The sequence below is a fragment of the Aegilops tauschii genome, chromosome 4 (assembly GCF_002575655.3).
Source record: "Aegilops tauschii subsp. strangulata cultivar AL8/78 chromosome 4, Aet v6.0, whole genome shotgun sequence".
NCBI classification, from domain to species: domain Eukaryota; kingdom Viridiplantae; phylum Streptophyta; class Magnoliopsida; order Poales; family Poaceae; genus Aegilops; species Aegilops tauschii.
In genome coordinates this window covers 103,854,897-103,926,985 of record NC_053038.3, presented here as the reverse complement: position 1 = coordinate 103,926,985, position 72,089 = coordinate 103,854,897, and positions in this window count along the sequence as shown.

The following is a 72,089-nucleotide window of genomic DNA, read 5'->3' as shown; positions in this document are numbered from 1 at the left end:
AGATATTATTCATATAAATAGAACAACCATTATTCTCTGATTTAAATGAATAACCGTCTCGCATCAAACAAGATCCAGATATAATGTTCATGCTCAACGCTGGCACCAAATAACAATTATTTAGGTCTAATACTAATCCCGAAGGTAGATGTAGAGGTAGCGTGCCGACAGCTATCACATCGACTTTGGAACCGTTTCCCACGCGCATCATCACCTCGTCCTTGGCCAGTGTTCTCTTAATCCGTAGTCCCTATTTCGAGTTGCAAATATTAATAACAGAACTAGTATCAAATACCCAGGTGCTACTTTGAGCTCTAGTAAGGTACACATCAAATAACATGTATATCACATATACCTTTGTTCACCTTGCCATCCTTCTTATCTGCCAAATACTTGGGGCAGTTCCGCTTCGAGTGACCAGTCTGCTTGCAGTAGAAGCACTCAGTCTCAGGCTTAGGTCCAGACTTGTGTTTCTTCTCTTGAGCAGCAACTTGTTTGTTGTTCTTCTTGAAGTTCCCCTTCTTCTTCCGTTTGCCCTTTTTCTTGAAACTGGTGGTCATATTGACCCTCAACACTTGATGCTCCTTCTTGATTTCTACCTCCGCAGCCTTTAGCATTGCGAAGAGCTCGGGAATCGTCTTATCCATCCCTTGCATGTTATAGTTCATCACGAAGCTCTTGTAGCTTGGTGGCAGTGATTGAAGAATTCTGTCAATGACGCTATCATCCGGAAGATTAACCCCCAGTTGAATCAAGTGATTGTTATACCCAGACATTTTGAGTATATGCTCACTGACAGAACTATTCTCCTCCATCTTACAGCTGTAGAACTTATTGGAGACTTCATATCTCTCAATTCGGGCATTTGCTTGAAATATTAACTTCAACTCCTGGAACATCTTATATGCTCCATGACATTCAAAACGTCGTTGAAGTCCCGGTTCTAAGCCGTAAAGCATGGCACACTGAACTATCGAGTAGTCATCAGCTTTGCTCTGCCAGACGTTCATAACATCTGGTGTTGCTCCTGCAGCAGGTTTGGCACCTAGCGGTGCTTTCAGGACGTAATTCTTCTATGCAACAATGAGGATAATCCTCAAGTTACGGACCCAGTCCGTGTAATTGCTACCATCATCTTTCAACTTAGCTTTCTCTAGGAACGCATTAAAATTCAACGGAACAACAGCACGGGCCATCTATCTACAATCAACATAGACAAGCAAGATACTATCAGGTACTAAGTTCATGATAAATTTAAGTTCAATTAATCATATTACTTAAGAACTCCCACTTAGATAGACATCCCTCTAATCCTCTAAGTGAGCACGTGATCCAAATCAACTAAACCATAACCGATCATCACATGAAATGGAGTAGCTTTCAATGGTGAACATCATTATGTTGATCATATCTACTATATGATTCACGCTCGACCTTTCGGTCTCATTGTTCCGAGGCCATATCTGCATATGCTAGGCTCGTCAAGTTTAACCCGAGTATTCCGCGTGTGCAAAACTGGCTTGCACCCGTTGTAGATGGACGTAGAGCTTATCACACCCGATCATCACGTGGTGTCTGGGCACGACGAACTTTGGCAACGGTGCATACTCAGGGAGAACACTTTTATCCTGAAATTTAGTGAGAGACCATCTTATAATGCTAGCGTCAATCAAAGCAAGATAGGATGCATAAAAGATAAACATCACATGCAATCAATATAAGTGATACGATATGGCCATCATCATCTTGTGCTTGTGATCTCCATCTCTGAAGCACCGTCATGATCAGCATCGTCACCGGCGCGACACCTTGATCTCCATCGTAGCATCGTTGTCGTCTCGCCAATCTTATGCTTCTACAACTATCGCTACCGCTTAGTGATAAAGTAAAGCATTACAGGGCGATTGCATTGCATACAATAAAGCGACAACCATATGGCTCCTGCCAGTTGCCGATAACTCGGTTACAAAACATGATCATCTCATACAACAAATTTAGCATCATGTCTTGACCATATCACATCACAACATGCCCTACAAAAACAAGTTAGACGTCCTCTACTTTGTTGTTGCAAGTTTTACGTGGCTGCTACTGGGCTTAGCAAGAACCGTTCTTACCTACGCATCAAAACCACAATGATAGTTTGTCAAGTTGGTGCTATTTTAACCTTCGCAAGGACCGGGCGTAGCCACACTCGGTTCAACTAAAGTTGGAGAAACTGACACCCGCCAGCCACCTGTGTGCAAAGCACGTCGGTAGAACCAGTCTCGCATAAGCGTACGCGTAATGTCGGTCCGGGCCGCTTCATCCAACAATACCACCGAACCAAAGTATGACATGCTGGTAAGCAGTATGACTTATATCGCCCACAACTCACTTGTGTTCTACTCGTGCATATGACATCTACGCATAAAACCTGGCTCGGATGCCACTGTTGGGGAACGTAATAATTTCAAAAAAATTCCTACGCACACGCAAGATCATGGTGATGCATAGCAACGAGAGGGGAGAGTGTTGTCCACGTACCCTCGTAGACCGAAAGCGGAAGAGTTAGCACAACGCGGTTGATGTAGTCGTACGTCTTCACGATCTGACTAATCAAGTACCGAACGCACGGCACCTCCGAGTTCAGCACACGTTAAGCCCGATGACGTCCCTCGAACTCCGATCCAGCCGACTGTTGAGGGAGAGTTTTGTCAGCACGACGGCGTGGTGACGATGATGATGTTCTACCGACGCAGGGCTTCGCCTAAGCACCGCTACAGTATTATCGAGGTGGACTATGGTGGAGGGGGGCACCGCACACGGCTAAAAGATCAAATCAATTGTTGTGTCTCTCGGGTGCCCCCTGCCCCCGTATATAAAGGAGCAAGGGGGGAGGTGCGGCCGGCCAGGGAGGAGGCGCGCCAGGAGGAGTCCTACTCCCACCGGGAGTAGGAGTCCCTCCCTTCCTTGTTGGAATAGGAGAAGGGGGGAAAGAGGTGGAGGAGAGGAAGGAAGGGGGGCGCCGCCCCCCTCTCCTTGTCCTATTCGGACTAGGGGGGAGGGGCACGCGGCCCTGCCCTAGCCGCCTCTCCTCTTCTCCACTAAGGCTCACGATGGCGCATTAACCCCCCCCCCCCCGGGGGGGGGGGGGGTTCCGGTAACCCCTCCGGTACTCCGGTAAAATACTGATTTCACCCGGAACACTTCCGATATCCAAATATAAGCTTCCAATATATCAATCTTCATGTCTTGACCATTTCGAGACTCCTCGTAATGTCCGTGATCACATCCGGGACTCCGAACAACCTTCGGTACATCAAAACATATAAACTCATAATATAACTGTCATCGAAACTTTAAGCGTGCGGACCCTACGTGTTCGAGAACTAAGTAGACATGACCGAGACACGTCTCCGGTCAATAACCAATAGCGGAACTTGGATGCTCATATTGGCTCCCACATATTCTACGAGGATGTTTATCGGCCAGGCCGCATAACAACATACGTTGTTCCCTTTGTCATCGGTATGTTACTTGCCCGAGATTCGATCGTCGGTCAATACCTAGTTCAATCTCGTTACCGGCAAGTCTCTTTACTCGTTCCGTAATACATCATCCCGCAACTAACTCATTAGTTGCAATGCTTGCAAGGCTTAAGCGATGTGCATTACCGAGTGGGCCCAGAGATACCTCTCCGACAATCGGAGTGACAAATCCTAATCTCGAAATACGCCAACCCAACAAGTACCTCCGGAGACACCTGTAGAGTACCTTTATAATCACCTAGTTACGTTATGACGTTTGGTAGCACACAAAGTGTTCCTCCGGTAAACAGGAGTTGCATAATCTCATAGTCATAGGAACATGTGTAAGTCATGAAGAAAGCAATAGCAACATACTAAACAATCGAGTGCTAAGCTAACGGAATGGGTCAAGTCAATCACATCATTCTCCTAATGATGTGATCCTGTTAATCAAATGACAACCCATGTCAATGGCTAGGAAACTTAACCATCTTTGATCAACGAGCTAGTCAAGTAGAGGCATACTAGTGACACTCTGTTTGTCTATGTATTCACACATGTATTATGTTTCCGGTTAATACAATTCTAGCATGAATATTAAACATTTATCATGATATAAGGAAATAAATAATAACTTTATTATTGCCTCTAGGGCATATTTCCTTCACTATCATATATGCAATGTTGTGTACCAGACCCGATGTGTGCCTTGCTATTAGTTTAGCAGGGAGGTACCAAAGTAATCCAGGAGTGGATCACTGGATAGCGGTCAAGAATATCCTGAAATACCTGAAGAGGACTAAGGTTATGTTTCTCGTTTGTGGAGGTGACAAAGAGCTCGTCGTAAATGGTTACATTGATGCAAGCTTTGACACTGATCCAGATGACTCTAAGTCACAAACCGGATTCGTATTTATATTGAACGGTGGAGCTGTCAGTTGGTGCAGTTCTAAGCAAATCGTCGTGGCGGGATCTACGTGTGAAGCGGAGTACATAGCTGCTTCCAAAGTAGCAAATGAAGGAGTATGGATGAAGGAATTCATATTCGATCTAGGTGTTATACCTAGTGCATCGGGCCCAATAAAAATCTTTTGTGACAATACTGGTGCAATTGCCTTGGCCAAGGAATCCAGATTTCACAAGAGAACCAAGCACATCAAGAGACGCTTCAATTCCATCCACGATCAAGTCAAGGAGGGAGACTGATGACCCACAAGTATAGGGGATCTATCATAGTCCTTTCGATAAGTAAGAGTGTCGAACCCAACGAGGAGCAGAAGGAAATGATAAGCGGTTTTCAGCAAGGTATTCTCTGCAAGCACTGAAATAATAGGTAACATATAGTTTTGTGATAAGATAATTTGTAACGAGCAACAAGTAACAAAAGTAAATAAAGTGCAGCAAGGTGGCCCAATCCTTTTTGTAGCAAAGGACAAGCCTGGACAAACTCTTATATAGAGAAAAGCGCTCCCGAGGACACATGGGAATTGTCGTCAAGCTAGTTTTCATCACGTTCATATGATTCGTGTTCGGTACTTTGATAATATGATATGTGGGTGGACCGGTGCTTGGGTGCTGTCCTTACTTGGACAAGCATCCCACTTATGATTAACCCCTATTGAAAGCATCCGCAACTACAAAAGAAGTATTAAGGTAAACCTAACCATAGCATGAAACATATGGATCCAAATCAGCCCCTTACGAAGCAACGCATAAACTAGGGTTTAAGCTTCTCTCACTCTAGCAACCCATCATCTACCTATTACTTCCCAATGCCTTCCTCTAGGCCCAAATAATGGTGAAGTGTCATGTAGTCGACGTTCACATAACACCACTAGAGGAGAGTCAACATACATCTCATCAAAATATCGAACGAATACCAAATTCACATGACTACTAATAGCAAGACTTCTCCCATGTCCCCAGGAACAAACGTAACTACTCACAAAGCATATTCATGTTCATAATCAGAGGGGTATTAATATTCATACAGGATCTGAACATATGATATTCCACCAAATAAACCAACTACCATCAACTACAAGGAGTAATCAACACTACTAGCAACCTACAGGTACCAATCCCAGACTTAGAGACAAGAATTGGATACAAGAGATGAACTAGGGTTTGAGAGGAGATGGTGCTGGTGAAGATGTTGATGGAGCTTGGCCCTCTCCCGATGAGAGGAGCATTGGCGATGACGATGGCGATGATTTCCCGCTCCCGGAGGGAAGTGTCCCCGGCAGAACAGCTCCGCCGGAGCCCTAGATTGGTTCCGCCAAGGTTCCGCCTCGTGGCGGCGGAGTCTCGTCCCAAAAGCTTTCTTATGATTTTTCTTCGGACGAAAGACTTCATATAGCAGAAGATGGGCACCGGAGGGCCAACAGGGGGCCCACGAGGCAGGGGGGCGCGCCCAGGGGGTAGGGCGCGCCCCCACCCTCGTGGCCATGGTGTGGGCCCCCTCTGGTATTTCTTCCGCTCAGTATTTTTTTATTATTTCCAAAAATAACTTTCATGGAGTTTCAGGACTTTTGGAGTTGTGCAGAATAGGTCTCTAATATTTGCTCCTTTTCCAGCCCAAAATTCCAGCTGCCGGCATTCTCCCTTCTTATGTAAACCTTGTAAAATAAGAGAGAATAGGCATAAGTATTGTGACATAATGTGTAATAACAGCCCATAATGCAACAAATATTGATATAAAAGCATGATGCAAAATGGACGTACCAACTCCCCCAAGCTTAGACCTCGCTTGTCCTCAAGCGGAAGCCGATAACGATAAATATGTCCACATGTTTAGAGATAGAGGTGTCGATAAAATAAAATACGGACATGAGAGCATCATGATCATTCTAATAACAGCAACATATATGGGTATTGTCATATGATTTCTTATGCTCAAGTAATAATCTATTCACAATGCAAAGTATGAATCAGAAACTTCATTGAGAACCAAGAAACTGTAATCTCAGTCATTGAAGCAATTGCAATTTATCATAACATCGGAAAGAGTCAACATAAGAGCTTTTCAGCAAGCCCACATACTCAACTATCGTTTAGTCTTTCACAATTGCTAACACTCACACAATACTTGTGGTTACGGAGTTTTAATCAGACACAGAGAAAGATAGGGGCTTATAGTTTCGCCTCCCAACCTTTTACCTCAAGGGTAATGTCAACAATAATAGTTCACGCTAACTTACATCCAATTGGATATATATATATCAGGATCTTTCCAACACACCGTGCTTGCCAAAGGATAAAATGTAAAAAGAAAAGGTGAAGATCCCATGACTCTTGCATAAGGGTAAGAGATAAAAGTAAAAGATAGGCCCTTCGCAGAGGGAAGCAGAGGTTGCCATGCGCTTTCAGGGTTGGATGCACAAAATCTTAATGCAAAAGAACGTCACTTTATATTGCCACTTGTGATATGGACCTTTATTATGCAGTCCGTCGCTTTTATTTCTTCCACGTCACAAGATCATATAAAGCTTATTTCCTCCACACTAATCAATCATACATATTTAGAGAGCAATTTTTTATTGCTTGCACCAATGACAACTTACTTGAAGGATCTTACTTAATCCATAGGTAGATATGGTGGACTCTCATGGCAAAACTGGGTTTAAGGGTTTTTGGAAGCACAAGTAGTATCTCTATTTGGTGCAAAGAATTTGGCTAGCACGAGGGGGAAAGGCAAGCTCAACATGTTGGATGATCCATGACAATATAGTTTATTTCAGATATAAGAAAACATAACCCATTATGTTGTCTTCCTTGTCCAACATCAACTCTTTAGCATGTCATATTTTAATGAGTGCTCACAATCATAAAAGATGTCCAAGATAATATATTTATATGTGAAACCTCTCTTTCTTTATTACTTCCTAATAATTGCAACGATGACCAAAACTATGTTTGTCAACTCTCAGCAACTTTTAATCATCATACTCTTTCTATGTGAAGTCATTACTCTCCATAAGATCAATATGTTCTCTTTGTTTCTTTTTATTCTTTCTCTTTTCTTTTATTCCCTCAAGTTCATAGCAAGATAATCAAGCCCTTGACTCAACACTAATCTTTATTATATATAGCTCACAGACTTGATTACATAGAGGGATCATAAAGCAAAACTCAAAACTGGATCATGCTTAAAAACTTTATTCTACTAAATCAAGATATTACTAAAAAGGATCGAACTAAGAAAAACGGTAAAGATAGGAGATGTGGTGGTGATATGATACCGGGGCACCTCCCCCAAGCTTGGCAGTCGCCAAGGGGAGTGCCTGTACCCATGTGATTATATCTGCTTTGTTGAAGAGGAAGGTGATGGTTTAGTTGATGGCGTAGGCTTCTTCCTTAATTTGCTCTTGAGGACAGAATTTTGATCCCTCAGGTCGTCAATCTCCTGCTCCATGCTTAATATCTTTTTGCATAATTCCTGCTTGTTTTCCTGCAAGAGGCGAAAAGGGATAAACTCGATCTTAAATTTCTTTGCTCTATCAGGGAGGCTTGACTTTTTGAACTCCACATGCATGTCCCCAGGTTGAGGTAATGGGACTTCATCTTCAACTGAGCTTGTCTCCTCCTTTCTCTTGGGTTCATAGTCCTCTTCTTCTTCCGTAGTCCAACCACAATGCTCCACATCCCCATAGACCTTAGGATCTACAAGGTAATCAGCCACATAGCTTTCTCCTTCCGAGTCCTAGGACGACATGTTGCTCTAATCTGCAGCAGGACAACTCGAAACAAAGACAGGAGATATTTGCGTGATACGGAGGTCAAAACCTTCGGGAGGTTATATAATGACTTTTTACCGACCAAAATACGTATCATGCAAGAAAACGGAGTCCGGAGAGCGCACGAGGTACCCACGAGGCAAGGGGGTGTGCCCAGGGGGTAGGGCGCGCACTCCACCCTCGTGGAGCCCTCGTGTCCTTCCTGGACTGCTTCTTATTTTTCTATTTTTCTAAATATTCAAAAACGGAGAAAAATTGCCATTAGAACTGTTTTGGAGTCGGTTTACTTACCGTACCACATACCTATTCCTTTTCGGAGTCTGAAACGTTCCGGAAAGTGTCCCTTATGTATTCCTCCGAGGTCACGGTTTCAATAACATTGGTTTCAACATTTATGGGATTACCTGAGATATAATGTTTGATTCTTTGACCGTTCACCACCTTCGGATTTGTGCCTTCGAAGTTGTTGATTTTTATGGCACCGGAACGATAGACCTCCTTGATAACGTAAGGACCTTCCCATTTAGAGAGAAGTTTTCCTGCAAAAAATCTTAAACGAGAGTTGTATAGCAATACATAATCACCTATATTAAACTCACGCTTTTGTATCCTTTTGTCATGCCATCTTTTAACTTTTTCTTTAAACAACTTGGCATTCTCATAGGCTTGGGTTCTCCATTCATCAAGTGAGCTAATGTCAAATAACCTCTTCTCACCGGCAAGTTTGAAATCATAGTTGAGCTCTTTAATAGCCCAATAAGCCTTATGTTCTAGTTCGAGAGGTAAGTGACATGCTTTACCATAAACCATTTTAAACGGAGACATACCCATAGGATTTTAATATGCGGTTTTATAGGCCCAAAATGCATCATCAAGTTTCTTGGACCAATTCTTTCTAGATCTATTAACAGTCTTTTGCAAAATTAATTTGAGCTCTCTATTACTCAATTCTACTTGACCACTAGACTGTGGGTGATAAGGAGATGCAATTCTAGATTAACATCATACTTAGCAAGCATTTTACGGAAAGCACCATGAATAAAATGTGAACCACCATCAGTCAAATATCTAGGGACTCCAAACCTCGGAAAAATAACTTCTTTAAGCATTTTAATAGAAGTGTTATGATCAGCACTACTAGTTGGAATAGCTTCTACCCACTTAGTAACGTAATCAACAGAAACTAAAATATGTGTGTATCCATTAGAGGTAGGAAAAGGTCCCATATAATCAAAGCCCCAAACATCAAATGGTTCAATAACAAGTGAATAATTCATAGGCATTTCTTGACGGCTACTAATATTACCAATTCTTTGACATTCATCACAAGATAAGACAAACTTATGGGCATCCTTGAAGAGAGTACGCCAATAAAATACCAGATTGCAATACCTTATGTGCAGTTCTATCTCCAGCGTGGTGTCCTCCATAAGCCTCGGAGTGACACTTGCGTAGGATCTGTTCCTGTTCATGCTCAGGTACACAACGTCTAATAACACCATCTACTCCTTCTTTATAAAGATGTGGGTCATCCCAAAAGTAATGTCTCAAATCATAGAAAAACTTTTTCTTTTGCTGGTATGTGAAACTTGGTGGTATAAATTTAGCAACAATGTAATTAGCATAATCAGCATACCATGGAGTAGTACGAGAAGCATTTATGACATTTAGTTGTTCATCAGGAAAGCTATCATCAATAGGTAGTGGGTCATCAAGAACATTTTCTAACCTAGACAAGTTGTCTGCAACGGGGTTCTCAGCTCCCTTTCTATCAATAATATGCAAATCAAATTCTTGTAGCAGGAGAACCCATCTAATAAGTCTAGGTTTAGCATCTTTCTTTTCCATAAGATATTTAATAGCAGCATGATCAGTGTGAATGGTTACTTTAGAATCAACAATATAAGGTCTGAACCTATCACAAGCAAATACAACTGCTAAGAATTCTTTTTTAGTAGTAGCATAATTTCTCTGAGCATCGTCTAGAGTTTTACTAGCATATTGAATAACATTTAATTTCTTATCTACTCTTTGCCCTAGAACGGCACCTACAGCATAATCACTAGCATCACACATAATTTCAAAGGGTAAATTCCAATCAGGTGGCTGGACAATAGGTGCGGAGATCAATGCTTTCTTAAGTATTTCAAATGCTTCCACACAATCATCATCAAAGACAAATGGTATATCTTTTTGTAATAAATTAGTCAGAGGCCTAGAAATTTTTGAGAAGTCCTTAATGAACCTCCTATAAAATCCTGCGTGACCAAGGAAACTTCTTATACCTTTGATGTCCTTGGGACATGTCATCTTCTCAATAGCATCAACTTTAGCTTTATCAACTTCAATACCTCTCTCAGAAATTTTATGCCCCAAGACAATAGCTTCATTAACCATAAAGTGGCACTTTTCCCAGTTCAAGACAAGATTAGTTTCTTCAAATCTCTGCAGAACTCGATCAAGGTTGCTTAAGCAATCATCAAAAGAGGATCCATAAACAGAGAAATCGTCCATGAAAACCTCACAAATCTTTTCACAAAAATCGGAGAATATAGCCATCATGCATCTTTCAAAGGTAGCAGGTGCATTACATAAACCAAAAGGCATACGTCTATAAGCAAAAGTACCGAAAGGACAATTAAAAGTGGTCTTAGCTTGATCATCAGCTGCCACAGGTATTTGAGAGAAACCAGAGTAACCATCTAGAAAGCAAAAATGTGTATTCTTGGACAATCTTTCTAACATTTGATCAACAAAAGGTAAGGGGTAATGATCCTTTTTGGTGGCTTTATTTAATTTGCGGAAATCAATTACCATCCTATAACCGGTAATAATTCTTTGCGGAATCAATTCATCTTTATCATTAGGAACGACAGTAATACCTCCCTTCTTAGGAACACAATGGACATGACTTACCCACTGACTATCAGCAACGGGATAAATTATACCTGCCTCAAGGAGCTTTAGTATTTCCTTTCTTTCCACTTCTTTCATCTTAGGATTCAACCATCGTTGATGATCAATGACCAGTTTGGCATCTTTCTCCAAATTTATTTTGTGTTGACATAGAGTGGGACTAATACCCTTAAGATCATCAAGAGTATATCCAATAGCAGCACGGTGTTTCTTCAGAGTTTTCAATAATTTTTCTTCCTCCTTCTCTGAAAGGTTAGCACTAATAATAACAGGATATATCTTCTTTTCATCAAGATAAGCATATTTAAGAGTATCAGGTAATGGTTTAAGCTCAAACACAGGATCACCCTTGGGTGGAGGAGGATCCCCTAGGATTTCAACAGGCAAGTTGTGTTTCAAAATAGGTCCCTATTTAAAGAACACTTCATATATTTCCCTTCTTTCATTCATAAACATATCATTTTCATGGTCCAGCAAATATTGTTCTAAAGGATCACTAGGAGGTATGGCAATAGAAGCAAGACCAATAATTTCATCTTTACTAGGCAATTCCTCTTCACGGTGTTGTCTACGAAATTTAGAAAAGTTAAACTCATGAGACATATCACCTAAACCAATAGTAACAACATCCTTTTCGCAGTCTATCTTAGCATTAACAGTGTTCAAGAAGGGTCTACCAAATATAATGGGACAAAAGCTATCTTGTGGGGAACCAAGAACAAGAAAATCAGTAGGATATTTAGTTTTCCCATACAAGACTTCAACATCTCTAACAATCCCCATTGGTGATATAGTATCTCTATTGGCAAGTTTAATTGTGACATCAATTTCTTCTAACTTAGTAGGTGCAATATCATGCATAATTTCTTTGTATAAGTCAATAGGTATTGCACTAGCACTAGCACCCATATCACACAAGCCATGATAACAATGATCTCCTATTTTAACAGAAATAACAGGCATGCCTACCACAGGTCTATGTTTATCTTTAGCACAAGGTTTAGCAATTCTAGCAGTCTCATCACAGAAATAAATAACATGCCCATCAATATTATCAGCCAAGAGATCTTTAACAATAGCAATATTAGGTTCAACTTTAACTTGCTCAGGAGGTGTATAAGTTCTAATATTGCTTTTACGAACCACAGTTGAAGCTTTAGCATGATCTTTTATCCTAGCAGGAAAAGGTGGTTTCTCAACATAAGCAGTAGGAACAATAGGATCATTATAAGTGTTCGTCTTTTCTTCAACTTTAATAGGTGCGGCTACTTTTACTTCTATGGGAGGATGATATTTAAACCACTTCTACTTAGGGAGATCAACATGAGCAGCAAAAGATTCACAGAAAGAAGCTACTATCTCAGAGTCAAGTCCATATTTAGTGCTAAATTTACGGAAAACATCGGTATCCATAAAAGATTTAACACAATCAAACTTAGGTGTCATACCTGACTCCTTACCTTCATCGAGATCCCAATCTTCAGAGTTGCGTTTAATTCTTTCCATTAAATCCCATTTGAATTCAATAGTCTTCATCATAAAAGAGCCAGCACAAGAAGTATCGAGCATGGTGCGATTGTTATCAGGAGGCCGAGCATAAAATTTTTGAATAATCATTTCTCTTGAGAGCTCATGATTGGGGCATGAATATAACATTGATTTAAGCCTCCCGCAAGCTTGAGCGATGCTTTCTCCTTCGCAAGGCTAGAAATTATATATATAATTGCAATCACGGTGAACAAGATGCATAGGATAAAACTTCTGATGAAATTCCAATTTCAATCGTTTGTAGTTCCATGATCCCATATCATCACGTAGCCTATACCATGTCAATGCATCTCCCTTCAAAGATAAAGGGAAGACCTTCTTCTTAATAACATCATCGGGCACACCTGCAAGCTTAAATAATCCACAAACTTCATCCACATATATTAGGTGGTCATCAGGATGCATTGTTCCGTCTCCTGCAAAAGGATTAGCTAGCAGTTTTTCTATCATACCCGAAGGAATCTCAAATTAGACATTTTCATTTTCAGTAGGTTCAGTAGGTTGAGGAGAAACTTTGTGCTCTACTGGTCGGGGTGAAGATACCCCGAACAAGCCCCTCAGAGGATTACTTTCCATAGTAACAAGTGACAATAAATTTCAGCACACTATATAATTTTTTTCTTACCAAAGGCGCTTCACTCCCCAGCAACGGCGCCAGAAAAGAGTCTTGATGACCCACAAGTATAGGGGATCTATCGTAGTCCTTTCGATAAGTAAGAGTGTCGAACCCAAGGAGGAGCAGAAGGAAATGATAAGCGGTTTTCAGCAAGGTATTCTCTGCAAGCACTGAAATAATAGGTAACAGATAGTTTTGTGATAAGATAATTTGTAACGAGCAACAAGTAACAAAAGTAAATAAAGTGCAGCAAGGTGGCCCAATCCTTTTTGTAGCAAAGGACAAGCCTGGACAAACTCTTATATAGAGAAAAGTGCTCCCGAGGACACATGGGAATTATCGTCAAGCTAGTTTTCATCACGTTCATATGATTCGCGTTCGGTACTTTGATAATTTGATATGTGGGTGGACCGGTGCTTGGGTGCTGTCCTTACTTGGACAAACATCCCACTTATGATTAACCCCTATTGCAAGCATCCGCAACTACAAAAGAAGTATTAAGGTAAACCTAACCATAGCATGAAACATATGGATCCAAATCTACCACTTACGAAGCAACGCATAAACTAGGGTTTAAGCTTCTGCCACTCTAGCAACCCATCATCTACTTATTACTTCCCAATGCCTTCCTCTAGGCCCAAATAATGGTGAAGTGTCATGTAGTCAACGTTCAAATAACACCACTAGAGGAGAGACAACATACATCTCATCAAAATATCGAACGAATACCAAATTCACATGACTACTAATAGCAAGACTTCTCCCATGTCCTCAGGAACAAACGTAACTACTCACAAAGCATATTCATGTTCATAATCAGAGGGGTGTTAATATGCATATAGGATCTGAACATATGATATTCCACCAAATAAACCAACTAGCATCAACTACAAGGAGTAATCAACACTACTAGCAACCTACAGGTACCAATCCCAGACTTAGAGACAAGAATTGGATACAAGAGATGAACTATGGTTTGAGAGGAGATGGTGCTGGTGAAGATGTTGATGGAGATTGGCCCTCTCCCGATGAGAGGAGCGTTGGCAATGACGATGGCGATGATTTCCCCCTCCCGGAGGGAAGTGTCCCCGGCAGAACAGCTCCGCCGGAGCCCTAGATTGGTTCCACCAAGGTTCCGCCTCGTGGCGGCGGAGTCTCGTCCCGAAAGCTTGCTTATGATTTTTCTTCGGACAAAAGACTTCATATAGCAGAAGATGGGCACCGGAGGGCCAACAGGGGGCCCACGAGGCAGGGGGCGCGCCCCCCACCCTCGTGGCCATGGTGTGGGCCCCCTCTGGTATTTCTTCCGCTCAGTATTTTTTATTATTTCCAAAAATAACTTTCGTGGAGTTTCAGGACTTTTGGAGTTGTGCAGAATAGGTCTCTAATATTTGCTCCTTTTCCAGCCCAGAATTCCAGCTGCCGGCATTCTCCCTTCTTATGTAAACCTTGTAAAATAAGAGAGAATAGGCATAAGTATTGTGACATAATGTGTAATAACAGCCCATAATGCAATAAATATCGATATAAAAGCATGATGCAAAATGGACGTATCAGAGAAATAGAGACTTGGAAAATACATACGGATTTGAATGCTGCAGACCCGTTGACTAAGCCTCTCTCATGAGCAAAACATGATCAGCACCAAGACTCCATGGGTGTTAGAATCATTACTGTGTAATCTAGATTATTGACTCTAGTGCAAGTGGGAGACTGAAGGAAATATGCCCTAGAGGCAATAATAAAGTTGTTATTTATATTTCCTTATATCATGATAAATGTTTATTATTCATGCTAGAATTGTATTAACCAGAAACTTAGTACATGTGTGAATACATAGAAAAACAGTGTGTCACTAGTATGCCTCTACTTGACTAGCTCGTTAATCAAAGATAGTTAAGTTTCCTAGCCATAGACATGAGTTGTCATTTGATGAACGGGATCACATCATTAGAGAATGATGTGATTGACATGACCCATCAGTTAGCTTAGCACTATGATCGTTTAGTTTATTGCTATTGCTTTCTTCATGGCTTATACATGTTCCTATGACTATGAGATTATGTAACTCCCGAATACCGGAGGAACACTTAGTGTGCTATCAAACGTCACAACGTAACTGGGTGATTATAAATATTCTCTACAGGTGTCTCCGATGGTGTTTGTTGAGTTGGCATAGATAGAGATTAGGATTTGTCACTCCGTGTATCGGAGAGGTATCTCTGGGCCCTCTCGGTAATGCACATCACTATAAGCCTTGCAAGCAATGTAACCAATGAGTTAGTTGCGGGATGATGCATTACGGAACGAGTAAAGAGACTTGCCGGTAACGAGATTGAACTAGGTATGATGATACCGGCGATCTAATCTCGGGCAAGTAACATACCGATGACAAAGGGAACAACGTATGTTTTTATGCGGTTTGACTTATAAAGATCTTCGTACAATATGTAGGAACCAATATGAGCATCCAGGTTCCGCTATTGGTTATTGACCGGAGATGAGGCTCGGTCATGTCTACATAGTTCTCAAACCCGTAGGGTCCGCACGCTTAACGTTTGATGATGATATGTATTGTGAGTTATGTGATTTAATGCATCGAAGGTAGTTCGAAGGCCCGGATGTGATCACGGACATGACGAGGAGTCTCGAAATGGTCGACACATGAAGATTGATATATTGGAAGGTTATGTATGGACACCAGAAAGGTTTCGGATAGGTTCGGGCATTTTCCGGAGTACTGGGGGTTAGCGGAACCCCACGGGGGGTTAATGGGCCTTCATGGGCCTTAGTGGAAGAGAGGAGGAGGCGGCCAGGTGGAGGCGCGCGCCCCCAAGCCCAATCCGAATTGGGGAGGAGGGCCGGCCCCCCTTTCCTTCTCTCCCTCTTCCCCTTCCTCCCCCTCCTAGTTGGACTAGGAAAGGGGGAAACCTACTCCTAGTAGGAGTAGGATTCCCCCCTTGGGGCGCGCCGCATGAGGCCGGCCGGCACCCTCCTCCACTCCTTTATATACGGGGGAGGGGGGCACCCCATAGACACACAAGTTGATTTCTTAGCCGTGTGTGGTGCCCCCTCCAAAGATTTCCACCTCGGTCATATCGTTGCAGTGCTTAGGCGAAGCCCTGCGCCGGTAACTTCATCATCACCGTCGCCACGCCGTCATGCCGACGAAACTCTCCCTCGGCCTCAGCTGGACCTAGAGTTCGAGGGACGTCACCGAGCTGAATGTGTGCAGATCGCGGAGGTGCCATGCGTTCGGTACTTGATCGGTTGGATCGCGAAGACGTTCGACTACATCAACCGTGTTACTTAACGCTTCCGCTTTCAGTCTACGAGGGTACGTGGACACACTCTCCCACTCGTTGCTATGCATCACCTAGATGGATCTTGCGTGTTCGTAGGATTTTTTTTTTGAAATTACTGTGTTCCCCAACACCTCTCGCTCCGGACCAAGGAGCGTTGACCCTGCCATCAAGCAGAAACGACCGAGAGAAGATTCCATCAAGAGTAAAAGATAGGTGCAAACATTAGCTGTCCGAATTGAGGCGTTGCTGGAGGGAACTCTAAACCATCTCGAACATGCCGCAACGATCGAAAGACTCCTGCCCTCGCCACCGACGCCCTCAAGAGGGTCACGATACAGAGCACCGCCGCCACTACGTCTGCCGAAGTGAACATGGATTTTCACCCTGAACGTTGGAAGGAGGGGAAAAGACAAGGAGGCATCCCTAAGAGGATACCTCTTTCTTGATAGGCCACCCTAGTTTGGTTCTAGTTTTTGTATCCTAATGAACGAGGTTTCAGACACCGGCCTCCTTGACCTTCTGCCTTCTGGCACGGGGCAGGCGTGAACCTTCATACATGATTTTACAATTTTGTAGAGACTTTTGTTGGTCCTGAATAACAATTGTGAGCGCGAAGGAAGAGAAAACAGCGGTGGCCGACTAACAACTAGGGACACCCATGAAAAAACAAGCCAATGTGTTGACCAAAAGCAAAGAACAATGATGGTGTTCGAGAAACATGCTGGGATACCCATGTAAGAGAGGGTCTCTCATTACCCTTTGTTGAAAAAAGTGAAACATGTGGGAGCCGGTGGACATCCGCATAAAAGAGGCTCTCTCATTTCTAGCGAGCTTAGTAAAGTTAGAGATATGAGGTATCTCTCAATTTCAGTTGCTCAGCGTGTATTTTACATTCACAATATTGGTGCAATGTTATTAAAGAAACCAGCCATGCCACCAGTCATATGGCCAAGGCTAATAGTATAGCCAACTGACTATATGTTGTTGCCACATGCCATGTCATTTAGATCCATCACTCATAGTCAATCGCGTAATAAGGTTGGCTATTAGACTAATACATTAGGTAACATCCCAAAATTCTAAATTTTGGAATGTTATATTACTTAAGTAATAATGATTGCTTGTGTGAGTTGTTGTGTGAAATTGGGTGGAATTTGAAACTTTTTGAAAGTTGAATGAGAGGGAATGAAATGACTTTCCCAAACTTTCACCTTGCATTTATGATCTCCATGAATTCAAATTCATTTAATCACAAAACTCTAGAGTGAAGATGATATGAGTTCTTCCATTTAATTAAATGAAAAGTGTTTTGAAAAGATTTGAGTTCCATTTGGAAATATTTCAAACTCGGAAACTTTATGCAACTCTATGAGTTTCCTGAGAGAAGATAAAATGACTTCTTCAAATGCTAAGGAAAGAGAGTTGGAAGTTTCAAAAAAATCAAATTGAAAGTCCTTTTGTAGTTATTTTGAAACCCACTTTCAATTTGGAGTTATTTGATTTTATTCAAATTATTTTTCTCCAAAAATAAAACATATGGAAAATAGGGTAAAATGATTCCGTACAGTGGAAAAGTGGAGAAAATGAGTTTGAAATCATTTTGGAATTTTAAAATATTTTTATTTGGTTTTTAAATGAACCAGTAGTACTATTTGCTTTATTTAAATTTTTGTGGAATTTATTTGCCGCTAAAAAAATGTTCATATTATATTTTAATTTGGTTTTATTTTTCTTTTGATGTGTCTGTGTTAAAAAAAACCTGCCGAACTGGGCCGCGCTCAGCCCAGCCGGCCCAAGCCGCACGCCGCCTCCGTCTCCGAGCTCGTGACGAAGTCCCGAGCGATCTCGACGCCGCCGCCCGTGTCCGCCTCGGGCACGCCTCCCGCCGCCGCCTCTGCTTGTCCCCTCCTCCAAGCCGCCGCACCCCTCCCCTCCCTCCTTTAAATAGCCGCCCCGAACCCCCTCTTTCCTCCTCAGCTCGCACCGAAGCCGCCGCCGCGGGAGTTCGCCGCCGCCCCGCGCAGCCGTCGCCGCCCCCCCCCCCCCCCGCGCCGCTCCCGCCGACGCCAGAGCCGCCGCCCGAGGCCGAAGTCGCCGCCACCGTTGTCCGCCTCGCCGCTGTCGCCGGTAACCGCCACCCCTCGCTCGTCCGATCTGGATCCAACGATCGAGGTAGTGTACTGTTTTTTTTCGAAACAATTTTTTAGTGGACGTTGTCTAGTTTAGGTTCTGTAGCGAACGAATTCATTAGATTAGGTTCTGTAGCGAACGTTCATTCCATAGAGTTTTATTTTTATTTTTCTGCTAGGGACCTATTCGCTAGTTTTCTTTTACAGATTAGTCCCTGGTTTCAAACGATCACAACTGTTTACTCGTTTGTCCAAATCCAACGAAACCAACGGCAATACTTGGTTATGATCTCATCTATAAAGTTAACCAACTCAAATATATTTTTGAAAGTTTTAACATTTGATTTTGTTCAGATCTGATTTAAACTTCGTTTGACTATAGTTTGAGTTTCGTAACTCCGTTTTAATTGATTCTTTTTGCAAATCGAAGGTCATCACATGTACCCTCTGTTAAGATCAAAATCACATAATTTTGCTGTTGTTAAAAAAATATGTTTCTGTCCATGAGTTTTATTTGATTGTTTTGAAGTTTTCTGAAGTATTTTCTTTGTTTCTTTCGGATCTTTGAGTGATTGCTTACGTGTGGTTATAATTGCTTGTTTATGAGAGATTGAATGGAGTGTGACGAGTATAACTATCAGGAATTATGAGTGTGAAGAATCTCCATCAATAGTACAAGGCAAGTTCACATCTTGATCATACTTTTCTATACCCAGTTTTTATTATGCATTAGTTCACCCTTACAAATTTGCATGAGTATGATTGGGAATTGGGTTTGCTCTGTAGTTCATGAGGTAGGAACCTATGATCCTTGAAACACCCCGGGATTATTTGTTTTGTCATATATTTCTTAGCCATGCTTGTAGACAGGGATTGGCATATGCGATTCATGAAAGATGCGGGATATAATAGTTAAGGGTAACTTAAGGTGGCAACATTAACACACATCTGGGTGGAATGGTTGGGGCACCCTGGAGAAACCAGTGGCTTGCCCGGGCACCTGGAGAAACTAGTGCTTGCCCAAGGGAATCCCAGAGTACCCGTGTGATTAACCTATGGAATGCCACCCAAGCTCAAAGGGATCATACAATATTTCATGCCTAGAAACTTCCGTGTGCAGCCACAAGCCATTATGGGCTCTGGCATAGTTGAGTAAGTTGTGTGGCCTTTTTCAGTGGTAGACTAGCAGATGTAGGGGAAAGTAGGTGTACCTGTCTACCCAGAGTAAAGAGTTAATGCTTCAGAAAGACCGTGTCTCGATCTTCCAATCATGGAGGTGGTCGAGTCTTGTGGGGAAAAGTGCGCAAACCTCTATAGAGCGTACAAACTAATCATGATTAGCCGTGTCCCCGGTTATGGACAACTTTGAGTATCTAGAAGTGATTATTGGTTGATCTCATCATGTTACTTAATTAATGTATTGGGTTATTAATAATTTGGGAATTTTGGGATTGAGTTGGAGGAACCTTCTCAATAATGGCATAAACTTGGTAGTAAAATAAAAATGTATTCCTTTGTTGTAGGGAGAATTAGCTTTATGCAAAATTAAACCTAGAGCCTCCACCAGCCAAATATGCATATAGAGATAGACATTTTTCATTATTACTTTATGGTGTGAAATTGCGAGTACATTCAATGTACTGACCTACATGGCTGCAATGTCTCATGTTGCAGGAATTTTAGGACAAGTAAGTGATACAATAGGGTTACTATGTCTACACTCAACTTTGCCGTTGGTGTTGTTGGGACTCCACAACTTTGTTGTTACTTCTGCTATATGGATTGAGGTAATAGTATTTACGTTACTTTTTACATGTGATTGCACTTTGTTATAAATCCTCGAGTACTGTGTGTGTCAGCATACCGATCCAGGGATGACACTTAAGCACAAGGACTTGATCCATTTGGGTCGGGACGCTACAATATGGTATCAGTGCACATGTTGACTGTAGGACGTGACCCCTAGAAACTGGGAAGCCCATACGTAAGGATTTCTCTAAAACTTTATTTTGAAAAGAGATCCCTTAACTCTCATATTTTCTAAGCATTACCAAGTATTCCCTCTCACCTCAAGTAGTTAGACTATACCCCTTTCCCCTTTTGACCACACGAAGATTCGACTGATGAGACCACTCCGAGAAGATATCGGACAACTAAGACCATTCCAGAATAAAGAGGATTTCACCATGCATTAAGTATTGAAGCTACAATAGTTGAATACTCCGAAGATTTGAAGAGTTTGAAGACTTTGAAGATTTATTGACCTTTAGGAGAGCAAACCCCTGTATATACTTATGTTAGATGCGACGATTGTGAGCTATCATTTGATTGATGTTTTTTCGACGGCCACACAAAATAAAACCGTCTTTTCAAAAAACTATTGTTTGTATTGTGTGTATCCCTCTCTATCTCTCTTATCCCACCCCAAAACCCTTGTAACCAATAGAGGATGAATGCAGATGAACTCATATTTTCTGAACCGATGACTCAATTGGAGACAGGCCGATGGATTCAGAACATGGAAGATCACACGAACAATAACACTATAGCCGGAAAGGATATGGCCCAGCATGCTCTTCAGTGCTTTGAAAGAGGTGCTGCTACTTGGTGGAGGATGTACCAAACCATCAATGGATGGCAAAGAGTAACCACTTGGGAAGAATTTAAGTTGACTCTGCTAAAGTCTCGGCTTGTGTCCCAGAAATTGAAGCCTTATGGAAATGATATGAAGAAACCTTGTGCATGCAAGCTCTGTGGAGAAATAGGGCACAACCATAAAGAACACAAGGATGAATGCCCTCATTGTGAAGAAAGTCACCCAGCTGAAGAATGCCCAACTAGGCAGATTAATTGTTTCTTCTGTGAAGGGACTACCCACTACCCTGCTCAGTGTCACATTTACCCCATGGTACAAAGAACCATCCGGCAGAAGAAAGAAGCAATGAAAGGAGCCCTCATGGAAATTTTAGAAGAACCTGTGATGAAGGAAGAGGTGGAGGACACACCCGAAGAATACCCAATTAAACCCTGCACCAAGTCATGCTATTCATGTGGAGAAGAAGGACACATCTCCCAGAATTGTCCAAAGGGGGATCTAGTAGAATTCCTGACAGAGGAAGTAGAGTATGACCCACAGGAAATAGAAGCCCTGATTGGTATGGAAAAGTACAGGAAGAGAAACAGAATCTATCCCGAGAACAACCCAATTTCTACAAAGAAGGACCTGAGTCATATCACATGTTTGGGGTGTAAAGATTCAGGGCACTACTTCAACGACTGCCCAAAAAGGAAGCTGAGGACCCAAGGAGGCTTTGTAATCACAAGGAAACCTCGAGACTTGTCAGAAGTAATATGTTTCTGCTGTAATAAAGCAGGGCACTTTGCCAGAGATTGTCCCAATGAGAAGGAGACTTGTGCTAAATAGTTGTGTCGAAAAAAAGAAATATACTAGTAGTAGTGGGAACATTTCTTTTTATATTGAGGTGTTGAGTTGAGGCATGTAATGGAAATGCAGGAGATTGTAATAATTTGAGAAGCAATAAAGTTAGCATCATTGGTACTGATTAGGATTTTATGAGTTGTTACTATATAGGCAATGAATGAAATCATGATTCATCGACTAAGATTTTGAAGAAACTAGGAGCCTTTTCATTTTTATGGGTGGTAAAACCCAACACCATTACCCGGATACAAGAGCTAGTGGTTAGCTACGTCAGACCTTAGAAGTGATCAGTCAGTGATGAGTCTGAGTAATTAAATTTTAGTTTTGTACCAACAGAAGGAAGTGAGACATACAAATTGGATGGATTTAAGGATGCTAGGAAGCTGGATGTTGGAATGATAATCAGTTGAAACCCGATGATGAGTTCAAGGTTTACAAGTGATGAGATGGGCCATAACCCATAGGCTCCAGGACCTGACAAGAAGCAAGCACACTCTTGCTGAAGGAAAAACCCTGGAAGAAGTTACGACTTTATCAACGGACGATCTTATAGTAGTTACGCAAAACCTGAGAGTTGTGAAGAAACTATAGATGTTTGCTGGGCTTGCAGAATCAATGGATTTTTCTGAACCCAGTTCATGGACAAGAGAAATTCTGCAATGCTTGTAAGGATGACCGAGTGTTAGAATACGAGATTCGCTAAACCACATACAAGGTAATGATTTGGGTGCGGAATGGATTGATCACCATGCCGACTTACTCTTATTATTCGCCTTTGCTATGTGGGATGGTAAATTTGAGTGACTTACCCATAGTAGAGAGAGACGACGATATCAAAAACCTTGTTTGAAGCTTAGAATGGTATGACAATTTTTTCCCTTGTACAAGGGCAGCTGTTGCCAACCGTAGGATATACTGTGAGGATCAACCCAAATGCATTTTCCTGCAGGGACCCAGTCAAATTGTTTGATGACCACCATGAGATATCAATAGTTGTTTAGTATTGGCGCCAGACCCGTCAGCTAAGAAGACCCAGTCACAGGAGGACCATACAAGAGAAAAGGATAGAAGAATTAAGGAAAAGGTTATGCCAAAGTAGGAATTTTCCCGAGAATCTGAGAAGAAGCAGCACTGCCAACAATAAGGATGTACGACCTGAGTTTTGATGGAACCGTAACCATGCTTCTAAGGGTGGTAGCACCCTAGACCCCCTGTGACGATCGATGGATTTTGAGAAGACCCCGAACCTAACCTATTTCTTGCTAGCCTCTCCGAATCTCGAGGGCGAGATTCATTTTAAGGGTGGTAGGTTTGTAACATCCCAAAATTCTAAATTTTGGAATGTTATATTAATTAAGTAATAATTATTGCTTGTGTGATTTGTTGTGTGAAATTGAGTGGAATTTGAACCTTTTTGAAAGTAGAATGAGAGGGAATGAAATGACTTTCCCAAACTTTCACCTTGCATTTATGATCTCCATGAATTCAAATTCATTTAATCACAAAACCCTAGAGTGAAGATGATATGACTTCTTCCATTTAATTAAATGAAAATGGGTTTGAAAAGATTTGAGTTCCATTTGGAAATATTTCAAACTCGGAAACTTTATGCAACTCAATGAGTTTCCTGAGAGAAGATAAAGTGACTTCTTCAAATGCTAAGGAAAAAAAGTTGGAAGTTTTAAAAAAAATCAAATTGAAATTCCTTTTCTAGTTATTTTGAAACCCACTTTCAATTTGGAGTTATTTGGTTTTATTCAAATTATTTTACTCCAAAAAATAAAATATATGAAAAATAGGTTAAAATGATTCCCTACAGTAGAAAAGTGGAGAAAAATGAGTTTGAAATCATTTTGGTATTTTAAAATATTTTTATTTGGTTTTTAAATGAACCAGTAGTACTGTTTGCTTTATTTAAAATTTTGTGGAATGTATTTGCCCCTAAAAAAATGTTCATGTTCTAGAAAATATTTTTCTGAAAATTGTGATATATAATATGCCTATATTATATTTTTTTGGTTTTATTTTTCTTTTGATGTGTCTCTGTTTTTTTAAGAAACCTACCGAACTGGGCCGCGCTCAGCCCAGCCGGCCGAAGCCGCGCGCCGCCTCCGTCTCCGAGCTCGGGACCCCGCCGCCGCCGCCCGTGTCCGCCTCGGGCATGTCTCCCGCCGCCGCCTGTGCTTGTCCCCTCCTCCAAGCCGCCGCACCGCTCCCCTCCCTCCTTTAAATAGCCGCCCCGAACCCCCTCTCTCCTTCTCAGCTCACACCGAAGCCGCCGGCGCCGGAGTTCGCCACCGCGCCGCCGCTGCTCCACCACGTCAACGCCCCGCGCAGCCGTCGCCGCCGCCCCGCGCCGCTCCCGCCGACGCCGGAGCCGCCGTCGGAAGCCGCCGCCCAAGGCCGAATTCGCCGCCACCGCAGTCCGCCTCGCCGTCGTCGCCGGTAACCGCTGCCCCTCGCCCGTCCGATCTGGATCCAACGATCCAGATCATGTGCTGTTTTTTTTTCGAAACAATTTTTTTAGTGGACATTCGCTAGTTTAGGTTCTGTAGCGATCGAATTCATTAGATTAGGTTCTGCAACGAATGTTCGTTCCATAGATTTTTTTTTTATTTTTTTTCTAGGGACCTATTCTCTAGTTTCTTTTACAGATTAGTCCCTGGTTTTCAAACGATCACAGCTTTTTACTCGTTTGTCCAAATCCAACGAAACCAACGCCCAATACTTCGTTATGATCTCATCTATCCAGTAAACCAACTCAAATATATTTTTTAAGTTTTAAAATTTGATTTTGTTCAGATCTGATTTAAACTTCGTTTGACTATAGTTTGAGTTTCGTAACTCCGTTTAATTGATTCTTTTTGCAAATCGAAGCTCATCACATGTACCCTCTGTTAAGATCAAAATCACATAATTTTGCTACTGTTAAAAAATATATGTTTGTGTCCATGAGTTTTATTTGATGGTTTTGATGGTTTTGATGTTTTTTGAAGTATATTCTTTGTTTCTTTCGGATCTTTGAGTTATTACTTATGTGTGGTTATAATTGCTTGCTTACAATAGATTGAACGGAGTGTGACAAGTAGAACTATCAGGAATTATGAGTGCGAAGAATCTCCATCAACAGTAGAAGGCAAGTTCACATCTTGATCATACTTTTCTACTCCCAGTTTTTATTATGCATTAGTTCACCCTTACAAATTTGCATGAGTAGGATTTGGAATTGGGTTTGCTATGTAGTTCATGAGGTAGGAACCTATGATCCTTGAAACACCCCGGGATTATTCGTTTTGTCATATATTGCTTACCATGCTTGTAGACGGGGATTGTCATGTGTGATTCATGAAACATATGAGAGATAATAATTAGGGGTAACTTAAGGTGGCAACATTAACACACATCTGGGTGGAATGGTTGGGGCACCCTGGAGAAACCAGTGGCTTGCCCGGGCACATGGAGAAACCAGTGCTTGCCCAAGGGAATCCCGGAGTACCCGTGTGATTACCCTATGGAATGCCACCCAGGCTCAAAGGGGTCATACGATATTTCATGCCTAGAAACTTCCGTGTGCAGCCACAAGCCATTATGGGCTCTGGCATAGTTGAGTAAGTTGTGTGGCCTCTTTCAGTGGTAGACTAGCAGATGTAGGGGAAAGTAGGTGTACCTGTCTACCCAGAGTAAAGAGTTAATGCTTGAGAAAGACTGTGTCTCGATCTTCTGATCATGGAGGTGGTCGAGTCTTGTGGGGAGAAGTGCGCAAACCTCTGCAAAGTGTACAAACTAATCATGATTAGCCGTGTCCCCGGCTATGGACAACTTTGAGTATCTAGAAGTGATTATTAGTTGATCTCATCATGTTACTTAATTAATGTATTGGGTTATTAATAATTTGGGAATTTTGGGATTGAGTTGGAGGAACCTTCTCAATAATGGCATAAACTTGGTAGTAAAATAAAAATGTATTCCTTTGTTGTAGGGAAAAATTAGCTTTATGCAAAATTAAGCCTAGAGCCTCCACCAGCCAAATATGCATATAGAGATAGACATTTTCATTATTACTTTATGGTGTGAAATTGCCAGTACATTCAATGTACTGACCTACATGGCTGCAACGTCTCATGTTGCAGGAATTTTACGACGAGTAAGTGATACGATAGGGTTACGATGTCTACACTCAACTTTGTCGTTGGTGTTGTTGGGACTCCACAACTTTGTTGTTACTTCTGCTATATGGATTGAGGTAATAGTATTTACGTTACTTTTTACATGTGATTGCACTCTGTTATAAATCCTCGAGTACTGTGTGTGTCAGCATGCCGATCCAGGGATGACACTTAAGCATAGAGACTTGATCCATTTGGGTCGGGTCGCTACACATTACTTCACATTTTCTATTTCACTTTTGCATACTTGTTTCTTTTTTCGAGTAAACTATCCAACTTTATTGATATTAGACAAAATACATCGGACCGAAAAAATGAAACAACAAAGGGCCGAGACAAGACAACAATTTGCATCAAAGTTCTCTGTAGTTATCTACAGGTCTATCTCGTGCATCTCGAGTTTCCCCCACACATCCGGTGAAGAAACTTCTTTCATGTTTGTTTTGGAAAATAGACAAGGCAAAATAATATTACATAAAATTAGAGCTTGTAAGTACTCCCTTACAAGGATAAGAAATTTGTTACAAGTAAGTTCTTGAGGAAAACAACACCGTCTTCCTTTTGCATCCCTCAGCGGTGCACCATGAGTGGCACTCCTTCTTACCTGAGTAACTTTGTTGGAACCCATGAGCTTGCAGAAGCAACAACCAAGAAGTCGCCGATGTAGACCAGAAGATGTTGGCGACCACGATCTAGACAGAGTGTCGTCTCGAAGAATTTGTTGCCTAGAAGGGCCCAAGGACAATCACAACTCTAGTCAGTCAGGAGGGGGACATAATCTCACAACTTCACCGACAGAGCCATATGTGACTGAGCTTCATCAGAAGAAGGTGGAAATGAAGAACAAAAACACGCTCGAACATCATCCCCTCTACTATCTATGCCATCATGGAACAATGCTAATCACGCCGGACCGAATGCTCGGCGATCAAAACAATCCCTCGACTTGTCGACGCCCCTACGAGGAAGGCCATAGACATGGGAAATGTGGAGGCACCATTGTTTCCATCGTCGTCGATGTCTCGATTTCACAAACGATGAACAACTAGAGAACCATAGGTAACACAAACCTAGCACACAGATCCAAGATCCTCCTCCTCCCTCTCCCCTCCTAAGCGTCCGATGGAGTCCAGTAGTACCCAAGGCGGCGTTGGTGGGTCGAGGAGAAAACTTGGTCGCCTCCATGTTGTCTCTGGGGGTTAGATGATTTGCCACACTTTACTAGGGGTTGGATGATTTGCCCCACGATTGTGTCAATCGAACGCCAAATAAAATAAAAATAATAAAACACAGCAAGGTATTTTTTATTTTCAGTTTAATAGATCTGAAAAAAAATGCAAAAGAAAAGTAGATCGCAAAGGCAAATATATGAGAAAGAGACCCGGGGGCCGTAGGTTTCACTAGTGGCTTCTCTCGATAAAAATAGCAAACAGTGGGTGAACAAATTACTGTTGGGCAATTGATAGAACTTCAAATAATCATGACAATATCTAGGCAATGATCATTATATAGGCATCACGTCCAAGATTAGTAGACCGACTCCTGCCTGCATCTACTACTATTACTCCACACATTGACCGCTATCCAGCATGCATCTAGTGTATTAAGTTCATGGAGAAACGGAGTAATGCAATAAGAACGATGACATGATGTAGACAAGATCTATCTATGTAGAGATAGACTCCATCATTTTATCCTTAGTAGCAACGATACATACGTGTCGGTTCCCCTTTTGTCACTAGGATCAAGCACCGTAAGATCGAACCCACTACAAAGCACATCTTCCCATTGCAAGGTAAATAGATCAAGTTGGCCAAACAAAACCCAAATATCAGAGAAGAAATACGAGGCTATAAGAGATCATGCATAAAAGAGATCAAAGAAACTCAAATACTTTCATGGATATAAAAAGGTATAACTGATCATAAACTCAAAGTTCATCAGATCCCAACAAACACATCGCAAAAGGAGTTACATCATATGGATCTCCAAGAGACCATTGTATTGAGAATTCAGCGAGAGAGAGGAAGCCATCTAGCTACTAACTACAGACCCAAAGGTCTACAAAGAATTACTCACGCATCATCGGAGAGGCACCAATGGAGGTGGTGAAGCCCATCCGTGATGGTGTCTAGATTGGACCTAGTGGTTCTGGACTCTACAACAGCTGGAATTGATTTTCATTGACTCCCCTAGGGTTTTGGGAATATTGGGGTATTTATAGAGCAAAGAGGCAGTTCGGGGGGCACCCAAGGTGGGCACTGCCCACCAGGGCGCGCCTGGGCCTCCTGGCATGCCCTGGTGGGTTGTGCTCTCCTCGGAGCACCCCCTAGGCGCAGCCTTGGCCCATTAGGTGTCTTCTGGTCCATAAAAATTCTCCGTGAAGTTTCGTTGCATTTGGACTCCGTCTGATATTGATTTCCCGCGATTTAAAAACATGCAGAAAACAGCAACTGGCACTTGGCACTATGTCAATAGGTAAGTACCAAAAATGACTATAAAATGATTATAAAACATCCAAGATTGATAATATAACAGCATGGAACAATCAAAAATTATAGATACGTTGGAGACTTATCATCATCCCCAAGCTTAACTCCTACTCGTCCTCGAGTAGGTAAGTGATAAAAATAGAATTTTTGATGTCGAATGCTGCCTAACATGTCATATCATAATCTTTTCTTTATAGCATGGACATTTGGACTTTTATGTGATTCAAAGCAATAGTCTAGTTTTGACATGATAATTTAAATACTCAAGCATATCAACAAGCAACCATGTCTTTCAAAATATCAACGCTAAAATAAGTTATCCCTAGCCCATCATGCTCAACCATTGATCCATTCATGAAACACACTCGCATATTAACTACACCCAATAAAGTGCGATCATAGTGCCTCTAGTTGGTGCTTTTATAAGAGAAGATGGATACTCAAATTCAAAATAAAAATTGCATGAAGTAAAAGAAAGGCCCTTCGTAGAGGGAAGTAGGGATTTGTAGAGGTGCCAGAGCTCAAAGTGAAAAACTTAGAGATAAAAACATTTTGGGAGGTGTATCCTTCCCACCAAAGAAAACGACTTAGAGTTCCCAACACTTTCCATGCTAGATATATCATAGGCGGTTCCCAAACAGAAGATAAAGTTTATTCCTTTTTCAACCATACTTTCACTTTCCATGGCTAGTCGTATCCACGGTTGCCCTCCATACCAACACTTTCCAAGGAATTTATTATTTGACAACATAAAGTAAATTCATTTTTTTCATTTCCTTTGCCTTACTCTCGTGCAATGACAAGTGAATAAACACTCATCGTGAGAATAACACATCTAGCATGGAAAATATTAGCCACCCCTCACCGCTCCGCGAGCGGAACGAACACACAAAAGAGAAGTTTATTTTGAAAATTAGAGATGGCACATACAAATTTGCTTAGAACGGCAAAAGAATACTGCATATAGGTAGATATAGTGGACTCATGTGGCAAAACTGTTTTAAAGGTTTTTGGATGGACAAGTAGAGATCATTCTTAGTGCAAAATGAAGGCTAGCAAAACATTGGGAAGCGACAAACCAAGAAACGAATAATCTCGTAAGCAAGCATTAAGCATAATTAACACCGAATAGTGCACCACAAATAGGATATAATTTCATTGCATGATTGTTGACTTTCGTGCTTGCATAGGGAATCACAAACCTTAACACCAATATTCTCACTAAAGCATAATTACTCATCAACATAACTCACATATCACATCATCATATCTCAAAACTATTACTAAGAATCAAGTTTATTTTGTCCAATGATCTTCATGAAAGTTTTTATTATATCCTTCTTGGATATCTATCACTTTTGGACTAACTTTCATATGTTGATTTTCATAAGCTCAAACAAATATAGGTGAGGATCATGAGCATAATATTTCTTTCTCTCAAAATAATTTAAGTGAAGCAAGAGAGAATTTCTTCAAAAAATTTACTAACTCTCAAACAAATCTAAGTGAAGCAAGAGAGCATTTCTTAAAAAATAATAAAGCACACGATGCTCAAAAAGATATAAGTGAAGCACTAGAGCAACTCCATAACTCATAAAAGATTTAAGTGAAGCGTAGAGAGCAATTCTAACAAGTCATGACATATTTTTAGCTGTCTCAAATAGGTGTGTCCAGCAAGGAATCAAGACTTAAAACACAAAATAAAACAAGCAGAGACTCATATCATACAAGACGCTACAAGCAAACTACATAGTATGTGAGGAATAAAAATATAGCTTCGAGTAAAATACTGATGGTCGTTAGAAGAAAGAGGGGATGCCACTCGGGGGCATCCCCAAGCTTAGTTGTTTGCTCATTTTTGGATAATATCTTGGGATGCCGGGGCATCCCCAAGCTTAGGCTCTTCTACTCCTTATTCCTTCATCCATTGTAAGATAACCCAAAACTCGAAAACTTCAATCACACAATACTCAACAAAACCTTCGTGAGATCCGTTAGTATAAGAAAGCAAACCACTACTATAAGTACTATATCAAACCAATTCATATTTTATTTTTTAATTATATCTACTGTATTCCAACTTTTATATGGCAAAAACTCATCAAAGAAAACCATAGAGCCATCAAAACAAGCACACAACGCAAAGAAAACAGAATTTGTCAACACAGAACAATCTGTAGCAATCTGACTATTTCGAATGCTTCTGTAACCCCAAAAATTCTGAAAAATTAGGACGACCTGGATAATTTGTATATAAATCTTCTGAAAAAGAATTGGCATTTTATCACGCTCTAGTGATTTTTAACAATTTTTTCGTGAGCGCATAAGTTTCTGTTTTTCAGCAAGATCAAACAACTATCACCGAAGAAGATCCTAAAGGCTTTACTTGGCACAAACACTAATTAAAACACACAAAAAAAATCATAACAGTAGCATAATTGTGCAAACACTCAAGGACATAGAACAAAAAACAAAAATAAATTTTATTCATTGGGTTGCCTCCCAACAAGCGCTATAGTTTTACGCCCTTAGCTAGGCATAAAGCAAGGGTCTAAGTTTTGTCATCTTTGGTTCGAGATCCATAAGATGTCCTCATGATTGATTCATATGGTGGCCTGATTCTTGTTCTAGGAAAGTGTTCCATACCCTTCCTCAAGGGAAATTGGAACTTAATATTGCCTTCTTTATATCAATCACGACACCGATAGTGCGTAAAAACGGTCTACCAAGAATAATTGGACAAGACGGATTGCAATCAATATCGAGAAAAATAAAATCTATGGGCACAGAATTCCTATTTGCAAGAATAATAACATCATTAATTCTTCCCATAGGCTTTTTAATAGTAGAATCCGCCAAGTGCAAATTTAAAGAGCATTCTTCAAGATCGATAAGACCAAGTACATCACATAAAGATTTTGGAATAGTGGAAACACTAGCACCCAAGTCACACAAAGCACAACACTCATAATTTTTAATCTTGACTTTGATAGTAGGTTCCCATTCATCATGCAATTTTCTAGGAATTGAAACTTCTAATTCCAATTTTTCTCCAAAAGCTTTCATCATGGCATCAATAATATGTTTCGTAAAAGCTTTACTTTGTTCATAAGCATGGGGTGAATTTATCATGGATTGCAACAAATAAATAAAATCAATCAAAGAGCAACTATAAATATTAAAGTCTTTGTAATCCAAAAGAGTGGGCACATCACTAGTTCAAGTTTTGACCTCTTCAAACCCACTTTTATCAATTTTCTCAGCAAGATTTTCACCCTCCGAATTATCGGGATGCCTTCTAGCTAAAGTTGACTCTTCTCCAGTCCCTTTTCATCAATGTTAATTTTACTAAACAAGGAATCAATAGAAGAAACACCAATCATTTTAAGATCTTCATCACTTTTACGAAAGTAATCACTAGAAAACGCTTTTTCTAAAAATTCGCTTTTAGCTCTAAGCATAGCGGTTCTTTTATTACTTTCATCCATAGAAACATAAAGAGCTTTAATTGATTCATCAACCTTACACACACAAAATTTCATCTTGAAATTTTCCACATCATGAGCAATTCTATCAACACTTCTAGACAAATCATCAATCTTATTCAACTTTTCTTCTATGGTAGTGTTGAAAACTTTTTGCATGTTGATAAATTATTTAATATTATTCTCAAGATCAGAGGTGTTCCTTTTATTACTATAAGATTGATTTCCATAGGAATTACCATAATTATTAGGGGAATTACTAGGAAAAGGCCGAGGATTAAAATTACCTCTATAAGCATTGTTATTGAAATTATTTCGAGAGATAAAATTCACATCTATGGGATCACTATTTTGCTCAATCAAAGTAGACAAAGGAATATCATTAAAATCAATAGGAGCACTTTTACTAGCAACCAGTTTCATAAGAGCATCAACTTTTTCACTCAAAGAAGAAATTTCTTCAACCGAATTAACTTTTTTACTAGTAGGAGCCCTTTCGGTATGCCATTGTGAATAATTTGCCATGATATTATCAAGAAATTTGGTGGCTTCACCCAAAGTAATTTCCATAAAAGTACCACCCGCGGCGGAATCTAAATGATTACGAGAAACAAAATTCAATCCCGCATAAAAATTTTGTATGATCATCCAAAGATTTAACCCATGAGTTGGGCAATTCCTTAGCATCATTTTCATCCTTTCCCAAGATTGTGCAACATGCTCATGTTCAGGTTGCTTGAAATTCATGATTTGGGTTCTAAGGGAATAATTTTTGCGGGCGGAAAATACATAGTGATAAAAGCATCTTTGCACTTATTCCAAGAATCAATACTATTGCGAGGCAAAGAAGAGAACCAATTTTTTGCAAAATCACGCAAAGAAAACGGAAATAATTTCATCTTCACCACATCATTGTCCACATCTTTTTTCTTTTGCATATTGCATAATTCCACGAAGGTATTAAGATGGGACGTGGCATCCTCATTAGAGTACTGGAAACTTGATCTTTCATAACAAGATTCAGCAAAGCAGTATTAATATCACAAGACTCCGCACTAGTGGCGGGAGGAGCAATCGGAGTGCCAATAAAATCATTGTTGTTGGTTTTTGAGAAATCACATAACTTGGTGTTCTCTTGGGTCATGATGACTACACAACAAGATTATACTCAAAAACAGATCCGGCAAAAAAACGGCGAACGAAAAAGAGGGGCGAATAAAATGGCAAATTTTTGTGAAGTGGGGAAGAGGAAAACGAGAGGCAAATAGAAAATAATGTAAAGTGCGAGGAGATGAGATTGTGATTAGGAACCTGGTATATGTTGAAGATCCTCCTCGGCAACGGTGCTAGAAATTCCTTTTGATGTCTGCTAGGACAACGTCGGTATTTCCCCAAAGAGGAAGGGATGATGCAGCACATCGACGATAGGTATTTCCCTCAGTGATGAGACCAAGGTTACCGAACAAGTAGGAGAACCAAGCAACACAACGTAAACAGCCCCTGTACACAAATAACAACCACTCGCAACCTGACGTGTTAAAGGGGTTGTCAATCCCTTTCTGGTAACGGCACCAGAGATGTCGCGTGGACGGGAAATAAATTGTAGTAGATTGAAAGATCGAACGCCAAATAAAATAAATAATAAAAAAATCAGCAAGGTATTTTTGTATTTTTAGTTTAATAGATCTGAAAATAAATGTAAAAGAAAAGTAGATCGCAAAGGCAAATATATGAGAAAGTGACCCGGGGACCGTAGGTTTCACTAGTGGCTTCTCTCGAGAAAAATAGCAAACGGTGGGTGAACAAATTACTGTTGGGCAATTGATAGAACTTCAAATAATCATGACGATATCCAGGCAATGATCATTATATAGGCATCACGTCCAAGATTAGTAGACCAACTCCTGCCTGCCTCTACTACTATTACTCCACACATCGACCGCTATCCAGCATGCATCTAGTGTATTAAGTTCATGGAGAAACGGAGTAATGCAATAAGAACGATGACATGATGTAGACAAGATCTATCTATGTAGAGATAGACTCCATCGTTTTATCCTTAGTAGCAACGATACATGCGTGTCAGTTCCCCTTTTGTCACTGGGATCAAGCACGGTAAGATCGAACCCACTACAAAGCACCTCTTCCCATTACAAGATAAATAGATCAAGTTGGCCAAACAAAACCCAAATATCAGAGAAGAAATACGAGGCTATAAGAGATCATGCATAAAAGAGATCAAAGAAACTCAAATACTTTCATAGATATAAAAAGATATAACTGATCATAAACTCAAAGTTCATCAGATCCCAACAAACACACCGCAAAAAGAGTTACATCATATGGATCTCCAAGAGACCATTGTATTGAGAATTCAGCGAGAGAGAGGAAGCCATCTAGCTACTAACTACAGACCTGAAGGTCTACAATGAATTACTCACGCATCATCAGAGAGGCACCAATGGAGGTGGTGAAGCCCATCCGTGATGGTGTCTAGATTGGACCTAGTGGTTCTGGACTCTGCGGCGGCTGGAATTGATTTTCGTTGACTCCCCTAGGGTTTTGGGAATATTGGGGTATTTATAGAGTAAAGAGGCAGTCCGGGGGCACCCGAGGTGGGCACAGCCCACCAGGGCGCGCCTGGGCCTCCTGGCGTGCCCTGGTGGGTTGTGCTCTCCTCGGAGCACCCCCTAGGCGCAGCCTTGTCCCATTAGGTGTCTTCTGGTCCATAAAATTCTCCGTGAAGTTTCGTTGCATTTGTACTCCGTCTGATATTGATTTCATGCGATGTAAAAAACATGCAAAAAATAGCAACTGGCACTTGGGACTATGTCAATAGGTTAGTACCAAAAAATGATATAAAATGACTATAAAATGATTATAGAACATCCAAGATTGATAATATAACAGCATGGGACAATCAAAAATTATAGATACGTTGGAGACGTATCAAGCCTTAGGGTTGTGTCTTTATTGTATGAAATGCAAGCGCCATGTAATTGATTTAATTTATCGCTATGTGTTAGCAATAGTTGTAGAAGCAATAGTTGGTGAGATGACCCTGACGCAACGATGGAGATCAAGGTGTCGAGCTAGTGACGATGGAGATCATGACGATGCTTTGGAGATAGAGATCGAAAGCACAAGATGATAATGGCCATATCATGTCACATATTTTGATTGCAAGTGATGTTTATCTTTTATGCATATTATTTTGCTTAGAATGGCGGTAGCATTATAAGATGATCCCTTCACTAAATTTCAAGATAAAAGTGTTCTCCCCGAGTATGCACCAGTGCCAAAGTTCGTCGTTTCGAAGCACCATGTGATCATCGGGTGTGATAGACTCTACGTTCACGTACAGCGGGTGTAAGACAGTTTTGCACATGCAGAATACTTGGATTAAACTTGACAAGCATAGCATGTATAGACATGGTCTCGGAACACAGGAGACCGAAAGGTTGAACATGAGTCATATAGTAGATATGATCAACATAGAGATGTTCACCATTGATGACTACCCCTTCTCACATGATGATCATACATGGGTTAGTTGATTTGGATCATGTATCACTTAGATAACTTAAGGGATGTTTATTTAAATGGGAGTTCTTTAGTAATTTGATTAGTTTAACTTAATTTATCATGAACTTAGTCTTATAGTTTTGCATATCTATGTTGTAGATCAATGGCCCGAGCTACCGTCCCCCTGAATTTTGATGTGTTCCTAGAGAAAGCTAAGTTGAAAGATGATGGTAGCAACTACACGGACTGGGTCCGTAACTTGAGGATTATCCTCATTGCTGCACAGAAGAATTATGTCCTTGATGCGTTGCTAGGTGAAAGGCGTGCTGCAGGAGCTACTGCATATGTTATGAACGTCTGGCAGACTCGATCTGATGACTACTCAATAGTTCAGTGCGCCATGCTTTACGGCTTAGAACCGTGACTTCAAAGACGTTTTGAACTTCATGGAGCATATCAGATGTTCCAAGTGTTGAAGTTAATATTTCAGGCAAATGCCCGGGTTGAGATATGAAGTCTCCAACAAGTTCTATAGCTGCAAGATGGAGGAGAATAGTTCTGTCAGTGAACACATACTCAAAATGTCTGGGTATCAGAACCACTTGACTCAGCTGGGAGTTGAACTTTCGGTTGATAGTGTTACTGACAGATTTCTTCAATCACTGCCACCAAGCTACAAAGGCTTCATGATGAACTATAATATGCGAGCGATGAATAAAATGATTCATGAGCTCTTCGCAATGCTTAAGGCTGTAGAGGTAGAAATCAAGAAGGAGCGTCAAATGTTGATGGTTAACAAAACCACTAGTTTCAAGAAAAAGGGCAAGGGAAAGAAAGGGAACTTCAAGAAGAATGGAAAGCAAGTTGCCGCTCCCGTGAAGAAGCCCAAAGCTGGACCCAAGCATGAAAATGAGTCCTTCTACTGGAAAGGGAATGGCCACTGGAACTGGAACTGACCCAAATACTTGGTGGATAAGAAGGATGGCAAAGTGAACAAAGGTATATTCGATATACATGTTATTGATGTGTACTGATACGTCCATTTTGCATCATGTTTTATTACTATTATTTATAATGTTTTTATCCATAATAATGCTTTTTGGAGTAATTCTAATGCCTTTTCTCTCATAATATGCAAGGTATACACAAAGAGGGAGAATTCCGGCACTTGGAAATCTGGACCTGGAAAAGCTACGTCAGGCTACCTATTCTGCACAACTCCAAACAAGCTGAAACTTCACAGAGATTTTTTATGGAATATTTGAGGAATATTGGAGCAAATAACTATCAGAGGGGGCCCTACTAGGTGGGCACAACCCACCTGTCGGTGTACAAAAGCAGGGGCTCTCCTTTTGACCCCTTTACTTGTGCACGGGCAGTCGGAGCCGCGCCCACGGCCACACCAAGCAGGGCAGAAGAGGGGAGCCGGAGCACAAGGAGACCAGAGCAATGCCAAGACCAAGAGACACAAAGAGCAAGGGGGCGAGGTGGACTCCCCCGGCAAGACCCTTGCCGGGGTGACCTCCGCGGCCCCGGCAAGAGCCTTGCCGGGGCAACTTGCCCGACGCCAGCAGAGTGTGCCACCCTTGAGCCCACGGGTTCCAACACCACCAACAAACCACATTGGAACCAAGGCTCGGGAGGCACCTCTGTGATGGCATGCAGATCTTCGTCAAGATCATAAACACACAAGATCAGATGAGGACCAGAAGACGACGACCCTCGTCGGGATCCTAGCCGAGGAAATCCACGAGACCCCCGGCGAGCGCCTTACCGGGGACGACCGCGACGCCACGGCAAGGCCCTTGCTGAGAGCATCAGCGAAACCACAGCCAGGCCCACGCCTGACAAGACACCACCGCCGTCCCCATGCAGCTGCCAGCTCAACCAGCTGAGCAGACACTTGCATGGCGACGAGCGGCCTCTACACCGACCCAGCAAGCACCTGTGTGGTAGCATGCAGATCTTCGTGAAGGCTCCACCATCGCGCCAGCCCAGCAGCTAGCCAACGTGGAGCCACGATGCCTCGTCAACCCGGGCGCGTGTCGAAGCCAGGCGAGGCGGCGACAGCTGGGACGTGCTTCCTTGTCGTCCCCGGTAAAGCAAGAGGGGCACGTCGGCAGCGCATTAAATGCGTTTGTCCGACGGTGCCAAAGGATAGACTCATCCACTGTACACCTTTTCCACCTCCTGTGTGCCACTGTGGCAACCCCTTTTTGACTATAAAAGGAGGCCCGAGGCGACCAGGAGGAGGATTCGGATCTTTTGGACAAATTACACCCCGTAGCTAGCTCAAGAACAGAAGAACACTCAAATACATCCACCAAAGCAGGACTAGTGTATTACACATCTCCGCAGCCCGAACCTGGGTAAACGATATGTGTGCTTCCTGTCAGACCCGCTCTTTGCACAACCCCGCGCCCGCCCACCGTAGAAGGGATCCCAGTGATTCCATAGGTGTCGATTTCCCCCGACATCTTTGGCGCGCCAGGTAGGGGGCGCAGTTGTGGAAATCTGGTCTGATCCGAGCAGCGGCCTCATCGTGGCCATCGTTCTAAGGAAGAAGACGACCAAGCTTGATGGCACCATCTGCAGATGCGGTGGACGCCCGTGCAACGACAGAAAAGCTAAGTCGGGCGAAACTTTAAGCAATTTCCTTTTTTATATATAAGGTTATTGTCCTCGAAGGTCCTGCCCTATGTATGGAAAACCTGCACGCAAAGGGGCCGTTCCACTATTGGCAACGCCCTTGCTCTATTTCGAGTCCGCTCAACAGCCCAAGCGGCCGCGTCGAGAATGGCAGGGTAGCCTTCCGCAATTGGCAACGCTCTCGGTTCTGACTCGAGTCCAGCTCGATAGTTTGAGCGGCCGCGTTGAGAGCGGTAAGGTGGTTCGCCTGGAAGCAAGCACACCCGGCAGGCCATTGGGGATCCATCCTCAAGGCGCCGTGCCCTGGGTTTACGCGCCGGCAAGCCTACCGATTAACGTAGGGTGAACATACAAAGGGGGGATTGAATAGGAAAGTAACATGCATAATATCAAAAGTGTTGCAGAGTTATATTACATCAATTGTTGCTGCGGTTCTAACTAAAGATAAAAATTGTCTTGGTTGTGAACCTGCAGCGGCGGTGAGAGACGGGGTGCCTAGTCCCGGCGCTGGCCCTCCACCCTCTAGATTGCATCCATACGGGTGATGATGGGCTTGATAAGCTCCTTGAGCACCGCGAGGTCCGCATCCTCCGGCAAGCTCTCCAGCGCGGCGTCGAAGTCGAGGTTGGGATTCTAGTGCACCACCTTGGTGAGGGCCTTGGTCATGGCACCCCGGCAAAGCCTCCGGGCCTCATCGGCTAGAGAGGCCGCCCGATTGGAGTGGAGTTTCTCCAGGGCCCCGAAAACACCCTCGAAGAATAGGGTCAGCTTGGCGTTGGGGCTCGCGTTGCGCTCCGGGGTGTACCTCACATTTGGCATCCCCATGGTGGCCAGCTGCGTAGTGATCCTGCCGGTGACATCTCCGAGGCGGCCGATCTAGCGGTTCTCACCCTCCACAAAATCCTTGTGGTTGACGGCTTCGTTCTTCGTAGCTGCTTCTCGGCCTCCAGATCCTTGGCCAGGGTCTCCTCATGGGCCTTGGCCTCCAAGAGCGTCTCCTTAAGACCCTCCAGCTTCAGCTTCAGGTCTTTGATGGAGCCGTTGGCCTTGGAGAGCTACTCAGCCTTGCCGAGGACTGCGCCATGCGCCTCCACTAGGGCACCGTTGAGCGTGTCCTTCTCCTCGGCCAGCTTCAGGCCTGATCCTTTAGCCCGTCCCGCTCCACCTCCAGCTCTTTCACCTTGCCAGCGTGAACTAGAGCCTGGGCATTGAGTGCCTCCTTGGGCCTCTGCTCCAGCTCCTGGGTCCGCTGCACGACAAGCTTCTCCACCTCCTCGTCCTTGCCATGGAGTGTGGCGGCAAGCTTCTCCTCACGGGCGGTAAGATCCTCCTCCTGGGAGTTCAGTAGAGCCTGGTGTTGTTGTCGAGCGGCCTGCTCCTTGGCGGCCTACTCCCTCGCCAGCTCCTGGGCCTTCTCAAAATCTACTTGTTGCGGAAGGAACTCTTGCTGACGCTGGGCCAGTTCGCCTTGGATGCCCTTCAGTTCTTGGTGGGCGTCGCGAAGCCAGGCTTGCATCTCAGTAACGCGCTCCTTGAAATCTGCTTCTACCTTGTCCGCCACGGCCATCCTGGATCTTATCTTGTCTTGGCGGGCGCGGTGGAGCGCCTGGAGCTTCTGGAAGTTGGCACTCATGGCCTGGAGGAGCCACTCTTCCTGGGAGCCGCCGCCACCGACGCTCGGCTCGTCAACAACTTCGAGCCCGGCGGCGGCAAGCACCTCCTCGTCGAACACCTCTCCATCGGTGGGCGCCCTGGTGCTCGCCGTCCCTGGGAGGTGGACAAACAGGTCGTCGCTCACCTTCAGGTACTTGCCCGAGCTAGAGGCAGCGGAGGAGGAAGGTTGGTCGTCAACGACCTCCTCCTCGACAGCGGCCTTGCCGACCTCCTCGGCAGTAGCCTTGCCGGGCTCCCCGGCAGATCCCTTGACAACGTCCTCAGCAGATCCCTTGGCAGCCTCCTCGGTGGCGATCTTCTCGGCCTCCGCTACGGCATCCTTGGTGACATCCTCGATGACGGTGTCTATGTCCTCCCGGTCTGCCAAGGGAGGATCTGGATATCGAGAAGGGGGTGAGGCGAAGCCAAGACCAAGATTCAAAAAGAAAAGGAACAGGGACGGAAGGTGAGTGACTTACCCGTGCCAGGCTGGGAAGAAGAGGCCCCCTCCCCGCCAACATCTGGCGCCGAGGCGAAGCCACCAACGCACGAGTCTGCCTCCTCCTCCTCCGTGTGCATGGGCTCGGTGCTTGGCGCCCTTGCCAGGGATGCCCCTCGGGGCGGCGTGGTCGATGGGGGTGGCATGTTGGGGGTAGCCCTTAGTGGCTCCTCCTGCTGCTGTCCTCCTCCTGCAACCACGGCAAGGTTAGCGCCAAGGGACCGTACCCCGAACACACGTCGACGAGGGGTGAGTGATGAGCTTACGCTGGGGGCTGTGCCGGGGGCTGCTGTCCGGGCTGCTCAACACCACCAGCGGTGTACCGGAAGTACCTGCCGGGGGCTGGCTGCTCGCCAAAGCCCTGGCCCTCTTCACCCTCTGGGTCAGTGTCTCCGCATCCCTGCAAAAAAGGAAACAAATCAAGATAAGGGGCACAGTGTGAGGAGGCAGAGATGACAAAAAGGAACAAGATACTTACTCGTCCTCCACCTCCTCTTCTGTTGCCTTCCTCTTCCTCCTTGGGCTGAGGGACCCAAAATCGAAGACAATCTCCGCGTCGTCATCTGCGGGAGGAGGGGAAGCAGATGGAGTCCGTGGACACTTGGACGAAGAAGAGGCAGTTGCCTTCTTCTTCGCCACCGCGACCTTCACCACTGTCCTCGCTACCGCGGCCCTCGTCTAGCGCACGGGCGCCTCCTGGGTTTGCTGCGGCTGCACGGCCCTGCCAAGCCGGACCGGCTCACCAGAGCTTACCCGCCGCAGGACTCGCCCTTTCCCCATTGCCGGGGGGTCGATAGTCTCGACCTCCTCCGACGACGACTCGTCGACCACATCTTCGATGAGAGGGGCCCCAGTGCCAGCGCTGCTGGCCACCCCAGCGGCCTCCGCCCACTGGGCGAGCTCCTTTTCCTCCGCCTCCGCCGCGGCCTTGTCCTCCACGCCGTCGGCGCTGCCGGCCTCCCTGGCAAGCTCCGCCTCCGCCGCCCTGGCGGCGATGTAGTCCAGCTCCGCCTAGGTGGTGTCCTGGACAAGCCGCGGTTTGGTGCGGGCGTACTTCTCCTCCAAGGTATCAAAGAACTCCTGCACTTGATCCTCTTGCGGCTCGGCCCAATTTGGGACGAGGCCGTGCACGTTGAACTCCGGCGTCATGGCGATGATGTCATTTCGACGCGAGTTATTGCTCAGCGGGACCACCCCCGCCGGCAACCCGAACAAGGGCCCCTTGGCAACCTTGCCGGTTTTGGCAGCCTTGCGGGACCGCTCGACCTTGCCGTCGCGGTTCACGTCGAGCTGGAAAAGCCGCTGGAAGAAGTGGGCGTGCCCCATCACCGTGAGGTTGTGGTCGAGGCCGCGGCGAAGCCTCATGATGTCGGCCGCATTCGTAAAGAGCCAGGCCGGCCTCCCCTTGTTGTGCAGCGGAGCGATTCGGCGGCGGATGAAATCCGCCCCGATCATCTCAAGGGTGAGCCCGGCCTCGGTGAGGCGAAGAATCCTGGTGGTGGCAACCGTGAGTTTCGCGTCGTCGGCGTCGACATTGCTCCAGTCATTTCTGTGGACCGGCGGCGCCTGGCGAACCCGGCAGAAATCTTGTGGATCATCCTCCTCAATCCAGCACTACCGGCCCCGCCACTCCTCCCACCTCTCCTTCTGAGCGCCCTCCGGGTATGTCCCCTTGGACCTTGGGATCCAGGCGACACAACCGAAAATGGCGCCCCCTTTTGGATCCGAGGGAAGAAGTAGTGGCGGAAGAGCGCCGTGTTGGGATGCACCCCGACGAAACCCTCGCAGAGGTGCGCGAAAAGAGCCATGCACGCCACGGCGTTTGGGGTAAAATCCATAAGGTGGAAGCCGTAGGTGTGCATGATGTCATTGAAGAAATCAGAGAAGGGGGGCAGAGGCCACAAGAAAAGTAGTCGACGAAGAATGGGTACGGATTCGGGCCGGCTTCGGCGAAAATAGCAGGGATGACGCGCGTGGTCGGATGCCCTGTCGTCTCCCCCCTCCCCGTCTTGCACCCCCACAGGTGCTTGAAGTAGTCCCGGAGATGGACCGCGTCGACTGACGTGGGGAAATAGGCGGACTGCGTCCGCCGCACCGCAAACTCTCTCTCCGGCGGCTCCTTTGCCCCGACATCCTTGGCCACTCCCTTGCTTTTACTGGTTTTGGGTGCCATGGCGGCTGCGAGAGGTGAAGGGGGAAGGACGATGAAGACGCGGCGGCAGCGAGCAAAGGCGAGAGCAAGAGAGGGAGGAAGAAGGGGACGGCGGTTCCGAGATTGGAGAAGGCACAGGGGGTAAATGAGCAGGGCGCCCGCGGTTATTCCTTTTTACGGGGACGGCGCGGGCCGCCTCTTTTCCACTATTAACTGTGATGTGACGCATGCATGTGGAGACCGCCCCACGCATGACCCCCACGTCACGCACAACCCTCCACGTCGCGCGTTCAACGCGGGTCGTGGGGAAGCGCAGCGGCCGGAAAAGTGACTGCATTAAAATCCGCCCCACCTGCCCGCGCACTGTTCTGGGCCTGGCCCAACAACGCGTCGCGCTTATGTGTGGCCCGGGCCCGGGGGCTCCTGTCGGTGTACAAAAGTAGGGGCTCTCCTTTTGACCCCTTTACTTGTGCACGGGCAGTCGGAGCCGCGCCCACGGCCACACCAAGCAGGGCAGAAGAAGGGAGCCGGAGCACAAGGCGACCAGAGCAACGCCAAGACCAAGAGACACGAAGAGCAAGGGGGCGAGGCGGACTCCCCCGGCAAGACCCTTGCCGGGGTGACCTCCGCGGCCCCGGCAAGAGCCTTGCCGGGGCAACTTGCCCGACGCCAGCAGAGTGTGCCACCCTTGAGCCCACGGGTTCCAACACCACCAACAAACCACATTGGAACCAAGGCTCGGGAGGCACCTCTGTGATGGAATGCAGATCTTCGTCAAGATCATAAACACACAAGATCAGATGAGGACCAGAAGACGACGACCCTCGGTGGGATCCTAGCCGAGGAAATCCACGAGACCCCCGGCGAGCGCCTTGTCGGGGACGACCGCGACGCCACGGCAAGACCCTTGCCGGGCCCCCGGCAAGGCCCTTACCGAGAGCATCAGCGGAACCACAGCCAGGCCCATGCCTGCCAAGACACCACCACCGCCCCAATGCAGCTGCCAGCTCAACCAGCTGAGCAGGCACATGCATGGCGACGAGCGGCCTCTACACCGACCCAGCAAGTACCTGCGTGGTGGCATGCAGATCTTCGTGAAGGCTCCACCACCGCGCCAGCCCAGCAGCCAGCCAACGTGGTGCCACAACACCTCGTCAGCCCGGGCGCGTGTCGAAGCCAGGAGAGGCGGCGACAGCTGGGACGTGCTTCCTTGTCGTCCCCGATAAAGCAAGAGGGGCATGTCGGCAGCGCATTAAATGCGTTTGTCCGACGGTGCCAGAGGATAGACTCATCCACTGTACACCTTTCCACCTCCTGTGTGCCACTGTGGCAACCCCTTTTTGTCTATAAAAGGAAGCCCGAGGCGGCCAGGAGGAGGATTCAGATCTTTTGGGAAAATTACAACCCGTAGCTAGCTCAAGAACAGAAGAACACTCAAATACATCCACCAAAGCAGGACTAGGGTATTACGCATCTTTGCGGCCCGAACCTGGGTAAACGATCTGTGTGCTTCCTGTCAGACCCGCTCTTTGCACAACCCCGCGCCCGCCAACCGTAGAAGGGATCCCAGTGATTCCATAGGTGTCGATTTACCCGACACCACCTGGGCGCGCCAGGGAGCCCAGGCGCACCCTGGTGGGTTGTGCTCACCCAGGCCCACCTCCAGTGCCCATCTTCGGGTATATAGGTCATTTTGACCTAGAAAAAATAAGGGGAGGACTTTCGGTACGGAGCGCCGCCGTCTCGAGGCAGGACTTGGGCGGGAGCACTTTTGCCCTCCGGGGGAGCGATTTCGCCGGGGAACTTCCCTCCCGGATGGGGAAATCATCATCATCATCATCACCTACAAATCTCCCATCTTGGGGAGGGCAATATCCATCAAATCTTCAACAACACCATCTCATCTCAAACCCTAATTCATCTCTTGTATTCAATCTTGTTACCGGAACTATATATTGGTGCTTGTGGGTGACTAGTAGTGTTGATTACATCTTGTAGTTGATTACTATATGGTTTATTTGGTGCAAGATTATATGTTCAGATCCATTATGCTATTTAATACCCCTCTGATCTTGAGCATGATTATCATTTGTGAGTAGTTACTTTTGTTCTTGAGGTCACGGGAGAAATCATGTTGCAAGTAATCATGTGAACTTGATATGTGTTCGATATTTTGATAGTATGTATGTTATGATTCCCTTAGTGGTGTCATGTGAACGTCGACTACATGACATTTTGCCATATTTGGGCCTAAGGGAATGCATTTTGGAGTAGCAATTAGATGATGGGTTGCGAGAGTAACAGAAGCTTAAACCCCAGCTTATGCGCTATTCCATAAGGGACCGATTGGATCCAAAAGTTTAATGCTAGAGTTAGAATTTATTCTTAATATTTTTCTCGTAGTTGTGGATGCTTGCGGGAGGGTTAATCATAAGTAGGAGGTTTGTTCAAGTAAGAACAGCACCTAAGCACCAGTCCACCCACATATCAAATTATCAAAGTAGCGAACACAAATCGAACCAACATGATGAAAGTGACTAGATGAAATTCCCGTGTACCCTCAAGAAGGCTTTGCTTATCATAAGAGACCATTTTGGCCTGTCCTTTGCCTCAAAAAAATTGGGCTACCTTTCTGCACTTTTGTTACTACTATCGTACTTGCTTGTTACAAATTACCTTGCTATCGAACTACTCTGCTACTTAAGATTTCAGCACTTGCAGACATTACCTTACTGAAAACTACTTCTCATTTCCTTCTACTCCTCGTTGGGTTCGACACTCTTACTTATCGAAAAGAGCTACAATCGATCCCCTATACTTGTGGGTCATCAAGGCTATTTTCGGGCGCTATTACCGGGGAGAGAAGCGCCTTTGGTAAGTGGAATTTGGTAAGGAAACATTTATATAGTGTGCTGAAATTTATTGTCACTTGTTACTATGGAAAACAATCCTTTGAGGGGTTTGTTCGGGGTATCTTCACCTCGTCCGGAACCACAATTAGCTACCCCTCAACCTACTGCACCTACTTAAAATATTGAATATGAAATTCCTTCGGGTATGACATAACAACTGCTAGCTAATCCTTATGCAGGAGAGGGAACTGAACATCCTGATATGCACTTGATATATGTAGAACAAATTTGTGGATTGTTCAAGCTTGCAGGTTTACCCGGAGATGAAGTTATGAAGAAGGTTTTCCCTTTATCTTTGAAGGAAAAAGCATTGGCATGGTATAGACTATGCGATGATATTGGATCTTGGAATTGGAATCGATTGAAATTGGAATTTCACCAAAAGTTTTATCCTATGCATCTAGTTCATCGTGATCGGAATTATATATATAATTTTTGGCCTCGTGAAGGAGAAAGTGTCGCTCTAGCTTGTGGGAGGCTTAATCAATGTTATATTCATGCCCCAATCATGAGCTCTCAAGAGAAGTTATTATCCAGAACTTTTATGCTCGGCTTTCTCGTAATGATCAAACCATGCTTGATACTTCTTGTGCTGGTTCTTTTATGAAGAAGACTATTGAATTCCGGTGGGATCTTTTGGAAAGAATTAAACGCAATTCTGAAGATTGGGAACTCGACGAAGGTAAAGGGTCAGGTATTAAGCTTAAGTATGATTGTGTTAAATCTTTTATGAATACCGATGCTTTTTAAAAGTTTAGCACTAAATATGGACTTGACTTTGAGATAGTAGCCTCATTTTGTGAATCATTTGCTACTCATGTTGAACTCCCTAAAGAGAAGTGGTTTAAATATCACCCACCTATTAAAGAAGAAATTAAAGAGCCGGTACCAATTAAAGAAGAAACTATACTTTATAATGTTGATCCAGTTGTTCCTTCTGCTTATATAGAGAAACCACCTTTCCCTGTTAGGATAAAGGAACATGCTAAAGTTTCAACTGTGGTTAACAAAAGCTATATTAGAACATCTAAACCTGATGAACAAATTAAAGTAGAACCTAGTATTGCTATGGTTAAAGATCTCTTGGAAGAAGATATGGATGGACATGTTATTTACTTCTGCGAAGAAGCTGCTAGAATTGCCAAACCTGATAAAAAGGATAAGCATAGACCTATAGTTGGCATGCCCATTATCTCAGTTAAAATAGGAGATCACTGCTATCCTGGTTTATGTGACATAGTGATGAGTGTCGGTGTCAAAACCGGCGGATCTCGGGTAGGGGGTCCCAAACTGTGCCTATAAGGTTGATGGTAACAGGAGACAGGGGACACAATGTTTACCCAGGTTCGGGCCCTCTCTATGGAGGTAATACCCTACTTCCTGCTTGATTGATCTTGATGAATATGAGTATTACAAGAGTTGATCTACCACGAGATCGCAATGGCTAAAACCCTAGAAGTCTAGCCTGGATGACCATAATTGTATATGAGTATTGGCCTCTACGGACATAGCCCCCCGGTTTGTATAGACACCGGAGGGATCTAGGGTTACATAAGGTCGGTTATAGAGAAAAGAATCTTCATATTTGATCGCCAAGCTTGCCTTCCACGCCAAGGAGAGTCCCATCCGGACACGGGTAGAGTCTTCGGTCTTTGTATCTTCACAGCCCACAGTCCGGCCCATGGCTAACAGGCCGGACGCCCGAGGACCCCTTAGTCCAGGACTCCCTCAGTAGCCCCCAAACCAGACTTCAATGACGAGGTGTCCAGCGCGCAGATTGTCTTCGGCATTGCAAGGCGGGTTCCTCCTCCGATGACTTCAAAGTGAAGTATCCGGCCTTCCATTTAATGTCGTACCCCTCGGCTTCTGTGTATCAACAACTTCAGCTTCCACGTGTCAAGCGAATGCGAGAGGTCAGGGTATTTTTGCACATAACACCCCGGCTATGCGAGAAAGAGCGTCTATTTAAAGAGATTGGATCTCAGATCCATTCGGCACCACGCGGAAAAATCCTCAGAGATTGCTAGAAAGACCACTACAACCTGGCTAGCGCTCCTAGCTCCTCCTCCCGTCCCTGCGGCCCAGAAAAAGGCAAGTGGGAGAGGTGCTCCGTATCCCATGGTCAGCTGGAGAAGCTACAAACACAGGGATTTCTTCCTCCCGCGGATCGGGTCCCTGTTCAAGCAGGGTTGACCTCCTTCAATGGTGAGGCCCAGGCGTAGAATATCCCCAATCTATCTGAGGGGGAACGAGTGTGTTTCGTCCCCTACCTGATAAGAGGCGTTGGGTTTCCAATTCATCCATTCCTCAGAGGGCTTCTAGAGTACTATGGCCTCCAACTGAACAACTTCACTCTGGCCTCCATCCTGCACATCACAGGTTACGTCACTCTTTGCAAGCTATTCCTGGGTTGTGAGGCCCATTTTGAATTGTGGAGAAAGTTATTCTACCTCGTCCAGCGTAATCATGAGGGATCAATATTTGAAGTGGGTGGAGCCGAAATATGGCGAATCTCCGAGACCGGATACCTGTCCGGTACACCAAAGAAGGCATCTGAAGAATGGCCTTCCGAATGGTTCTATATCAAGGACGCCGCACTTCCCGACCCAGTTCGGAAGGGTCTTCCCAAGTTCACAAGCGTTCTGTTAAAGAAACGCCATAGCTGGCGCCCTCGGAGTCTTGAGGAGGATGATAGTGCGGAAGTTCGTCAACTCATGAGCAAGATAAAGATGCTCGCCCAGTCCGGATTATCAATAGTTGAGGTAATGGCAACCTCCATAGTGCGGGGGGTTCAGCCACTCCAATACCGAGGGCTTCCCATGTGGCACTATAATGGGGAGGATGACACTTCTCGCTGTGGCCGGAAGGGTCCAGATACCCCTGCTGCTCTGGCCAAAATATTGGCCGAACTGTTCAAAGGGGAGGAGGAGGAATTTCTTCATATTAAGCGCAGAGATGGATTTTCCATGTACAATCCTCCTAGCTGGGTAAGTCCCAACCCCTCCGCTCTACTCACTCCGGTCCCCAAGTCATCTTTAAGGAATTTTTGATCTGCCTATTTATAACAGCACTGGCGAAAGATCTCTGAGGGGCTTCACAGCTCCGCCCCACAGCCAGAGGACCACAACCGGGACCTTGACCCTGGGTTCGAGGAGGATCCGTATATATTCATGGTGCTCGCGGACGGGGTGTTTTACCAGGTGAGCTATGACGGCACGGAAGTGGCCATCACCGCCGACTATCCCGGTCTTCTTCCTGCCTCCCACGTAAGTAATCAGGAGACATCTCCCCCGAAAGAGTTCCCCCGTTCTGCCTCACCCACCGCACTGTCTCGTGCTCCAAAGAGGATGTGTTCGACGTGTCGTGCTACCCCAGGGGCGACTCCAAAGAGAGCGGCTCCCACACCAGGCAAGCCTTCGAAGAGGAAGGCAAACGAAGACATGGCCGGGCCCTCATCGAAGAGGTACGGATTTGTAAATATGTTCTTCAGTAGTTGCATCCAACTGTGACTTTTATGTTCGTCCTGTATCAGGAAAAGAGTTCGCCGGACTATGTCCGGGGATCCGGCCAGTCGTACTCCCAACAGCCGAGATTCGGTCCCAGCCGAGGAGACGGGGGCCGATATGGGAGTGACGTCGGACTGTCCTTCGGCTGAGGGCTCAGAAGATATGTCCGTCACCAACTCAGAAGTGGAGAGCGCCATGAATCATTGGCACCGGAGGGCCGTTTTACGAGACCCCCGCTTCTCAAAACAGGCGTTCAATGCCTTCAACTCGGTTGATGCATACATCCGAGCTACTCGAGATGGGCTTAACAGAGCCACAGAGCAGCATTTAAAAGATGTGCAGATAAGTTTACTTTGTCCAAATATGATAACCATATACCAGTAGCCCCTGAGACTTGAAGCAGTTGGTACAACTGATTTAAGGATCGTTGTATAACCAGGTTCTTACGGAGAAGAACGACCTGCTAGCCCAAGAGCTAGAAAAGTGTCAGACACAGCTAACTGCTGTTACCGCCGAACTGGAAAAGTCCAAGAAGGCGTCCTCTGGTAATATTTCCCTCCATCGAGAAACAATAATTATATACTAGCTATGCTAACACTGTTGCTTATCTCATAACAGGATCGTCAGATCTACTGGAGGAGAAACTGAAAATCGCTCAAGTGGGCAAGAAAGAGTCGAAAAGACTACACGCCGTAGGCGAGCGTGTTCTGACCCGAGTTAGAGAAGAGAAAAACAAACTCCATGATTCAAACACCCAGCTAGGCGAAGAACTAAAAGATGTGCGGGCCCAGCTGGCCGACTCCATGAAGGAGAATAAAAGGCTGTGAGGCGGCATATTCAGTATGTGGCCGAACTTACCTTATAATAGTTCGGGGATGAAAGGAACCGATAGAGTTATGTTTCTAGGTATGCTGATGGGTCGTCCCGAAGAAGAAATGTCCGGATTGTCGGACGATCTGCTACAAGGGCTGTCACAAATGCACGAGCAAGCTCGGCAGGCAATGCGGAGTGTTGCCAAGGCCTTGTGGCCATCCACCTCCCCTCCAGGAAGTATGGAGGAGCTTGTAGAGCTTTTCAAGGGAGCGCGGTGGCGTATCCGATTATGGAAAATATCCGCCAGCCGGGAGGGTGCGCGAGAGGCCTGGGCCATGGTGAGAACATGGTATACCAAGCTTGATCCGAATCGCATGGCCCGGGTCGGACCTCTAGGGTCAGATGGAAAAGAGGTTCCCGTTAATTTGGTATATGACCAAGTAGCAGTAGCCGCCAAATATTCCCAACAGGATTGTAAGTTAGACAGCCTGTTGGACAGTATAGAGGAGGAATTTTTTTACTCCAAGTGACTATGTACTTTCCTTGACATATGTAACTCTAGCTAAATTGTAAAACGATTGTCATGGCAGACCTTTTCGCTTCGACCTCTGGACCCGAAGGTGCGGAGTGTTTCCAAATACCAGAACAGCCAAATAGACTGGGGTATGCGTGGAAACCAGGCGTAGGGGTCATAGTTGCTTGAACAGACAAGTTGTATCCAGCTAGTTATGTTATATTACATTAAGATTGTAAGAAACATCTTCCAGAGAGAATAGTTCTGTTAAGGGTTCCTTTCCCTGGGTGTGCATGCGTTAATGTGCATGTCCGAACTGTGATTGAAAAATCACAATATATGTAACTTCTGGGGGTTCACAATGGAGTGAATGCAAGAAACATCTTTAGTTCACCGACCGAATATTCCCTTAAGAACGCTAGCTTTCGGCTTCACCCAGTCTGAGGTACACATCTGGATGACACGGCGGTAACAATCGCAGAGGTGTTCCCTTTATGCCCTAGCCGAACTAATGGGAACGTAGGGCATAAGCACAGGAGCCAGGCAACCCAGCTTGGCCAAAACTTAAGTCATATCGATGTATACAGTGGCGAAGAAAAGGTACATATGGGAAAAAATGCATATGTGATGAGCTTGATGCTCGGAAAATAATAATAGCAAGCTTCTGTCCAAGAAGCCCCCAGGTATAATGGACGTACATGGCTGAAGATGTATGCGTCAGGGGTGCACGGTCTAGTTGCATGAAAGCTTTAAGGCTAAAGAGAAAAAACGAAAAGAGAGAAAAAGTGATGGAAACAACAGGGGGAAGGAGACGAACAAAGAGTTCAGCGCTAGGCATAGAATCTTCGGAGTCTGGCCGCGTTCCAGGGGTTCGGCTCTAGGCGATTGTCTGACGCATCACGCAGGCGGTACGCTCCTCCGGTGAGAACTTCGTCAATGATGAAGGGACCCTCCCACTTGGGCTTGAGTTTGTCCTTTTTCTTCTCCGGCAGGCGTAGAACGAGTTCACCAACATTATAAGTCTTGGCCCGCACTTCTCTGCTTTGATACTTGCGAGCCTGCTGTTGATAAAATGCGGAACGGGCCTTTGCGACGTTGCGCTCTGATAACCCACAAGTATAGGGGATCGCAACAGTTTTCGAGGGTAGAGTATTCAACCCAAATTTATTGGTTCGACACAAGGGGAGCCAAAGAATATTCTCAAGTATTAGCAGTCGAGTTGTCAATTCAACCACACTTGGATAACTTAGTATCTGCAGCAAAGTATTTAGTAGCAAAGTAGTATGGAAGTAACGGTAACGGTAGCAAAAGTAATATTTTTGGGTTTTGTAGTGATTATAACAGTAGCAACGAAAAAGTAAATAAGCGAAGAATAATATGTGAAAAGCTCGTAGGCATTGGATCGGTGATGGAGAATTATGCCGGATGTGGTTCATCATGTAACAGTCATAACATAGGGTGACACAGAACTAGCTCCAATTCATCAATGTAATGTAGGCATGTATTCCGAATATTGTCATACGTGCTTATGGAAAAGAACTTGCATGCCATCTTTTGTCCTACCCTCCCGTGGCAGCGGGGTCCTATTGGAAACTAAGGGATATTAAGGCCTCCTTTTAATAGAGTACCAGACCAAAGCATTAACACATAGTGAATACATGAACTCCTCAAACTATGGTCATCACCGGGAGTGGTCCCGATTATTGTCACTTCGGGTTTGCCGGACCATAACACATAGTAGGTGACTATAGACTTGCAAGATAGGATCAAGAACTCACATATATTCATGAAAAGATAATAGGTTCAGATCTGAAATCATGGCACTCGGGCCCTAGTGACAAGCATTAAGCATAGCAAAGTCATAGCAACATCAATCCCAGAACATAGTGGATACTAGGGATCAAACCCTAACAAAACTAACTCGATTACATGATAAATCTCATCCAACCCATCACCGTCCAGCAAGCCTACGATGGAATTACTCACGCACGGCGGTGAGCATCATGAAATTGGTGATGGAGGATGGTTGATGATGACGACGGCGACGGATTCCCCTCTCCGGAGCCCCGAACAGACTCCAGATCAGCCCTCACAAGAGAGTTTAGGGCTTGGCGGCGGCTCCGTATCGTAAAACGCGATGAATCTTTCTCTCTGATTTTTTTCTCCCCGAACACGAATATATGGAGTTGGAGTTGAGGTCGGTGGAGCTCAAAGGGGCCCACGAGGCAGGGGGCGTGCCCAGGGGGGCAGGCGCGCCCCCCACACTCGTGGAAAGGGTGTGGGGCCCCTGGCCTTGATTCTTTCGCCAGTATTTTTCATTATTTCCAAAAATAATCTCCGTGAAGTTTCAGGTCATTCCGAGAATATTTGCTTCTGCACAAAGATAACACCATGGCAATTCTGCTGAAAACAGTGTCAGTCCGGGTTAGTTCCATTCAAATCATGCAAGTTAGAGTCCAAAACAAGGGCAAAAGTGTTTGGAAAAGTAGATACGATGGAGACGTATCACACTCCCCTCCAGGGCGTCTAAGCTGTCCTGTCGATCAAGCTCGGCCTCTCTCTCTTCGTACATGCGCACTCGAGGTGAGTCATGAATAATGCCGTAGGGTAACACTGCATCTGCACCGTACACCATGAAGAAAGGTGTGTATCTGGTAGTGCGATTGGGCGTGGTCCACAGCCCCCAGAGTACGGAGTCGAGCTCCTCAACCCAGTGCTTGTCTGATTCTTTCAAAGACCGCACTAGTCTAGGCTTGATGCCGCTCATAATAAGACCATTGGCTCATTCGACTTGACCGTTTGTTTGCGGATGATAGACAGAGGCGTAATCGAGCTTAATGCCCAGATTAGCGCACCAAGTTTTCACTTCATCGGCTGTGAAATTGGAGCCGTTATCGATGATGATGCTGTGTGGAACACCATAACGATGTACAACGCCGGATATGAATTTTATCACCGGCCCGGACTTGGCTATTTTAACTGGTTTGGCCTCTATCCACTTAGTGAATTTATCCACCATGACCAGCAGATATTTTTTCTTATGGCTTCCTCCTTTAAGGGGTCCAACCATATACAGTCCCCAGACCGCGAAAGGCCAAGTGATGGGGATTGTTTGTAGGGCAGTGGGGGCATATGGCTTCGGTTGGCAAAGAGTTGGCATCCGACACAACGTTGGACAAGGTCTTGTGCATCTGCTCGGGCCGTCGGCCAATAAAACCCTGTACGGAAGGCCTTGCTAACAAGGGCCCGAGCTGCGGCGTGGTGCCCACCGAGACCGGCATGAATTTCAGCCAGGAGTTGCCGCCCCTCTTCCTCGGAGATACATCTTTGAAGGACTCTGGTAGCGCTTTTCTGGTAGAGCTGTCCGTCGTGAACCTTGTAGGCCTTTGAACGCCGGACAATGCGGCGGTACTCATTCTGATCCTCAGGGAGTTCTTTCCTATTAAGGTAGGCCAAGAAGGGTTCGGTCCATGGGGCAATGACTGCCATAATGAGATGGGTCAACGGTGTTGTTTCGGTGGCTGAGCCCCCGATGATATCGGTGTGTTCGGGATCTGGGGTTGTGTTCGGATCCGGACTGGTGTTGCCGCTCTCCCGTTTCCACACCACGAATGGCTTAAAAAGCCTTTCCAGAAAGATGTTAGGTGGAACGGGGTCGCGCTTGGCACCGATGTGAGCAAGGACGTCCGCCGCTTGATTACTCTCTCGGGCCACCTGATGAAACTCGAGCCCCTCAAACCAAGCCGACATTTTTAGGACGGCATTGCGATAAGCCGCCATCTTCGGATCTTTGGCATCGAAGTCTCCATTTATTTGAGATATTGCAAGGTCTGAGTCCCCGCGCACTTCCAAGCGTTGTATGCCCATGGAGAAAGCCATCCGAAGACCATGCAATAAGGCCTCGTATTCGGCTGCGTTATTGGAGTCTGTGTATAATATTTGGAGTACGTACTGGACGACGTCTCTAGTGGGGGACATTAAAACGACGCCCACTCCTAGTCCTGCCAGCATTTTGGAACCATCAAAATACATAACCCAGTTGGAATATGTGTCATACTCTTTAGGGAGTTCGGCCTCTGTCCATTCGGTGACGAAGTCAGCCAGTACTTGGGATTTAATGGCTCGACGCAGTTTGTATGTTATGTCAAATGGAAGGAGCTCAATGGCCCATTTGGCAATCCGAACCGTAGCATCGCGGTTGTTTATTATGTCATTGAGTGGTACTTCGAAAGCCACCGTGATCGAACACTCCTGGAAGTAGTTTCGTAGCTTCCGGGATGCCATGAAGACCGTGTATGCTATCTTTTGATAATGAGGGTACCGGGATTTTCATGGTATGAGGACAGTGGATACGTAATATACTGGCTTCTGAAGCGGGAATTTGTGTCCGTCCTGTTCTCGTTCAACGATGAGCACGGCACTCACCACCTGGTGTGTTGCCGATATGTATAATAACATGGGTTCGCTGACGTTCGGCGCGGCCAGGATTGGGTTGCTCGCTAGAAGGGATTTTATTTCTTCCAGTCCGGCTGTTGCCGCATCCGTCCACTCGAAGTGATCGGTGCGCCGTAGAAGGCGATAGAGTGGCAATGCCTTTTCTCCCAATCTGGAGATAAAGCGGCTTAAAGCTGCCACGCAACCAGCAAATTTTTGGACCTGTTTAAGGTCCGTTGGCATAGCCAATTATGACAAAGCTCGGATTTTGGCTGGATTTTCTTCGGTTCCTCTATTGGAAACAATGAAGCCCAGCTGTTTTCCAATGGGGACGCCGAAAACACCCTTTTCCGGATTGAGCTTAATGTCATATGCCCGGAGGTTGTCGAATGTGAGACGTAAATCGTCTATGAGTGTTTCGGCGTGTCTAGTTTTGATGACGACGTCGTCCACATATGCTTCAACTGTCTTGCCGATCTGTTTCTCCAGGCATGTTTGAATCATGCGTTGGTAGGTGGCGCCGGTGTTTTTGAGCCCGAAGGGCATGGTGTTGAAGCAGAATGGCCCATATGGGGTAATGAATGTTGTTGCGGCTTGATCGGACTCCTTCATTTTAATTTGATGGTATCCGGAATATGCGTCGAGGAAGCACAGTGAGTCATGTCCTGCGGTAGCAACAATGATCTGGTCGATGCGGGGGAGGGGAAAGGGATCCTTGGGGCAAGCCTTATTAAGGTCTTTGAAATCGACGCATAGGCGCCAGGATTTGTCCTTCTTTGGCACCATCACCAGGTTTGCCAGCTAGTCCGGGTGTTTTATTTCTCTAATGAATCCGGCCTCGATTAGCTTGGCTAGCTCCTCCCCCATAGCTTGACGTTTGGGTTCGGAAAAGCGCCGCAGTGTTTGTTTGACCGGTTTATATCCCTTCAGTATGTTGAGGCTGTGTTCAGCCAACTTGTGTGGGATTCCTAGCATATCAGAAGGGTGCCAGGCGAATATATCCAAGTTCTCGCGCAGGAACTCTCGTAGCGCGGCGTCAACCGTTGGGTCTAGTTGTGCTCCAATAGATGCTATCTTCTTGGGGTCCGTTGGATGGACTTGGAATTTGACTATTTCTTCTGCCGGTTTGAAGGAGGTGGATTTGGGTCGTTTGTCTCGGCATATCCCTGTCCACTGTGGAGCATAGTGCAGTTAATTCTTCGGCCATGAGGGTTTCAGATAATGCCTCAAGGGCCAGGGATGCGGTTTTATTTTCGGCGCGGAGTGCTATGTCCGGATCAATGGCGAGAGTGATTATGCCATTGGGCCCGGGCATCTTAAGCTTCATGTACCCGTAATGAGGTATAGCTTGGAAGTGTGTAAATGCCTCTCGCCCCAGGAGGGCGTGATATCCGCTGTTGAAAGGGGCCACTTGGAAGGTTATCTCTTCGGACCGATAATTCTCTGGCGTGCTGAATACCACGTCAAGTGTGATTTTTCCCGCACACCGCACCTCCCGACTGGGAATGATTCCTCGGAAGGTTGTGCTGCTTTGCTTGATGCGGCTCCTATCTATTTCCATTTTGTGGAGTGTATCCTCATAGATGAGGTTTAGTCCGCTGCCGCCATCCATGAGAACCTTGGTGAGCCGAAAGCCGTCCACAATTGGATTGAGGACCAAGGCGGCTGGTGCTCGGACTGTCCTGTATTTGGGTTCGTCACCGGCATTAAAAGTTATAGTCGTGTCGTTCCAAGGGTTTATTGCTGTGATTTGGCAGACTTCGGCGAGTTCGCGGAGTGCCCTTTTGCGCCTGTTGTTTGAAGCAAATGTCTCGAAGACCGTCAATACTTTGAGGTCGTCGTCTTCTGGGGGGTGTTGTTCTGGGGTATCCTTGGTGAGAATATCCTCACCGCTCTTAGCCACTTGCCGGAGTATCCAACATGCTCTAAGGCTGTGGGTTGGTATATTATCCGGTGTTGTGTGTATTTTGCATGGCCCATCGAGCCATCCTTCCAGAACGGTTCCGCGCCCCGTAATGGGCTTATATTTCTTTACTATTGGACCGGGCGTGCCACGAGGGTGCGCCCTTTTTGCCTGAACGAGGGGTTGAGTGGGGACCGATGGCTCCCAACGGGTTGCCTGAGTTTTCCAAGTGCATTCCATTGCGTTGTACTTCTGTACGATAGTTGTCAAGTCAGTGAAGTGTAATATGCGACGGCGGTTGATGGCGTTGAGGATTCCTTCGTCCATGCAATTGTTGCAGAACGCTGAGATCGCATCTTTGTCACGGCAATCTTTAATCTTGTCTTTGACAAGGAGGAATCTAGCCCAGAAGTGGTGGACCGTTTCCTGAGACTGTTGTTGTATGCTCATGAGAGCGCTTATATGTGGGTGGGTGGGTGGATTTAAATCCGAACCCTGGCCCAATTTTGGATCCGGAGTCTGGAGATCTTCCGAACTTAACAGTTCGGGCTCCGGGATATCAACTGATTTCTTAGGTCCGTCGTCTGATTCTATGTTTGGAGGGCAGGATGCATCTCTTCTCAAGTGGGTGTCCGGCTCTTCGAGGTCGGAGATCCGGACATAGTCCGTCCTCAATATAGAGGAAGAGTTGTTCTCTCGCTCCTTGACTACCGCTATCTGGTGGGTGATCGGTGGAGATTTGATTTCTCTCTGATCGGGTTTAAGCCCAATTCGATCGTAGTCTGTAGCGACCCCCAGGGTGGCGATGCGATCTAGGAGCTCGTTTAAAGACGAAAGCTCCGCCGGATCCATCTGCTTGGAGTGTTCGGAGTCAATATGAAGGAAATTTTCGATGACCCGAGAGGTCATCGTCGGCTTAACGGCCGAACAGGCGGTCATGGTAAAGCCGCCCAGCCGGAGGGTTTGGCCTGGGGCCAGTGCTCCTCCAGAGGTGATGTTGTCCTTGAGAACAAGGCGAGCCATCGATCCTATCTTCGATGTCACAATGGAACTCTCAATGAAAGCACCAACCTCAGTGTCAAAACCGGCGGATCTCGGGTAGGGGGTCCCGAACTGTGCGTCTAAGGTCGATGGTAACAGGAGACAGGGGACACAATGTTTACCCAGGTTCGGCCCTCTCTATGGAGGTAATACCCTACTTCCTGCTTGATTGATCTTGATGAATACGAGTATTACAAGAGTTGATCTACCACGAGATCGCAATGGCTAAAACCCTAGAAGTCTAGCCTGTATGACTATAATTGTATATGAGTATTGGCCTCTACGGACCTAGCCCCCCGGTTTATATAGACACCGGAGGGATCTAGGGTTACATAAGGTCGGTTTCAGAGAAAAGAATCTTCATATTTGATCGCCAAGCTTGCCTTCCACGCCAAGGAGAGTCCCATCCGGACACGGGTAGAGCCTTCGGTCTTTGTATCTTCACAGCCCATCAGTCTGGCCCATGGCTAACAGGCCGGACACCCGAGGACCCCTTAGTCCAGGACTCTCTCAATGAGCACATGGGTACATCATACCTGATATTTCAGAAAATTGCATAATTTAGTTGGAAAGAATTACTAAGTCGAATCAAGCAAACACATGGCCAGGTGAACGCTCACTTAAGTTCATATCAAAATCTTGAACACATGGCTGCACTTTCATCTCTATTGTTGTTGGTTGAATTTAGGTATCACATGGAATAAATCCAACAACCAATGAACTCTTGAAGCAACCTATTTGGAGGAACAAGTTTGGCGAAAACAAGTTTCAAGTGAAACTGATGCTATCAGTTTTTACCTCTGATGTTTTGTTGTGCCACACCAATATGCTGGAGAGCCGGGCCATCGGGTATATCACCAGAAGCTACATCAAATTATCTTTCCAATGCAAAAAACCTCACATCATTTGGAGTTGTGAGTCAAAAGTTCTAGTCATTCTCATGGAAGGTGTCCAGTCTGTCAAGGCTTCGCGAATTTCCGAGGAGCTCTGCAACAACTCCCAAAGTTGACTGCTTATTCACCCAAGGAAGCTATGAAAACATGTTTACTTTTGAAACCATTTACACACCTAGCTAAGGGGGGTTGTCCCTGCTATAAAACCCCATCTCCCCCATCCTCTAGAAAACCTTTTGTCAAACCATTCAGCTACAAGCTTAAGCAGCAAGACTGCTAGAGAGATCTTGCTACCTTTGCTCTTGTGAGTTCATTCGGATTCGCGAGAAGGAGCCTCTGGTTCCCCCTAGTTCGTGCTCTACGGTTCCGGCTGTTTTGTGTGGATTAGTTCCGGTTTGTGGTTCTGCGATTGTTCGGACATCGGGTTGGAGTTCTTGTAGCTTCGGTCAGCCATCCCCAACGTATGGGTTGCATCCAACCTTGGTAGGTATAAAGCTAGTTATCCTGGCTGCTTGCAGCTAGTTATCCCTCCCGATTCGATCCTATGACCTGAAGATCGGGCCACCCTCGGGCATGAACTCGTTCATCGGTTCCCACCTATCATCTGGCATCAGAGCCTTCGTTAACACGGTAGGATCTCTTATCCAAGTTTATCTTGCTATCATCCCTTTAGATTGAGTGTTTTCATGCTATATTTTCTGTCCTAGAAGTCCAAAGCCCCACCAAAAATAAATCCAAGCCTTGTTGGTGCTGAGATCTTTTTGTTGCATACCTTGCATGTTGTTCATCTTTTAGATCTGCACCAAGTTCATCTTCATAGTTGCTTTCAAATTTGGTTGTTGTGCTTTGGAAAAAAAAGAGGAAAAAAGTGGCAAAAAATCAAAGAGAGAAAGAAAAGAGTGGCAGAAAAAAAGTCAAGAGCGAAAAAGAAAGTGTGTAAGATCCAAAAGTTTTAGCTTCGTAGAAAAATTTCAGAAGTTTGTGTGTTGTGTGTTTTTCAATCTTGGTGCAAAAGTGCAGCAGATCTATCCCCATATTTTCTTGGTTTGCATCAACTTGATTTCAGCACAAGCCCCTTTTTGTTTACCCCACCGAGCTTCACCAAAAACCAAAGCTAGTTCTTTGATCCATGTCTTTCAATCGCTTTAACACATCTGGGAGAAGCACAATCTGATGTGAACTCATAAGAACTTTGGTGAGTAAGAGGTGAGGTTGTGTGATTCCACAAAAATTATGCTATTCCACTTTTTAGCCCCACTAACATGGCAGGAACTGCATCGAGTGTCCATGGAGAAGATCAAGGGGAAGAAGATGCCCCATTCACATGTGCTGAGTTTCTGGAATTACAGAACATTGTTCTAGAATTTCGAAGGAGGCTTAACGAGCGTCTTCGAGCAAGTAGTGATGGGGTTCGACACCGACAATACCCTGTTGCTCATGAAGTGCTACAAGGAAGACATGCTCGAGAGCATGATGTTGTTGCTCATGGGCATGTCACTACTACTCAAGAAATGCAACGAGGAGGACATGCTCGAGGGCACGTTGTTGCTGCTGCTCGTGGGTGTGGCGCTGCTGCCCCTGAAATGCTGCAAAGATGGCATGCTCGAGGGCAAGCTACTGCTGCCCCTAGGTGTGTCGCTGCTACTGATGAATCGCAGCAAGGACGACATGCCCGATGACAAAGTTATGGCACCCGTCGGCACACCGACGACCCACCGCAAAGCATGACCGTTGTTGATGAACCAAGTCCGATAATTCATAGCCGATGTTTACATGAGAAGCTCATTCCTAATATTGCCATCTTGACCACCAATATTGTCCCAACATCCAAGAAAGATGTGCTACAAATTCCACGTGAGTTAGAGAGTCCATAATCCAAAACCCCACAACTTGAGAGTGATAAGAAAACCAAGCCGAGTGACTCCACCAAAAGTGAGGAAGACTGTCCACTTTCAAAAATCCCACCACTTGAGAGTGAAAAGAAAAATGAGTAGTGACTCCACCAAATGTGAGGAAGAGTGACCACTTTTCACAATCCCATATATTGAGAGTGATCAGGAAAGTGAGGTGAGTGAGTCCACAAAATGTGAGGATCAGATTGTTCATCATGAGATTAGAGAAATGCAAGATCTCCACCTGGATATACCACACATTCAGGGAGAGTGGATTAATAAGTTGTGTGAGTCCACAAAATGTGAGATTGAGATCATTCCACACCACATTAGAGAGATGAGTGAACCACAACATAATATACCACATCATCCAAGAGAGAAGATTAGTGAGTTGCGTGAGTCCACCAATTGTGAGCTTGAGGTGTTTCCCCATAATATGAAAGAAATGAGTGATCCACCAAATGAAAAGAGAGAGGAGTATTCAATTACTAACCTTTCACAAAATTCTCTTTCTTTACAATATGTGCAGATGCAAAAGTCATACGTATTAGATCTCTTGCAACGATGGGGGGACGAGATCCAGGAACAATTGTGGTGCACGTGGAACACCACTACACAAGGTGCATGTGTGCAGATTGATTTTCAGAAAGGCATTCAAGTACTCAATGAGGTAAAACAAAAAGGATCTTCCATTTTGATGAAGCCAGAGGTATGCACTTATGAGTTTTTGAAGCAATGGCGTGATAAGATTAGAGAAAAATTGTTTGCTACATCATCCATCCAGCAATTTGATAATGCTAATCTTGAAGAGACTATAAAAGATCCAATAAAATTGAATGTTGCACATGATTATTCATCATTTTGTTTTCCTAGTCATTTTGTATTGTCCTCGTGCTATAATTTTGTAGACCAAATGAAGCCGAGAACGACTTTTCTCCTAGAGAGGGAGGCTGATATGAATATGATTATGGTTGGTAATAAATTTGTACTCCATGGAAATGTTTGCTGGAAGGAACTCCTAAGTCAAAGAAAACATCATATTGGCATCGTCGATAAGATAGCAAAATTGAAAACTAAACTACTCTATATCATGAAACCGTTGCATTATGATATGGTATTGCCCTGCTTTCTCTTGTGTGATGACCAGGTAGAGTCAAGGACGACTCCTTTTCAAGAGAGGGGGGATGATGAGGACATATCGCTCATTGAAACAACACCAATCATTCTTGAACAAACTCTAAGTTGTGACAAACAAATAGATGATCAAATGCAACACGATTCTAAGGTGAAAGCTACAAATGAGGATTGCATTATTTCTTTGCATGAATATTATCTACTTCCCTTCTACTTATCTTTTGTAGATCAAAGGGAGTTGAGGACGACTCTTCATAAAGGGATGGAGGATGATGAGCACATGTATACATTATACATGACATTTCAGAAAAGTGCACAATTCAGTTGGAAAGAATTACTAAGCCGAATCAAGCAAACACATGGCCAGGTGAACGCTAACTTAAGTTCATACCACAATCTTGAACACATGGCTGCATTTTCATCTCTATTATTGTTGTTTGAACTTAGGTATCACATGGAATAAATCCGACAACCAATGAACTCTTGAAACAACCTATTTGGAGGAACAAGTTTGGAGAAAACAAGTTTCAAGTGAAGCTCATGCTGTCAGTTTTTACCTCTGATGTTTTGTTGTGTCACACCCATATGGTGGAGAGACGGGGCCATAGGGGCATATCACCAGAAGCTACATCAAATTATCTTTCCAATGCAAGAAACCTCACATCATTTGGAGTTGTGAATCAAAAGTTCTAGTCATTCTCGTTGGAGGTGTCCAGACTGTCAAGGCTTCGTGAATTTTCGAGGAGCTCTGCAACAACTCCCAAAGTTGACTACTTATTCATCCAAGGAATCCATGCAAACCTGTTTACTTTTGAAACCATTTTCACACCTAGCTAAGGGGGGTTGTCCCTGCTATAAAACCCCATCTTCCCCATCCTCTAGAAAACCTTTTGTCAAACCATTCAGCTACAAGCTTATGCAGAAAGACTGCTAGAGAGATCCAAGAGATCTTGCTAACTTTTCTCTTGTGAGTTCATTCAGATTCGCGAGAAGGAGCATCTGGTTCCCCCTAGTTCATGCTCTACGGTTCCGTCCGTTTTGTGTGGATTAGTCCCAGTTTGTGGTTCTGCGATTGTTCGGACAACGGGTTGGAGTTCTTATAGCTTCGGTCAGCCATCCCTCAACGTATGGGTTGCATCCAACCTTGGAAGGTATAAAGCTAGTTATCCCGGCTGCTTGCAGCAAGTTATCCCTCCTGATTCGATCCTACGACGTAAAGATTGGGCCACCCTCAGGCGTCAACTCGTTCATCGGGTTCCCACCTATCACATAGGTGCTAGTGTGAGTGCTATTCCTTACACCTTATATCAAGAAATTATGAATGACATAGCACCCGCAGAAATAGAAGACATATATGTTACTATTAAACTTGCTAATAGAGACACTATATCACCAATTGGGATCGTTAGAGATGTTGAAGTCTTGTGTGGGAAAATAAAATACACCACTGATTTTCTTGTTCTTGATTCCCCACAAGATGACTTATGTCCCATTATCTTTGGTAGACCTTTCTTGAACACCGTTAATGCTAGAATAGATTGTAAGAAACAAACTGTCGGTGTTAGTTTTGGTGATGAGTCTCATGAGTTTAATTTTTCCAAATTTAGTAGAAAACTTCATGAAAAGGAATTGCCTAGTAAATATGAATTAATTGGTTTTGCTTCTATTGTTGTGCCACCTACTGATCCACTTGAACAATATTTGCTAGACCATGAAAATGATTTTCATATGCATGAAAGAAATGAAATAGATAAGATTTTCTTTGAACAACGTCCTCTACTTAAACACAATTTGCCTATTGAAAATCTAGGAGGTCCACCTCCACCTAAAGGTGATCCTGTGTTTGAATTAAAATAATTGCTAGACACTTTGAAATATGCTTATCTTGATGAAAAGAAGATATATCTTGTTATTATTAGTGCTAACCTTTCAGAACATGAAGAAGAAGATTATTGAAAGTTCTAAGGAAGCACTGAGCTGCTATTGGATATACTCTTGATGATTTAAAGGGCATTAGTCCCACTCTATGTCAGCACAAAATTAATATGGAACCTGATGCTAAACCCGTTGTTGATCACCAACGTCGGTTAAACCCGAAGATGAAAGAAGTGGTAAGAACGGAAATATTAAAACTTCTGGAAGCAGGTATAATCTATCCTATAGCTGATAGTAGATGGGTAAGTCCTGTTCATTGTGTCCCTAAGAAAGGAGGTATAACTGTTGTTCCTAATGATAAGAATGAACTTATTCCACAAAGAATTGTTACAGGCTATAGAATGGTAATTGATTTAGAAAATTAAACAAAGCAACTAGAAAAGATCATTACCCTCTGCCTTTTATTGATCAAATTCTCGAAAGATTATCTAAGCACACACATTTTTGCTTCCTTGATGGATATTCTGGTTTTTCACAAATACATGTTTCTCAACCTGATAAAAAAAGACCACTTTTACTTGTCCCGTTGGAACTTATGCTTATAGACGTATGCCTTTTGGTCTATGTAATGCACCTGCTACTTTTCAAAAATGTATGACTGCTATATTCTCTGATTTTGTGAAAAGATTGTGGAGGTCTTCATGGACGATTTCTCTATTTATGGGAAGTCTTTTGATGATTGTTTAAGCAATCTTGTTCGAGTTTTGCAGAGATGTGAACAAACAAATCTTGTCTTAAATTGGGAGAAGTGCCACTTTATGGTTAATGAAGGCATTGTCTTGGGTCATAAAATTTCTGAAAGAGGTATTGAAGTGGACAAAGCTAAGGTTGATGCAATTGAGAAAAGGGATTATTAATTCTATGCCCCCGGTTCCTTAGTTGTGCTCAGTTTTCCCCATTCGTTAACTTTTTCCTCACTTTTCCCCATGCGTCAGGTTTTCTGCTTTCACATTTTCCTCACTTTTGCCCCCAAAAAATTGCTCAAAATTCCTCACTTTTCCCCATGTGGGGAAAACTGAGCACAACTAAGGAATTGGGGGCACAGATGGAATAATCCCTTGAGAAAATGCCATGTCCTAAAGATATAAAAGATATTCGTAGTTTCTTAGGTCATGTTGGTTTCTATAGGAGATTTATCAAAGACTTCTCTAAAATTTCTAGGCCTCCTACTAGTCTTTTGCAAAAGGATATTCCTTTTGTTGTTGATGATGATTGTTTAGAAGCCTTTGAAACACTCAAGAAAGCCTTAATTTCTGCACCTATTGTTCAACCACCTGACTGGAACTTGCCTTTTGAAATTATGTGTGATGCTAGTGATTATGATGTTGGTGCTGTTCTAGGACAAAGAGTTCATAAGAAACTTAATGTAATTCATTATGCTAGTAAAACTCTAGACATTGCTCAACGAAATTATGCTACTACTGAAAAAGAATTCTTAGCAGTGGTGTTTGCTTGTGATAAATTTAGACCTTATATTGTTGATTCCAAAGTAATTGTTCACACCGATCATGCTGCTATTAAATATCTTATGGAAAAGAAAGATGCTAAACCTAGACTTATTCGATGGGTTCTCTTGTTACAAGAATTTGATTTGCATATCATTGATAGAAAAGGAGCTGAGAACCCCGTAGCTGATAATTTATCTAGGCTTGAAAATGTGCCTGATGACCCACTACCTATTGATGATAGTTTTCCTAATGAGCAGTTAGCTGCAATAAATGTTGCTCATAGTACTCCTTGGTATGCTGACTATGCTAATTACATTGTTGCTAAATATTTACCACCTGGCTTTACATACCAACAAAAGAAAAAATTCTTCTATGATTTAAGACAGTACTTTTGGGATGACCCACATCTTTATAAACAAGGAGTAGATGGTATTATTAGATATTGTGTGCCTGAGCATGAACAGGGATAAATCCTACGGAAATGTCACTCCGAAGCCTATGGAGGACATCATGCTGGAGATAGAACTGCTCACAAGGTATTGCAGTCTGGATTTTATTGGCCTACTCTCTTCAAGGATGCCCGTAAGTTCGTCTCATCTTGTGACGAATGTCAAAGAATAGGTAATATCGGTAAGCGTCAAGAAATGCCTATGAATTATTCACTTGCTGTTGAACCATTTGATGTTTGGGGATTTGATTACGTGGGACCTTTTCCTTCCTCTAATGGGTATACACATATTTTGGTTGCTGTTGATTATGTTACTAAATGGGTAGAAGCTATTCCAACTAGTAGTGCCGATCACAACACCTCTATTAAAATGCTTAAGGAAGTTATTTTCCCAAGGTTTGGAGTCCCTAGATATTTAATGACTGATGGTGGTTCACACTTTATTCATGGTGCTTTCCGTAAAATCCTTGCCAAGTATGATGTTAACCATAGAATTGCATCACCTTATCATCCTCAGTCTAGTGAACAAGTTTAACTTAGCAATAGAGAAATAAAATTAATTTTGTAAAAGACGGTCAATAGGTCCAGGAAGAATTGGTCTAAGAAATTAGATGATGCACTTTGGGCTTATAGAACAGCATATAAAAATCTTATGGGTATGTCTCCTTATAAAATGGTTTATGGAAAAGCTTATCATTTGCCTCTTAAGTTAGAACATAAAGCATATTGGGCAATCAAAGAACTCAACTATGATTTCAAACTTGCCGGTGAAAATAGGTTATTTGTTATTAGCTCACTAGATGAATGGAGAACACAAGCTTATGAAAATGCAAAATTATTCAAAGAAAAAGTTAAAAGATGGCATGACAAAAGAATCCAAAAGCGTGGGCTTAAAGTTGGAGAATATGTTATTTTGTACAACTCTCATTTTAGATTCTTTGCAGGAAAACTCCTCTCAAAATGGGAAGGCCCCTATGTTATCGAGGAGGTTTATCAGTCCGGAGCCATCAAAATAAATAATTCTGAATGTACTAACCCGAAGGTTGTCAATGGACAACGAATAAAACATTATATCTCAGGTACGCCCATTAATGTTTAAAGTAATATTATTCAAACTTTGACACCGGAAGGACACATAAAAGAATCCTTCCGGAACACCCCAGAATCGTGAAAATAAGGAGGTACGTGATACGGTAAGTAAACGGACTCTTAAAAATCCGCAAAAATATTTTTTATCAGTTTTGGAACACTTAAGAAATTAGGAAATAAATAAACTTCCAGGAAGCGTACCCTGGTGGGCACAAGCGTACCCGGGTTGTGCCCACCTGGGACAGCTTCTGGACTCCGTTTTTCTTCCGTATGCTTGTCCTCCGATAAAAAAATCTATATATACTCCCCGAACCTGTTAATCACTGTATCGCGGAGAAATCCTCTATTTTCTCTTCTTTGCTGTTTTCTGACATATTCAACTAGACCAACATCATGTCTTCCTCACCTTTCAATAATGGAGAAGAAGACACAAGGGGGGTTCAGGAGGATCTAAGAATAGATGAAGCTGGAGAGGCTGCTATGGAGGAAGAGGAGGGAAATCCTTTTGGGGTTCACTCTCTGGCCTCTGAGAGAGGCACACTAGCCGGCATCTCTACTCACCCCAATCCTCAACAAGCCATGGGATCTTCAAACAATCAAGCAAGCCTAGAAGTGCAAGAAGAACTCCCTCCGAGGAGGCCCTTACACAGGTTACATAGTAACAATTTTCGCAATTAGATTCACAATTATGGGTTCAAGAATACTCCTCGTAGGCACATACCGTCCAATTGGGACATATCTCGGCCAAGAGAAAACAGTGCAGCAACAAAACCGTGGGGCCCGGAGAATAAACACATAATGGCTGAGGTGAAGAAAAATAGTGAATTAATTCATCAAGCCCTTCGGGAGATTCAAGGTTTGAAGGATCTACTCATGGTTATATTGGAGAATACTACTTTATCACCATGATCATCTTCTTCACCACCAAAAGAGAACTGAGTATCGGGTATGGGCACTCCCCTTGGCTTCCGCCAAGCTTGGGGGAGGTGCCCTGGTATCATATCATCCCACTATCTTTTTGCTTTTACTTATTTTAGTTCGATCTTTTGCTTTAGATGAATAAAAGTTTAGTTCAATCCTTTCTTCTTTGTGAGTTTGCTTAGTGATCTATCCTTTTAATCGTGTGCAAGTTATATAATAAAGTTTAGTTTGAGTTTTTGCTTTCTTTACTTTCATGTTGCAAATAGAAGAAAGGAAATAAGATGGGAAAGAGAAAGGAAATAAATAAAAGAAAGGAAATAAATCAAGAAGATCATATACTAATCCTATGGTAGGTGATGACACCACATAAGGAAAAGTATAAGTAGAAAATTTTATTAGAGATTGACAAACATAGCATTAGTCAGTGATGCAACTCATGAAAGAATTAATAAGGGAAGAGAAGATTCACATATAAATATACTATCCTATAAATCTTTTGTGATTGTGAGCCCTCATCAAAATATTATATGCCAAAATTGTTGACGTTGGACAAGGAAGACAACTTAATGGTTTATGTTTGTTTATATTCACATAGAAGTCATATTGTCATAGATCCTTTAACATGTGATGTGTAACATCCCAAAATTCTAAATTTTGGAATGTTATATTAAATAAATAGTTTTGATTGTTTGTTTGATTGTGGTGTGGTTGCTTGTGTGAAATTGAGTGAAATTTGAAACTTTTTGAAAAAGTTAAATGAGAGGGAATAAAAAGGACTTTCCTGAACTTTCACTTTGCATTCTGATCTCCATGAATTAAAATTCTTTTCAAATACAAAACCCTAGAGAGAAGATGACATGACTTCTTCCGTTTAAAATGAAAAGGGTTTTTGAAAATATTTGAATTTCATTTGGAAATATTTCAAATTCAGAAACTTTATGCAACTCAATGATTTTCATGAGAGAAGATAAAATGACTTCTTCAAATTATATGAAATATGAGTTGGAAGTTAAAAGAATCAAATTTAAAGTCCCTTTGAAATTATTTTTCAGTTTGGAGTTATTTAGTTTTTATTCAAATTATTTTTCTCCAAAAAAGATATATATGGAAATTAGGGTAAAATGATTCCCTACCGTAGAAAATTGGAGAGAAATAAATTTCAAATCATTTTGGTATTTTTAAATGATTTTATGAGGTTTTATTGCAACAGTAGCACTGTTTGATTTATTTGAATTTTTTTGGAAATTATTTGACTCTAGAAAAATGTTCATGTTGTAGAAAATCTTTTAATGAAAATTTTGATATATAATATGACTATATAAAATTTTATTTCTATTTTCGTTATTCAGTTTTTCCTTTTCTGTTTCTATTTAGAAAAAACAAACAGCGTGTGCAGCCTATAACTATCTGTTGCCCACGTGCGCAGCATAGTCAGCAGACAGGCCCGTAATTATTAATATTTATTTTTCGGTTATGCTTGGAGAGAAAGAAAATATTATTTTCAGAAATATTTCTTTTTCTTAAAAAAAAGTAAAAAAAACTCAGCGCACGCACACATGCGCGCACACGCGCAGGCCGGCCGAAGCCCCATGCGGCGGCGTTTCTTTTCTTTGTTTTCCTGTCTCTTTCCCTTTTTTGTCTACGTTTAGTCCCACATTCCCTAGCCTTTAATCCCTAAACCTCTTTTCCACCTATAAATATAGACCCATAGAGCCTCCAAAAATCATCCGATTCGGGTTAAATCAATATTTTGGTTTGAGGGATTTCTGTAAGTTGGCTCCTCCCTCCGCAGTCGTCTTTTCTCTACCTTATACTTATAAAGGTATCTTTCTTCGTTTTTTTATATATACTTCCGTAGTTTATTATTTATAGACTAGTATGGTAGAATAATTAGATTATCAATTAGTCTCTATATTTATACATTAGACCTAGAATTCTTTTAGCCGTAGTTATTTTTCTTTCATAAAACAGCTTGGCCCAGATTTTCCAAATAGTCATAACTTTTTACTCGTTCATCCAAATTATATGAAATCAACGTATATAGTTTCGCCTTGTTTTCACCTATCCAGTGAACCTGTCATATCAACTTTTTAAAATTTTCAAATTTCGAAATTTGTTCAGATTCATATTCAAACTTCTTTTGATCATAACTTGAGTTTCGTAACTCCGATTTGGTTGATTCTTTTTGCAAATCGAAGCCCTTGACCTAAACTTTCTGATAAGCCCAAATTCACTTAATTTTGGTACTGTTAGAAATTGTTTTCTCATGCAAGAGCTAATTGCTTGTTTTCGAAGTTTTCCGAGATATTTTTTCGATTCTTTTGCTTGATTGCTTATGTGTAGTTACTATTGCTTGCTCACGATAGATTGATCGGAGTGTGACGAGTAGATCTATTAGGAGTTATGAGTGCGAATCTTTATCAACAGTACAAGGCAAGTTCACACTTTGATCATACCCTTTATTACCCAGTTTTATGCATTAGTTTCAACCCTCAAACATTGCATGGTTAGGATTTGATTAACATGTGGGTATTGGAAAGTAGTTGATGGGGTAGGAACCTATCGTCTTATATTCAAACCTTGGGTGTTACTACGTTATTCTCATACTGCTTTGCTATGCTCGTAGACGTGGATTGGTATGTGAGATTCATGGAAGATGGGAGAGTTATATTAACTAAGGGAAACTTAAGGTGGCTACTTTAATACACATCTGGGTGGAATGGTTGGGGCACTCTGGAGCACCCAGTGGTTTGCCGGGCACCTAGAGAACCCAATGCTTGCCCAAGGGAATCCTGGAGTACCGTGTGATCACCCTATGGAATGCCACCCAGGCTCAAAGGGATCATAAGATTATTCATGCTAGAAACTTCCGTGTGCAGCCACATGCCATTATGGGCTCTGGCATAGTTGAGTATGTTGTGTGACCTCTTTCAGTGGTAGACTAGCAGATGTAGGGGGAAGTAGGTGGTATTGTCTACCCAGAGTAAAGAGTTAATGCTTCGGAAAGACTGTGTCTCGATCATCCGTTTCTCAAACATCATGTAGTGCGAGAAATTCAATGGAGGAGATCGAGTCTTGTGGGGAAAAGTGCGCAAACCTCTGCATAGTGTACAATCTAATCATGATTAGCCATGTCCCCGGTTATGGACATCTTGAGTATCTGGTTCTTGAATTATCATGTTGATCTCATCACGTTACTTAAATAATTTGTTGGGTTATTGTTGTTAATTTGGGATTGAGTTGGAGGAACCTTATCAATGTTTTTCAACAAACTTGGTAGTTAAATAAAACATATTCCTTTGTTGTAGGAAAAAATTAGTGATACATCTCCAACGTATCTATAATTTTTTATTGTTCCATGCTATATTATATTCTGTTTTGGACATTATTGGGCTTTATCATACACTTTTATATTATTTTTGGGACTAACTTATTAACCGGAGGCCCAGCCCAGAATTGTTGTTTTTTGCCTATTTCAGAGTTTCGCAGAAAAAGAATATCAAACGGAGTCCAAACGGAATGAAACCTTCGGGAATGTGATCCAGAGGACTTGGACCCTACGTCAAGACATCAACCAGGAGGGCACGAGGTAGGGGCACGCCTACCCCCCTGGGCGCGCCCTCCACCCTCGTGGGCCCCACGTTGCTCCACCGACATACTTCTTCCTCCTATTTATACATACGTACCCCCAAACTACCAGATACAGAGCCAAAAATCTAATTCCACCGCCGCAACCTTCTGTACCCGTGAGATCCCATCTTGGGGCCTTTTCCGGAGCTCCGCCGGAGGGGGTATCGATCACGGAGGGCTTCTACACCAACACCATAGCCTCTCCGATGATGTGTGAGTAGTTTACCTCAGACCTTCGGGTCCATAGTTATTATCTAGATGGCTTCTTCTCTCTTTTTGGATCTCAATACAATGTTCTCCCCCTCTCTTGTGGAGATCTATTCGATGTAATCTTCTTTTGCGGTGTGTTTGTTGAGACCAATGAATTGTGGGTTTATGATCAAGTTTATCTATGAACAATATTTGAATCTTCTTTGAATTCTTTTATGTATGATTGGTTATCTTTGCATGTCTCTTCGAATTATCAGTTTGGTTTGGCCTACTAGATTGATCTTTCTTGCAATGGGAGAAGTGCTTAGCTTTGGGTTCAATCTTGCGGTGTCCTTTCCCAGTGACAGTAGGGGCAGCAAGACACGTATTGCATTGTTGCCATCGAGGATAACAAGATGGGGTTCATATCATATTGCATGAGTTTATCCCTCTACATCATGTCATCTTGCTTAAAGCGTTACTCTGTTCTTATGAACTTAATACTCTAGATGTATGCTGGATAGCGGTCGATGTGTGGAGTAATAGTAGTAGATGCAGGCAGGAG